The sequence below is a fragment of the Ambystoma mexicanum genome, chromosome 3p, assembly GCF_040938575.1.
Source record: "Ambystoma mexicanum isolate Mex_15411 chromosome 3p, UKY_AmexF1_1, whole genome shotgun sequence".
Lineage (NCBI taxonomy): Eukaryota > Metazoa > Chordata > Amphibia > Caudata > Ambystomatidae > Ambystoma > Ambystoma mexicanum.
The window spans coordinates 176,624,635-176,696,723 of NC_090925.1; positions in this window are offsets into that span (position 1 = coordinate 176,624,635).

Sequence of the window (72,089 nt, forward strand, 5' to 3'; positions counted from 1 at the left end):
CTCAACCATGGCAGTCTCCAGATCCACAAGATCCAGATGCCCTATCTTTGGATTCCCCCCAGAACACCCCCACTAGACAACCCTTGCCAGTGGATGATCAATTGACGTTCGTTTAACGTCATGTTGAGTAAAGCAGCTGAACACTTTAAAATTGCCACAGATGAAGCGGTCCCTGAAGCTGACTTTGTGGAAGACATTCTCAAAGAGAAGCCACCGGCCAGCCAGGCTATTCCTCTCCTCAATTCAATTAAGAAACATCTGGCTCCCTCCTTATCAACACCTACTCTCACAAGAGGTGTTAACCCAAGAATAGAGAAACTCTATCGTCCTTCTCCCTCGCACCCTCTGTATATCAGAGGTCACTCCACCCCAGACTCTCTGGTGGTGACTACTCCAAGAAACAATGCAGGGGTCCCTCTGTCAACTGGCGAGGCACCCCCTGATAAGGAAGGTAAAAGACTTTACGCCCCTGGGAAGAGGGTTACGACCGCAGCAGTGTTTTCAACACGTATTGCCAACAACACAACTCTATTGGCCAGCTACGCGGACGTTCAATGGGCCATACTGCAAGAAGGCCTAGAGGAGGTTCCTGAACCTCTACAAACTTGTCTCCTGACCACAGTCACTGACGGTAGACAAGTGAACCAAAGCATACTTAAGAATACTTTGGATTCTGCCGAGACGGCTGGTCGATCCATGGCTCAGGGCACACTCCTGAAGAGACATGCGTGGCTACGGAACTCTGGCTTCAAGCCAGAGACGCAAGCGTCATTTATAAATAAACCTGTGGAAGAATCCAACCTGTTTGGGAAGGCGGTTGATGAGGCCCTCGAAACTGCAAAAAAGGAGCATGACACCCTGCAAACCCTGGACCAAATTACACAAAGACCCTCTACAAGACGAGGATCTGGGTCCAGGTGGCTTTTTCGTGGCCAACGCTTCCCTCAACAACAATACTCCTCAGGAAACAATTGGAACTCTCTAATGGGAACCAGCGGTTACAACACCCCGTATCCCCAAAGGGGTCAGCATCGTGGGAAAGGAAGGGGCAGGGTCTCTACCCCTAGAGGCTCCCTGGCCTCAGGTTAAAAATGACCCAAAGATTCGGTTCCCCTCCCATGCCTCGCCGGTCGGGGGCCGGCTAACATCATTCCTTCAGGCATGGGAGGGAATAACTACAGACCAGTGGGTGCTAAAGACCGTGGCTCACGGGTACCATGTAGAGTTCAACCGGTCCCCAACATTCAGACCTCCACGAGCAAGACGACTGACACCAGATCATCTTTGCATACTTCTTCAGGAAGTCGAGACACTACAATAGAAAGGAGCCATAGAAATCGTACCTCTGTCACAGGTAAAATAAGGTATTTATTCAGTGTACCTCCTTGTACCCAAAAAGGATCTAACCATGCGCCCTGTTTTAGATCTGCGCCCAGCAAACAAATTTGTAAAGCCACAAATGTTCTGCATGGTCACTTTGCAGGAAGTAATTCCCCTGCTAACACAGGGGGATTACATGGCAACACTGAACATGAAAGATGCATACTTTAATATTTCAATGTTGCCAGCGCACAGAAAATACCTCAGATTTATGATACAAGACAAGCATTATCAGTTCAAGGTACTACCCTCTAATTCGAACAAAGGACAAGCTCGTCCTCCCCTCTAATGAGAGGGTGCAAAACATGTTTCAAATCCCTCAGTATGTAGCCAGTCGAGAGGTGACAGTATGGAAGGCTATGCGACTGCTAGGAATGATGGCGTCATGCATCTACTTGGTTCCCCACGCGTGCTTGCGCATGCACCCAATGCAAGAGTGGCTCAACAGCCAGTGGTGTTAGGCCAGCGGACAGTGGGACGATCTAGTGGTTTTCTCGCCAGCCCTCGTTCTCCCGCTGCAGTGGTGGTCGATGGCCAACCTCTTGAAGGGGAAATCCTTCACCACCCTCGCAATGGAAGCCACTCTGACTACAGACGCGTCTCTCACAGGGTGGGGAGCTCACCTGCTTCAACAAACAGCGCACAGTGTTTGGTCGTCAGACATAGCATCCAACCACATAAACCTGTTGGAACTGTGGGCAGTGTTCAAAGCACTAAAAGCTTTTGAGACACAACTGCAGGTGAAGACGGTCCTGATCCTCACAGACAGCACCACAGCCATGTATTATCTGAACAAACAAGGGGGCACTCACTCTCCAGGGCTGTCCAAACTGTCCCAGAACGTTTGGAAGTGGGCTCTCAAACGCAACATGTTCCTGTTGTCACAACATGTTCCAGAGGAACTCAATCTTCTGGCAGACGTACTCAGCAGAGACTTCCCGTTGCCCATGGAGTACGAAAGTCAATTACACGGAGACATCGTCTCCAACTTTTAGCAGAATGGGGCTTCCCTGAGATCGATCTGTTTGTGACTCTGAAGAATGCTCAATGCCAAGATAATGCCCCCAGGTGCCCCCAGAACCGTTCCAAGGGGAACGGACTCTGGATAACATGGTCAGGGAAATTTGTCTACGCTTTTCCCCCTGACTCCCCTTCTCAACAAGATAGTGCACAAGATGCACAAGGAACCCGTCACAATGATATTGGTGGCCCCCTTGTGGGCCCGCCAACCCTGGTTCGCTCATATGATGGAGATGTCCCTATCTCATCCAATGAAACTGCCTTGCCCGTACAACATGTTGTCACAAGACAGAGGGGAGACGCTACACCCATGCCGCCAGACATTGAACTGTGCGGCCTGGCTCCTGAGGTCATAGAGTTTGGACACCTACAACACCCTCAGAGATGTATGGACATTCTCAGGGATGCAAGAAAACCAAACACTAGATACTGCTATTCCAGTAAATGGAAACGGTTTGTCATCTGGTGCAACTCAAAGAGCATTAACCCGATTAACTACTCTCCCACACACATTGTTTTGTACCTAACTCACTTACTTGACTCAGGCCTGGTCTTTAACTCCTTAAAGGTTCACTTAGCAGCGCTTCCAGCCCACACTACATCACAACAAAGTGTCATGGTGGATGATACCAGTTATTAAAGCTTTCATGGAGGGAGTGAAAAGAATTCACCCTCCCATTTCTAACCTGGGTCCCGGACGGGACCTAAACATAGTGTTGACTAGGCTTATGGGGGCTCATTACGAGCCCATGCACAGAGCAAGTCTTAAAGACCTCACCTATAAGACTGCTTTTTTAATAGCTATTACCTCCATTAGGAGAGTAAGTGAACTACAAGTGCTCTCCATCCTAGATCCCTTTGTAACAGTTCACAAAGATAAGGTGGTTCTACGCACTCACCCTAGGTTCACGCCAAAATTAATTTCCAAGTTCCATGTGAACCAGTCGATAGAACTACCAACGTTATTTCAAAACCCTTCAAGCCTGGGAGAAAGAACCCTGCACACACTGAATATACGCAGAGCTGTCATGGTCTACATGAAAAGAACTTGACCACTAAGAAAAATAAATCAGTTTTTCGTTTCAGTGGCAGCAGGAAGAAAAGGAGACGCAGTTTCAAAATCCACTATCTCTAGATGGATTGTCAAATGCATCACACTCTGCTACAGTCTTTCTAAGGGAAAGCTGCCCTTTGAGCCTAGAGCACATTCTACTCGAGGCACTGGGGCATCCATAGCATTAATTGCAAATGGTCCCCTTGAGTCCTTTTGCAAAGCGGCAACCTGGAGTTCTGTACACACCTTTACAAAACACTTTTGCCTAGACACTCATTCTAGGTCTGATTCTCAGGTGGGACAGGCAGTACTAAGACGTCTTTTCACTACTGTTCCTTCTCACAACCCACCTCCAACTCCGGGTACTGCTCGCTAGTCTATGCACAGCTTGTGATTCTAAGCAGATTAACAAACATCAGAAGAAATGTATTACTTACTGTAATAGCATTTCTGGTGGTTGTATCTGCTTAGATTCACATGCGCCCAGCCTTCCTCCCCGCTCAGATGGAAGGAACATAGACGTCTTACCACTTTCTCTCTTTTCTGAACTCACTCACGATAGTCATAAGGCACCCTCACGGCAGAGAATAAAATACAATCAGAGGGTCCTCGACGCGTGAGGGATCTTGGGTACACTGAATGTCACATAGGGATAGTGTTATAGGTACGCCCATGTTGATGTCCCCTTTCGATTCTCGAAAGACAAGATGCAATACTCTGCGGTTACCACTGGATGTCGGACCATATGCACAGCATGTGAATCTAAGCAGATACAACCATCAGAAATGCTATTACGGTAAGTAATGCATGTCTTCCAATTGGGTTTCTCAATAAACGAGAAAAAATAAAGCCTTGTACCAAACAAGACCAAACAGTTCCTAAGAGCTGTCATAAACACGGAAGAAAGGCTAGTATTTCCATCAAAGAAAAGAATCAAAAACATGCGACTGCAAATGCCTCAGTACCAAGCCGGTCATGAGATAAGCATACGCAAATCTATGCGTTTGCTCAGCATGATGGCATCTTGCATTTTCCTTGTCCCAGACGCACGCTTGCGCATGTGCCTGATGCAGGTGTGGTTGGCGAATCAGTGGTCTCAGGCAAGCGGTCAGTGGAACGATCTAGTGGTCGTTTCGCCAACACTAGTACAAGCCCTTCACCAGTGGACATAGGAGAATCTGTTAAAGGGAAAACCCTTCTGCAATCCGGCAGTGCAAGCGGTAGTTACAACAGCCGCGTCACTCTCCGGGTAGGGGCACATCACCTTCATCTCACAGCACATGGTCTGTGGACTCACATCACTGCACAGATCCATATCAACCTACTGGAATTTCTAGCGGTACTCAAGGTGCTTCAAGCATTCGAAGCACAGTTGACAAATCAGCCGGTATAGATCTTAACCAACAGCACCACTGCAATGTTTTACCTCAACAGGCAGGAGGGCACACATTCTCCAAATCTGTCCAAGCTAGCACAGAAAATATGTAAATGGACATAACGGGGGATGTTCGTAACCTCCCAACATGTTCCAGGGGAACTCAACACCCTAGCCGACTCGCTAAGCAGAGTCCCCCTACCAGAAGAACACGAATGGCGACACCACACAAGCGTCGTAGATCACATTTTCTCGCAGTGGGGTTACCCCATGCTAGTCTTGTTCGCTATAAGGGAAAACAAGCAATGGCCAGACTTTGCTACCAGGTTTCCCCAACCAGACTCCAAGGGGAACGCCCTATGGATGAGTTGGTCAGGGAAATGTGTCTACTCTTTTCCCCAACTCCTCTAATGAACAGGGTAGTGAACATGATTCACAAAAAACAGATGACGCTCATCCTAGTTGCTCCCATGTGGGCAAGACAACCATGGTATCCACAACTGTGCAAACTGGCGATGTGAGATTCCATCAAACTCCCATACCAGACCAATCTGCTGACCCAGCACGGGGGAATAACATGACACCCTCAACCTCACTCAATTAACTTGGCAGCGTGGCTCCTGAGGTCATAGAGTTTGGACATCTAAATCTACTATAAGATGTATGGATATCCTCAATGAGGCACATAAACCAAACACCAGACATTGTTATTTCGACAAGTAGAGGAGATTTGTAATTTGGTGCCAGTCTAAACTATTAAACCCCATAGAATGTACTGCATCCCACATTCTTCAGTATATGCTTCACTTGCTAGTCTCAGGGTTAGTATTTAACTTTATAAAGGTTCACCTGGTGGCTTTATCAACTTACACCCTAAGGTATCATGGTGGAAGGTTCCCGTCATTAAGGCATTTATGGAGGGAGTAAGAGACTTCACCCTCCTATTTCTAACCCACCGCCAGGCTGGGATCTGAATGTAGTACTTGAAAAGCTCATGGGACCTCCCTTTGAGCCTATGCATAAGTCAAGTCTCAAACACCTCACCTATCAGACTGCCTTCTTGGTGGCTATTACATCCATAAGAAGAGATAGTAAACTTCAAGCATTGTCAGTGCAAGACCCATTCTTTGTCATCCACAAGGACAAATTGATTTTAAGAACACACCCTAGGTTTTCACCTAAAGTAATTTCCAAATTTCACGTAAACCAATCCATTGAGCTACCACCTTCTTTCAGAATCCAACAAGCTCAGCTGAGGATAAACTCCATACACTAGATATAAGGAGGGCGGTCATTTACTATGTAAACAAGATCAGACAGCTCAGGAAAACAGACCAACTGTTTGTCTCTGTAGCAGCAGGCAGAGCAGGAGACTGCATTTCAAAGAATGCCATCTCCAGATTGATAGTCAGGTGCATACAGCTCTGTTACTCCTTATCAAGCAAGATAATGCCTTTCACACCAAGAGCTCCCTCCACAAGGGATACAGGAGCTACTTTGGCCTTTATCGCAATTGTCCCACTGGACACCATTTGCAAAGCTGCTACATGGAGTTAGGTACACACTTTCACTCAGCACTACTGCATTGACACTCATTCTAAAGCAGATACACAGGTGGGGCAAGCCTTTTTAAAACATTATTTGCCGCTGGACCTTCTCACAACCCACTTCGTTCTCCTAACACTGCTCACTAATCTACGCATTGCATGTGATCTAAGCAGATTGCACAAGCCTCAGAAGGGATACATTACTCACTGTAATCGTATTTCTGATACTTGTATCTGCTTCGAATCACATGCGCCCAGCCTTCCTGCCCTTGGAGTAGAAGGTGCATGGATGTCTATCTGAGCTTTATCTGATACATATCTGCTTTAAAACACCTGTACTCACGCTACACGTCATGCCACCTCATGTCAGAAACAGAACAATCCTAGGGGCCTCGATGCGTTAAGGACCATGGGTACAGTGGACATCACACTAAGGATAGTATTACTGGCACACCCTGTCGACGTCCCTTTTCGAGTTTCGAAAACAACAACTGTAATACTCTGCTGATTCCACTAGATGTCGGCCTATGCACAGCATGTGAATCTAAGCAGATACAAGAATCAGAAATACAATTACGGTGAGTAATGTATCCCATATATTTTGTATTTTCCAAGTATTGAAGAAAATCTGTAGTATTCTTGATGTAGGTACTTGTCTTTTGTATCAATAGTTGCATAAAAAGTCAATATAAATACCTAATGGTTGTAGTATACTTCAATACCTGCAACGATTGGTGTTCCTGGTGGTTTGGTCGCATGTTTATGTATTTTTGGTAAAATGTAAAAGTTGGGTATTCTAGGATTCATTTTCAGAAGAAATGTCTTGGGGTTTTGATTAATCCATTCCCGACCTTCCGCTATTTCCAATAGTTCTGTCAACTTGGATTTAATCTCCATCATTGGAACTTCACTTAGCCTGGCATATACTGTGCTGTCAATTAATTGCCTTACACGTTCTGTCACTCCTCAAACAAAAAGAGAGGCTCCGGTTTTACAACCATAGGAACATGCCCCCAGAACAGAATTCAACACTAGAAAAAAGTGTTCCAATGGTTTTCTGTCACTCCCAAAATGGGTACTTCCATAGACTTCAAGAAAGCCTATCAAACTCGTACTCAAATGTTCAAAACATTTTCAAGTTTTTTATTTACTTATATGCATAAATAAATTAATTGTCATAGAAAATTCATTGTCATGGACACATCAACAACTTATGATGCTAAACTAAAAGAACAGTGTGTATCACACTTGATTTATCCTCACTTCCACATCCATCCATTTCATACAACTCATCAACTAATACTAACACCCAATATGTTACATTCTTTCCATTCATTAAAAGAAATATTAAGAAATTCTTCAGGGGGGCACTGTGTAACAACCACCACATCCTTTTCTACAATCACTGTTTTGCTTTCTTCATGCAATCTAACACAATATCTTCTCCAGACACTTTTCTGGACTATGCCGAATTGGCGACAATTCCTCTTTCTGCTTTATTTCATCAGTGTAGGCTCATCCGTGAGAGTAACCTTATAGAAGTGACATATAGAGAGGGACTAAGTACGTTAATTTAGAATATCATTTTACACATCTGCAGGATATTTAATTATAATCACATGAAAAGCACCACTTAGAGAGAACTGATTCCCTGTATTACTGTAAGAAGAACTGTCATATATGCACACTCACCCTACATGAGTCGTTTTGCTAATGACATAAGCAGGAGCCTGCTTCTACTCTGCTGACTTCTTAGCCACGCAACACAGTGGTAAAATGCATCCACTGATGTTGTACGCTACCTTGGCAGCGTTCTGTAACTTTCTCCTTAGGCGCCGCACAGCTGCGGTCAATGGTGTCAAATTATGTTAGGCCCTGCAACAAAGGATATAGAGCTGCATCACTAATATGATATCACCTGTGTAGTCATTTGTGTTTCCAACCCATCATTGAAGTAAAACTTCACTGAATACCTATAGGTTTCATTTTTTCTTTTTTTCTTTTCATCACTTTAATAATGATGTAGGTGCTTATCACAATCCTATCTTAAATAGGTACCTTATGTCCCCCTATTGGCTGCTTTGAAGTGAGAACCATACCCGACCATCCGCAGATACTCATATGTTTTAATTTCCTTTGTATCAGAAAACTATTTACCTCTACAGCTGGCTCACGAATAGACATTGTTCGCCTTCCCTAAACATGTAAGATGTTCCAGTATCGTACACGTGACACATCCAAAAGCAAAAAGCCTACTTACTGTGGTAACGTCCGCCATGTACTTATTCTTCTGCAATTGCTTTCCTCTTGCAGGTTTCCTTCTTCTACTGAAGGGCACACCCAACGATATCGCTCCTTCAGATAACTGTGCTCCCCACACACTGCCGTGCTTTGAGCTCCATGTAGCCAGTTTACCTATGGACACAAAGGTTTATGAAAAATGTACTGTCAAACAAAATGGGCGTCCTTGCCTTGGCTTGGGTGGCTCCTGTTTCCTGAAGCCGTCCGAAAGTTGGGGACAGCTTTGTTCTCCGCAGCAAGCTCTCCTATGACTCTCGAAATTGAATTTCCACACTCCAGAATCCTCCCTCTAACTTTTCCTTCCCATTGAATATTGTACCGTGTAGCTTAACAGGTTATAGGTCATAGTACCGAATCAAAAGGATCGAATGACAAAAGGGTCAAAATTCGACCGAAAAAAAGGATCACATTTTTTTTTATATATATATTTTTTTTGGGGGTGGAGTGCCGACCCCAAACCATCGTCTTTGGTGTAAAAACACCCTTTTAAAGCTAAATTAGAGCAAAAATATATATATATATTTTCAAAAAATGTTCGATCCTTTGGCTTTCGGTCGAATGCACTCTCAACCTTTTGCATTCGATCCTTTGGTTTTCAAAACTTTAACTGGACACCGCTTAACACATCAACGAGCGCTTTTACGCACAAACATGACACTGAGCACAATACTCCATTCTTCGTAGGGCTGCACTCAATAAGTTAGGGTTATCCATCTCTGGAGTTTGCCAATGCATTAAAGTTTCTTTGCTTTTCCTCCTGACAGGTTTTGGCGGGAAATTGCACTTTACCGCATTGACCGAAAAGTGACTGTACATAGATTTTAAATAGTGTTCAAATAGTGATATTAGTGTGTTTGCATTTATTCATCTGTGTTTATTCTGGGCCTAATAAATTGTATATTTTTTTATACTACTGTCTAATGGTAATTCTTGTCGCCCTACTGTGTGTGCTCATCCAAGACCACAGATCATCTGCACCACTCCTGGACTTAACCTAGATTGCTCTCCAAGCTACCTTGAATTGTCCTGGCTAACTTTGCAGAAGTGCTACCTGTTTCACTAACAAGGGTGGCCTCCTAAACATCTGTTCACCAGAGCAGAGTTTAGGAATCCATTTTAACAACTGTTAAGATGGATTTCTAAACTCTGACCTTGTGGGTAGAGGTTCAGAAGGCCAGCCTAGTTTCTTGGAACAGGGTAACCTTCTGGACAAGCCAGACCAATCAAGGTAGCATTGGCTGCGGTCAAGACTAGGTCTCAGGAGGGATGAGAGTGATCGAAGGCCCCCAATGAGCACCCACAGTAAAGGACACCACAAAGTCATGTGTATATATATCAAAAATACATATACATTTATTAAAGGCCTTTTAAATCAAACAGAAGATGAAACTTTAGTAATATTAACAATTCTAACACAACCATATACTAGGGAACATATATACAGTAACTATTATCCTAAAGCAATATTAAGCCAGTATAGATCCGAATGCTGTAACAGAAGAGGGTCAGACAGTGCAAACATACTTTAGGCAATTCTTCAGGAATCACAACCCTAACTAATATGCAGTCCAATCCCTAAAAATTGTGGAGCCTTCTGCTCAAAAGTATGTTTAGCGCGGCAGCACTCGATCGTGCCTTAAAGTACAAAGTGGGTGTCTTCAAGGGGCTGTAGTGTCTCAGGAAGGTGGGTGAGGTGATGAAGAAAAAGTTACACTATTCTAGGAGGGTCTCCACAAGAGGGCAGAGCAAGTTCCAGGAATTGGGAATAGGATGGTAGTGCGGAGAGTGGCCCTTGGGGGACACTTGTGCATAAATGTCTGTGGATGTGCCAGGGGCCACCGGTAAGTGTTGCAAGTACTCACTGACACTCGATGCAGTCTGGACCAAATTTCGCCAGTCAAGTCCAGTTCGCTCGCAGTTTCGAGTCCAGCAGTTGTTCATCTCTGTGGCATTCATGGGCTGCATTCCCGGGACTTCAGTCTGTGTGGGACAGTGGGCTTTACTCCGCTTCTGGGGAAGGGGTCAGGTCAGTTCCACTGCAACTCGTTTCACGGCACAGGAGAGAACAGCAGCAAGGCTCCAACAAAGCTTGTCACCACAGCGGGGCAACATGTGCACCACGTAGGCTTGGGTTTGGGCAGACTCTCCTAGTTCCATACCTAGGAATGCTAAGTGCATGAAAAACGGCAGGAAAGTGCCTTCTACAAAGAGCTTACGGTTCCCAACATCTCGAGATGTCGGCGATTCCAGAGCAAAAGTCCCCTTCAAGCTGGTCAGTTCACTGGGCAGTCCAGGAACACTTCAGAAGGGGCTTGTTTGCAGGTTATGCAGGATGTGCTGAGAGTAGTGGGTCCCACTACTTCAACAGGTCAAAGCGCCCTTGCAGGCCTTCTCTGATCGATGAGAAACAGGTGCTCCGACAGGACAACAGTAGGGCCAGGGTGCCACACCTTCCTGCGGGTCTCCAGCGGCTCCACAGATCTGTTTCTTTGGTTCGGGATACTTGGCTCCTTTACTAAGTTTGGTGAGAACGCAGAATATCGACCTGGAATGGGTTTAAAGTGCCTTCTCTTATCCAAACTTTGCTTCATGCTAAAACGAAGGGCAACCAATGGGAGGTCTACTCACATTCAACCATCTCAGATGTGGACCAATCACCGACCAAGGTGTGTATTGGAACTAGACAGCTCCAGCCCATATCCTGGGTGCACACACACAAGGCATGCAGGAGCATGCGAAAGCTTCGGTTTGCGCAGGAGCCTGCATGACCAAGTAAGGATTTTCCCGGGTCTGCTCGACCTGCGGAAGGCTAAGTGACAAAATGGCCAAAGGACAGAACAATGGACTTTGTGGCATGGCCGTTTTAGGCACTGGCAACTGTCCTGGGCCAAACGCGGTAAACGGGGTACGGACCATTGAAAAGTCAAAATGCTTTAAAAAGTTACTGCTGCCACCAGTTCTGTCCTGGGCACACTTGTACATTCACCAACAATCCTTCAAGGGAACCTAGGGCCTTAAAAAAGAAAAAGAGACACTAGCGCACTGTACTGAAAGGTACATTGTGCACTGACAAAATGATACCAAGAAATGGCAACAAAGTGAAAGACTAAGGGAAACAAAGTCTCCCAGTACTGACAGTCTTTTTGAACACTCTTTATTGGCATTTTGATATAACAGTTCCCAAACACCCATACCCTCCCTCCCCACCCACAAACCCCCCTCCCCTAAATCTCAAAACTCAGCCATCCGTTCTCATTTCCCACCCCCTCCCACAGTACTGACAGTCTGAAGGGCATGTCAGTTCTCCAGCATGGGGTCTGGCATGGATTTACATGCTCATGAATATTCCCAGTCGTCAGGCTGGGAATCCTCTGTAAAGAAAAAATCAGTTTCAGTTTAATTTTTGAACTGTCTTTCTCCTAACAACCAATCACTGAGCTCTGGGTCATACTGCCCCAGCCAATGACTGCCCTCTACCTAAGCCCCCCCTCTGGCGGCCATCTCCGGATTTTTACCACACGATCAAGTGTTGGGAGTCCTCGTGTTTAGCTATCGAGCTTTTAGTGCGTTTTTCGCGTTTTGGAAGAGTATTACTCTATTTTTCGGTCAATCGGGCATTGTGCTCCATCGATCAACCTATGCGATTAACGGGGAACCGTTTTCAGATTCTTCAGCACCCCTCAAGGGTCAATTTCATCGAGTTTCTAATTGGAGGCTTCCAGAAAATTCTTCAGGCCTATGCCGCCTGGGTCATGTCGGAGGAGAAGAAGGATTCAACTCCCCTGTCCAAGATCTGCTCCAGCTGCGGCTTGCGGAATGTCTTTTTGGACGGCAAGCATTTGGAGTACCTTTACTGCCTGTACCCGATGCACAAGGAGGAGGATTGTGTGTTTTGCCAGGAGATGGCCCCTCGCACGATAAAGGATTGGCACAGGCGGCTGAACGAGTGGCTACAGGCCAAGGCCCTTGCTCTGGGTTGGTCCCAGTAGCATGCCTCTCCGAGTTCCAAGAAGGCTGAGTGGGCTTCTAAGACCTTTGAGGGCGCCCCTCCCGCGGGTGTCCAACAGAAGAATAAAGCACCGCAAGTCCATTGTCACCGGGAGCGCCGTTGCGACGGGCTCCTCGGCGGCCGGGGCGCGTTTGACGTCTCCAGCCTCCGTCACCAGTCAACGCTCAGGATCTTCGGCCAAGAGGAAATCGGATCATCCCGGCAAACTCAAGGAGAGTCCCAAGTCTGCCCTACCGGAGAAGACCAAGGGGATCAGGGTTCAGACCCTCCCCCTAAGGAGAAGGCCAAGTAGGACAAGGCTCCGGCCCTGACCATGAAGGCTCAGGTACACCCGACGAAGGCCCAGCCTTCCATCGAGGGGGTGGTGGCATCCCTGGCGAAGGCCGCCGAGGCGGCTCTGCAAGTCGCGACCCCGAAGGCGAGGGTGTCCCTTTCTCCCAGGAGGGAGGCTGCGTTCCGGCCCATAGAGAAGACCCCAGAGAAGAAGATGCCCGTCATCTCCCCGAGACCTTAACCACTGGAAGCGAAGAAAGGGGGGGAGGTGCAGTGGCCCTCCAGGGTACAGATATCTCCTCTGAGGAGGACTTTATCTGCCTGCAAACCATCCAGGAGGAGGAAAATGTAGGGAACAGGCCCTATGACGAGCGCGCCGGCGAACTCAACAACAAAGGTGACAACGGCGAGGACACCGTCAAGGAAGAGCAGCATAGCAACAGGGGCCTAGCCTCACAGCCGGTGCCCCAGGTGCCTATTCTGCCTCAGCTGCCACCCCCACCTCAGCTACTTCCTAGAGACCTGTTGTTGGAAATTCTCTTGGGCGCTGCATACGCTGGCCTCTGATATTCGGAAAAGGATGTCCATCTCACTGGCGGCCCCCACCCGCAGCGCCGGCTCTGGCTGATCCCCTGGCAACGGGGGAGCCTCAGACCAAGAAGAGGAGAGTACACCCTCCACCGCCTTGCCTCCCTTCACCCCCGTCACCCTCCTTGCCCCCCAAGGGATGAGACAGACCCTGATACGGCAACGACGAGCACGGGCACAGCCGACGATGGTGGGATAGGGGACCTCCTGTCTCCTCCTCCTAGATCTTCCCCGCCGGACAAGATTGGCTCGTTCCTCTCGATGATCTCCAGAACTTCTGAACTTTTTCAGCTCACCCCAGTGGAGAAGAAGAAGGAGGGCTTCTTATATCAGTGCCGCGAGGCAAAGGGAAAGACCATCCTCTCAGTCCCGCTCCTGGATGACATTTGGGACAAAGGTTTGTCTCTCATGAAGAACCCTTCTACGGCCCTGGCGAAGAGGGATCGCCTGGAGAAGAAGTACAGGGTGCCGGACTCTGTGCCCAAGTGCTTGCAGACCCAATCGTCTCCAGACTCGGTGGTGTCAGCAGCAGCCAAGAAGAAGTCCTTGGGTGCTTTTTCTTCGGCAGCAGCCACCCTTCCGGACAGCAAGGGAAAGAAGTTAGATGCCATGGGATGACAGGTCATCTATTCTGCAGCAACTAACATCATTGCCGCCAATGCCGTCGCCATCGTAGCACTTTAAGACCAGGAGCTGTGGTTCACGATCGCTCCCATCCTGGGCATCCTCCCTGACGACAGGAGGTCGGAAGCGCTGGAAATTCTGCAGGAAGGTGAAGTGGCATCAGACCACACCAACACGGTGGCCACGGACATCGCCAACATGGGGTTCCGCCAGATGGGCAACAGCGTTTGCCTTCGTCATCGTGGCTGGCTCAAGGCCACCAGCTTTTCTTCAGGAGGTTCAGTCGAAGGTGTTGGACATGCCCTTCAACTGGGCCAATTTGTTCGGGAAGGCTCTGGATGAGTCTCTGCAAGCCATGAAGACGGACAGAGAGATGGCGCGAACCTTGGGTACTCTTCATCAACAGAGGCTGTCCTTTTGGCCCTCAGGGAGCAAGTCCCAAGGTTCCTCCAAGGGTTTCAGCGGGACTCTGCTTCTTAACACCAAGCCTCCCGCTCTTCGGCCCAGGAAACCAACAGGGGCCGTTCCAAGGCCTTCGAGGAGGATGTTGTCGTCACCAGGGTCCCCAAGGCGGTCCTTCGATGTCCAAGCAGGATTGAACTGGCCATGGCATCGGGCCCCCACCCAGGATTGAACTGGCCATGGCGTCGGGCCCCCACCCATGCCCCCTGGTGGGAGGCTGGCTGGCATACTTCGTCAGCGTGTGGAAGACCATCTCCACCGACCGTTGGGTGCTGGGTGCTCTCGCCCACGGACTCACCCTGGAATTTCAACTGAAGTGTCCCCGAATACCACCAGTGGCCTGGCAGGAAAACCACGTCTCTCAGCTCTGCTGCTGGAGGTGCGGGCCATGCTAAGGAAAGGCACAATTGAGCTCGTCCCAAAGAAGCTCTGGGGCTCGGAGTGTACTCACGGTACTTCCTTGCCATAAAGAAGACCGGAGGCTGGAGGCCCATTCTCGACCTTCGTTGGCTAAACAAATACATCAAGTCCCAGAAATAAATTCCAGATGGTCATTCTTCAGCGCTTGCTTCGACAGTTGGAAGAGGGGGACTTCCTGTCGTTGCTGGACTTGGAGGAGGCGTACTTCCACATCCCCATTCACAAGGGGCCCCGCAAGTTCCTGCGTTTCGTGGTTCAAGGGAAGCACTACCAATTTAAGGCCCTTCCCTTCGGATTGAAGTCGGTGCCAAGGGTCTTCACCAAGTGCCTGGCGCCAGTGGCGGCACAACTGCGACTCTGGGGGATTCACGTCTACCCTTATCTGGACGACTGGCTCCTCCGGGCCAATTCGAAGGAGATCCTCGCGACCACACAGCTAGGGCCATTCACCTACTGATGGATCTGTGGTTCTCGGTGAACTATGCAAAGTTCTGCTTGACTCCATCGCAGGACATGCTGTTTCTGGGATCCCGACTCAACACAGTGTCGTGTCTGGCGTCTCTGTCGGAGGAGAGGATGGCGGCCGTCTTGGGCAGATACAATGGCCTTTGGCCCTGAAGATCGCAGCAGTGAGGTCCATCAAGTCTCTGCTCGGCATGATGTCATTATGCATCTACCTCATTCGGCTGTGCAGGCTACGGATGCGTCCCCTACAGGAGTTCCCCGACGCCCATTGGATACAAGTGTCAGGAAGCTTCGAGGACAAGATCACACACGACGAGAGTTTCCATCGAGCGATACGGTGGTGGGGGTTTGCACACATCTGTCTGGAGGTGCGTATTTCCAGACCCCACCGCACCAGGAGACGGCCACGACAGACGCCTCCATGGAAGGATGGGGAGCTCACACCGGAAGTCTTCGCACACCAGGCATGTGGCTACCAGAGGAGAAAACGTTGCACATCAACGTGTTGGAGCTGTGGGCAGTGTTTTGGGCCCTCAAGTCTTTCCTTCCGTCCCTCAAGGGCAAGGTGGTGCGGGTCTTCTGTTCCTCATCCCATTTCATCTGGCAGGAGTGAAGAACACTGTTGCCGACTCTCTCAGCAGGGAGCTGCACTCTTGCCACGGGTGGGAGCTTTGGCAGGACCAAGTGAACCAACTGTTCCGCAGATGGGGCACTCCCTAGATCGATCTATTTGCGACAGCGACGAACACCAAGTGCCAGAGGTTCACCTGCAGGTTTACCCAGCCAGGGAGCATGTGGGACGCATTCTCATTCCCCTGGGACGGCCTGTTTCTGTATGTGTTCCCTCCGTTGCTGTAGCTTCTTTGAATAGTCAATCAACTCAGACAGTCCCGGTGCAGGATGATCCTCGTAGCACCAGCATGGCCGAGGCAGATATGGTACCCGGACCTTCACGACACGTCAGCGTCCCCTCCAGTCAAGCTTTCGGTGGTCGCAGATCTTCTCGTCAGGGAAGGAGGCGCAATTCTGCACCACAATCCAGGATTGCTGAACCTGAAGGCCTGGCTCCTGCAGCATGAGAGTTCAGGGGTTACGACCACGCAGCGGATTTCAAGGAGGTACTTGCCAAGGCCAGGGCATCGTCTACTCTTAAATGGTACAGACATAAATGGGAGAGGTTTGCCGTTTGGAGCCGTGCACAGGAGATCGACCCTCCACGGGTCACGGCTCTGCCGGTGCTATCGTACTTGCTGTCATTGGCCAAAGCAGGACTGGCCCATGCTTCCATCAAAGTTCATCTGGCGGCTATCTACCGCTACACCAGATCTCCGGGACGGTCGTCGTTATGGTCTCACCGTCTGGTTAAGGAGTTTGTCAAGGGACTGCTTCGTTCGTTCTCGCCGGTGAAGGCTCCGGCCCCGGCGTGGGAACTCAATGTGGTGCTGACTAGGCTCATGGGCCCTCCATTCGAACCTATGCAGACAGTTCCACTGAAGTTTTTGTCATGAAAGACAGCGTTCCTCGTGGCCATCACATCTGCACGACGAGTGGGTGAGATTCAGGCCCTGTCCTGTAAGTCACCTTATTTGACTTTTCACGACGCAAGGGTGGTGCTGCGGACGCACCCCTCCTTCATGCCCAAGGTGCCATCGGACTTCTCATCTAAACGAGCCCTTGGTGTTGCCTGTGTTTTTTCCAACACCTTTGTCGCCGGCCTAGAGGAGTTTGCACTCGCTGGATGTGGCTAGAGTGATGAAGTTATACGTGGACTGCACGAAGAGTTTCCGGAAGATGTCACAACTTTTCATGAACTTTGGCCCTGTGAACAATGGGAAGGCCCTCTGCAACGTTTCCCTATGTTTCGCTGGGTCATCCAGACGTGGACCCCTTGCTCACTGTGCTTAGAGAGGCACAGCTCCACCTCACTGATGAGGCCCACCGAGGCCGAAACATGTGTATGGGGTTGATGTTGGTACTCTAGTTCAGAAGGGAATTGCCATAGCATTTCGGTGCTGGACTGCGCATGTGGGCGGCACAAACACTGATATGCAAGTGAAAGGTACAGTGAGCTATAGTCTGGCTGCGGGCTCTCGAGTGGGTACCTTCCCAAAGAACAGGCCAATGGGCCGTATCAAAGGTCAAAGTAGGCCCACCACTTAAAGAGCAAGTTCGCATTTTTCCATAAAGCAAGTTTATTGTACAAACGGCCGGGAGGGGCTAGATGACATCAAAGAGTCAAACTAACAAGTTTCCTCAAACCACACAAAGAGCACACATTTTATGCACGTTGCAACAGTTAAAGGATAGTTCCGGGATTTTTTTTTTATTGTTCCTATGGTTCGGCCATGTGTTTTTAAGCATAAATCGGTAGATCGTAGAAAACTTTCCTATGGACCTTACCCGACTTTTCGTCCATTAACGCACTCGAAAACATCCGCCATTTTATGATAATCCTATCATTTCCCCCCATCGCCCTGGCTCACCTGCTTTTGCGGCACTAAATCAAATCCCCCCTTCCCCTGAAACAGACTTGATCAAAACATTCATATTCCCCGCCTCTATCCGTGACGTGACTGTGCTGCATAGGCAAACGCGCCCAGGCGTCTTCTACGCGACTCCACACAGAACCAGGAAATCAACACAGATGAGCTCACACAACACAGCGCTCCACAATTGGGAATATGAAACTGTACTTTTAAATTAAACCGCAAGATTGTAAATTTGGTAAAGTACATTTATTTGACATATTCAGCGATTTGCATTTTTATTTGCTCACGTTCCAAAAAGTTTGTTTCGAGGCACACGATGTTCCTTTGCTGTACACAGGGTCTTAGATCATCTCACAATACAGCGCCACAATTCGGAATATGAAACTGTGGTTTAAAAGCAAACGGCAAGATTGTACATTTGGCAAAGTACATTTATTGGACATCAAATGTTTTGGGAATATTCAGCGATTTGCATTTTTATTTGCTCACGTTCCAAAAAGTTCGTTTCGAGGCACACGATGTTCCTTTGCTGTACACAGGGTCTTAGATCATCTCACAATACAGCGCCACAATTCGGAATATGAAACTGTGGTTTAAAAGCAAACGGCAAGATTGTACATTTGGCAAAGTACATTTATTGGACATCAAATGTTTTGAGAATATTCAGCGATTTGCATTTTTATTTGCGGTCTTAGATCAATGAATTTTTATTTGCTCTCGATCCAAAATATTTCGTCTTGAGGCAAGCGATGTTCGTGTGCAGTACACAGGGTGTTGTTTTACGATAAAATAAGCTCTTCAGTCGCACTGATAATCGCATGGCTGTTCCAACAACGAGGCACTAGGCCACCACAACAGTCTGTATGTTGCATCTAGCCGTTAGTACCGCGTAAGGGCATACTTGTACTTGGCGATCGTCCCACAAAATGGTCAGGGTGCTAACGTTGTTCACGCGGAGAAGCAATTGGCGATTATAGAAGCCATCCGCCGGTGTCTGGTACTCGTGACACAGACAATAATGGATGATGTACCTGTTTGAAAAACATAAAAAATGAAATTAGTCTCACCATCAGATCTTTATTAAAATTATTCATTTTATATATTAGGTCGGGAAATTATTTCATAGCTAGGACAGTGCAACTGGGTTTTATACGTCAAGGGGGGGCTGTAGGATACTGAGACAGTCCCCCAGTGCAGGGGTTGACAGGGAGTGCAGGTGGAGAGTGGAAGGGCCCAGGACGGAGGTCGCAGACAGTGGACCATTTGTAGCAGGGGAGAGGGAGAGAGAAAGCAGAAGCAAAGAGGAAGGTTTTGAGGTGCTTCTGTAAAAGGAGATGGTTCTCCCCAAGATAGTGCGTTAAATTGCGTTATAAACTCATCTAAAGAGTTACTTACATTATATTTGCATTTTCCATTGTGTCTGTGCGTAGGGCAGCCCCGAAATACCACTCCTTCTATGCCGACGTTATTTCTTCTAATGAACCAACATGAAATGGCTTTCGTTTCTGAAATTATATTCATTATCGTTTCTTACGTGTTCCCGGCCTGTCAAGGTCAAATAACAATAGAACCTTATACTGAGTCGTGGGCCATTCTGGCACCCGAGAAAAAATCAAAGCAGCTGACCTTCACTTTGAACGAGCACACATTCCTAGTTAGCTACATTCAGTGTAAGGCCATCTCACAGGACTTGAAATTTACACTCCATCTTTGCATTTTGTCTGCGTGCTTTGCAGCCCCACAGAACCATAAATACGGATTCTATATTTTTTGAAAAATGATTTATATTACTGTTTGGTTTAATTTAATGCGCAAATGAACAAGGTTGGATAGACACATTGCATGTACACTGAGCAATCACTTTTATTTACACATTACATAGATACACATATTCAATGGGCCTGCGACATGAGGAGACTCGAGAGAACAGACAATCAAATTACAATCATTTAAACCGTGATGTGTATTTCTCAATGAGCTCTTCTTTAGGTGGACATGGAACAGAGGCAATGTTGGGTGGCAATGCAGTTGTCCCCTGCACAGGTTCGTTCACAACTCCATTTATGTGCCTATCTAGGGCGTCAACAATAAGTCTCTCAATAAACTCATATTGCATATCCTCAAACACTGGTTTGATCACCCATTGTTTACTTCTTTTAGTGAAGGCCTTATTGTAGCGAAGCGTCCCTAAAGTTCTGGTCGTCCTACTTTGTTGACGGCCAACATTATGGTTATGTGCCAAGACCGCTAGAAGAGTCCGATTTATCATGCCCTCCATGCCAAAATGCAATCGTTTTGGCCTGTACTTTAGGCACATTTTGTGGAACACCTCCAAATCTCCTGTGTGGCGGAATTCCGTGAGTCCCCTCAAAGCTTTTGTTATAGTTTTATCAAATACAATCTTTTCAATGGCTTTGTGAGTGGGTGATGAAGGAATCAACCACTTCTTCTTCCGTGCCTCCTCTGTGGACAAATGGCCATGGACAAATGGAAATGTTGGTTTGTGTTCCAGCGGTGAACGTTTGTACAGTGTAGCATTACTGACCGCCATTTTTCCAGTAGAATTTCCAACGACCCTCCACATGTTTTTGAGCTCCACCAAAGATGGTTGCTGATTGACTTGGACCACTGTGAAATACCTTGCATATCTTTTTTTTTACCTGCAGCCGACAATTTTTTATTGATTGTTTTTGCAAGATGCCAAACGTCAAATTGGTGATTTATATTTTTGTACTCTTCTCTCATTGTCTTGGCAATTGAAACGTGTCTGTCCGTGGCTATTAGGCCGATCACCATTCCCCGCGATTGTAGTTCTTGCAATGATGCTACAAAGCCAACTTTCTACATGGCCACTGAGGATGTACTCCGAACTCACAATTTTCTTACTTTCCATGTCCTGAAAGTGGTAGGAGCAGTACTTGGCTGAAAATCCTGGGCTGTCGCACTGTCCATCACCGGCTAGCCTGAACCGTTTGCCCGCGAATGTACTATCAATAGACATTTTTTCCATTCTCCAAGCTTCGCTAATGGCTGGAAATAGATAATCGGTTTGGTATTTGTAGAACTGAGTTTTCGCAATGAAATGGATTTCCACAAACTGAAAGAAAGACTCTAATTTTTTAAAACTTGAACCACTAAAAAGTGCAGCCGCTGCACAAAGTAGATTGCCTGCTGGCAGTTGTCCCAGCATGGGTTGTGCAGACCATGAGAAAGGATGATATTTTGTACAGGTGGCATGTATTTTAAGGTTAGTGCCTCGAATTGCACGAGTCACATTAATCAATGGCTCCCCACATACTTCCCCACCTACCGAATGCCCACATTTCAACCGAATAATAATATCAATCAAACAACTATCGAATACAATGAATTTGGCCTCTTTCCTTATACTGTCACTCTGCATCCCAGCTGGTTCGGCCTGTAACGTTGAGGACATGTCACTCACATGAAAGGTAGAATCTCTGATATCGTCTTCCGCTATGTTCAGTGATATTGATGGTGTTTCATTGTAGTCCACTTCATTCTCTTCCATTGCAACATCTGTTCCTTCTCGGGCGATGGGTGAATAAGACAATTTCTTCAACTTTCTCGCGGTCTTAGTTTTTGCGGGTGTGGATTCTGTGAATTGATCTCCGACTGCATCCGAACTACCAGGAGGACATTCAGTATCAATGGCTGGTGGTGGTATAGCTCCGTTGTCAATCACTTCATATTCTTCCCATTGGCACAATGCATCTCCAGTCTCAAGTCCCTACCAAAAGGTTTGACAAGCAACATCTCTCGTTCGCTTCACTGTCTGTGTAGATCTAGTTCGTACACCCACTCGCAACTAGAGGACAGATTGGAAAAGGGATGTTCAGTTTAAACACAACTTACAGTATTGAACTATTAACAGTGAAAAACAACATAATATAGTGACCAGGACACTAACCTTCTTTTGCTTTCTTTTCTTCGAAACTTTCTTGCCTCGAACTTCAACATCAGGACGCTGTTGCTCCGACTCGTGTGTGCATGTCTCCACTTCCTCTTGCGCTGCAATGACTATATTTTCATGATAAGCACATCCATCACGCACTGACGCTCCATCGACTCCCTGAAACATAGAACTTTCATTAGTATGTATAATAATATCGAAAACACAAAATGTACTTCGGGACCAATACCCACGTACATCTCAATAGCAAAACACGAATTAACGCTTTGTGTAGAACATTCAAACGACAATTATTCACGCATAGTTGATCTAGTTAGATGGAACTGTCTCGATCCATACCTCGGGCTCCTCATAGACTTCCATCGATGATATTATTGAAGATGATGCTTCAGTAACTCCCTGAAACACAGTAATTGCATTAGTATGGTTTTCTATTTTGATAAAAAGAACAGAAACTTTGTGCAGGCGTCAACGGCTCATCTAAATAGACCTGCACAAATGATCAGTTGTCTAAAATAAATAATGGATATGTAAATATGATTCGATTTGCTCGATCGTTGGAAGTGTCACCACCCAGAGATCTGCATCAACTACTAGGGGTGATGTTCTTGTAGAAGAAGGTCCGTCATCTCCCTGAAACATAGTACTTGCGTTAATAAAGAAGGAAGTATAGCGGTTGTAATCACGTCATATGATTTCGCTTGATCGAACTGTCAGTATCCATACCTCGAAATGCATAAGAACATCAAGGGACGATGTAACTGCGGTGCACACTTCTGCAAGCTGTTGCGCCGACCCGTAACTGCATGCTCCCCCTTCTTCTTGGACTAATGCTCCATCGACTCCCTGAAACATAGGACTTTCATTAGTAATGAACACAATATTGAAAAAAGAAGACACATAGGAGGGCGACGACAGAAGGACATATCAATGGCTAAAAACGAAAGAAACATTGTGTGTAACAATCACGCTACAAGAATGCAAGATCTGATGATCTCCATCGATGGAACTGTCCGGAAACGTACCTCGAGCATCTGAGTGACATCAACGGTAGTCGTCAATACGTTGGACTCCTCAGCATCTCCCTGAAAGACAGTACTTGCATTATTTTGGATAACAATAATTATAACTGAAAACAAAGACTAGAGGACGAGTACAAGGGTGTACCATTAGGTAAAATAATTACACGATAAATTAAAACTATTGATTTACATGCCTAAAACAAGTCAGTGGCAGAATAGCCAAGTAAGATTACCCGATAGGCGCTTGAAGTGGCTGATGACTGCAATAACGACACGGATGGAGAATCTTCCGCCTTCATATTGAGTGGATACATAAATGGGGAAATTATTGTTAGCTAATGCTACACACTACCGCAAGGCCGAGAGATAAATACGTAAACTTGACTCACCAGTGGAGGGATGTGGACGAATACAGTGGGAATAGCGGTTGAGAGCAATTTTCGCCTCGCTCGCGGTGTGTTCTTTATTAGCAATGATGTGGAGTACATGTCAGAGGTAAAGTGCCTGCTGCAGATGCGGTATCGATCACCCCTCTTGTCCGCAAAGACTTCTAGGACTCTACTTTCAAGCTCAGACGGTGGATATCCGCAATATCGGACCCATTCTCTTATCTGATCTATTGTCTTAGGGAAAACATGCATTATAGTACCTTCAGATTTATTATGGGTCTTCGAAGGGCAACCACCAATGGAACAGGCAGGCATTGTGGAAAGTTCTGAAAAGTAAAGATCAACAATTCTCTATGAATACCAATGTAAACTCAGAACATGTGACTAGTTCCTTGCATGTACTGTCTTGAACGAAAAGAAATTGGACGCAAAATGATTATGGTACATGGCCTTACCTTGACGAACAAACAGTTAGATGCAGGGATCAGAGTAGTTTCTTGTCGTAGAACAGGGAGCAGTTCACAGGTTGCAAACTGAGGAGTTTCCTCGAAGTGGTCACGGAAGTTCACAGAGACGAAGAGCAGATAACCAGCACCTTCACGGGTTGACTAGCAAAGCGCAAAGAAGTGCTCATTAGAAATATGAAGTGGGTTATAAAGGATTCGAAACAGGGGTGTGTTTGTGAATGAATGACGTGTATATGTCGTGGCATTATACGGTTTGCAGGGGGGCGTCCAGCGTGAGGGGGGATGCTTGGCAGGAGACACGGGGTCTGGAGGTAGACATGGGAACAACAACCCATGCTCTATAGACCACTTTAAAGTGTACATGGTCTTTGGCACCTCTTGGCCTTTATCGCTCCCTGACAGCTCCACTTGCCAGCGCAAGTACCCCGGTGCGAACTGCCTTTGATAGGCCGGGGGGGGTGTGGATTGGGGCGGTGGCCGTGCAGACAAGACTTGTTTGCCGCAGGGCCTCACCAAGGAGAGGCCATCTAACTGCATGTAAGAGGCAGGCTGCAGGATCTAGTACATGGAAGGCAGGGGGTGAGTTTATAAATACCTCACCCTCCCAGGAGAATATATGGGTGCAGTTCACCCTGGAGACCCTGGATGCCTAGGCAGTTAGTCAGCAGCAGGCTGGCCTGTGGTGGCAAGGCGGCACGGGCCAGAGGGGGTCATCTCTGTACCCGGTGCCCAAAAGGATGATTTATTATGATCAACCATATTGATTATTTACCTATAACCATGTTTTGTGTCAATAAAATCCAACGGCCTTCCTTTTATTGCCAACGCTTGAACAAAGTGGTGTGGTAAGTATTTTTGGGGGAGGAGACAAGGCCGGGAGGCTTGATGCCAACCCGCAAAATAACATATGTATGTCTGCTGCATATGGGTTCAACGGTTATGTGGATTGAAGGTGGGCGGCCTGCGTGAGGCAGGATGCTGGCCGGAGACATGTGGTGTGACAAGACAAGGCAGAGGAAGACTATTCAATGGAGACACACTAGATTCATTTAAAAAATCAAAACAACCATTGTTAAAATATATGTTGGGTTTTATTTTAGATCTTAATTTCAATTGAACATAAATAATAAACATTACACATTATAAAGTTCCGGTTGCAGCACATCCAGGGAAAATCCGCGGTATTGTCCACTGTCGCTGGGGAAATGTTGTCTAATGGTAAGTACCGCACAGGCAGGTATTACTCTCCGAACGCGGTGTCCGAGCCTCCCGTGAAGCCACCAAGTGAAGCAATGATAGGCCACCAGCCTGTACCACCTGTGAAAATGAAAGATGCAAACTGTATTAGAATGACAAAACTTTCTTATCACTGTCGATTCAGGTAAAAAATGTCATTCTGCTTTGAAAAAAATTCTATCTAGAAAATGCACAATATGGAACCAATTTACATGCATTCGAATGATATGTAGATGTAATTTTATATGTGGGAGACGACCATGACATAGTAGTGGCATCACTGACATCACAACCAGAGTATACTTACTCGTTACTCGGATTACGCGGACGAACAGTGCCGCGAAGTTCGTGCATAAGCACCATCATCATCCTCAACACGGTCCGTGAGAGGCAGGCTTCCCTGAACTCTGGCAGCTCGGTGATGCATTGCGGACTTGGCTCGCCTTCCGAAATGTAGGCCAAGTACCCAGAATTTTCACGGCAGCAGCAGTTCTCCTCCTCAGTTGGCATTAGCTCGCACAGATTGCACGTGCACCAGGTGGAGACGCCGTCCATGCGACATGGTCCAGGCTCTTCATCCGTTGACTGGTCCTCCCAACTGCCGTCCGAATCCCCATTGTTTCCGCGTGCTTGCCTTTCCAGTAGTTCCTCCTCGGTGTACTCGGGCTCGTACATATACGGCATTATTGTAGCCATTGTGTGGTAAAGAAAGTAAAATAATTTACAGAGATGGTACAGGTGTTCACAAGGCCTAGAAGCGGCGAAGGTAGCCGACCAGAGCACAGAAACGAGTCACAGAATACTCAAAGTAACACAGAGAGATCAATGGAATCGAAAATCTGCTGCTGTGTGTTGTGAAACGGTGTGTTTATACTTATTGAGGAAAGAGGCGTCCTGCCATTTCCATGGCGACACTTCATTAGCTGAGGCGCAGCGATTGTTGACACGAAACGTGCTTTGGCGTTGGGAAATGGGCGGTACGCGTCTGCTGATGTCAGGCTCAGGGGCGGGGGATTTGATTTAGTGCCGCAAAAGCAGGTGAGCCAGGGCGATGGGGGGAAATGATAGGATTATCAGAAAATGGCGGCTGATTTCGAGTTTATTGAGTTCATTCCATTTATTGAGAACTTTCTTTTGAGAAGGATTGTGCTGTCTATTAAAGCTTCTACGATTAGTTTTCTACGATAGGTTTGAAGGGTTGTGCATGATTTGTCTCCTGTTTTTGTAAGATTCTGAAGGACTCTGTGACGGAACATTTTTGCTAAAATACTTTTTTTGGGATGGTTACTTGCTCGTATATCAAGATTTATAGGAGCAGTTTTAGCAGTAGTGGTGGCCGAATTCTTGTTAAGCATTTTTTGTTTCGTTTTACATTTTGATAGAGGAGGCAAAGTGTACTGGAAGCTTGTTTTTTTTTTTGCTAAATGATTGTATTAGCTGTTTTGTTTGAATGTTTTGTTCAAACTCTGGTAGAGATGGGTGCTTATTTTGGACACTTTTATTTTAATTTGCTCTATTTCTGTTTTGCTTTCTACGGACTTGCTTTTTGGTAGGCATTCTTGGGGGTCTGTTGAAAAAAAAGAAAGTATGGGTTGGGCCGTTTTGCAATGTATGTGTGTTGTGCGCATGAGTGTCTGAGTATGATGGGAAAACTGTATGTGGTGGTGTGTGATTGTGCATTGGGCAGTTACAATTAGTTGGGAAGGCTATTAACTGCGGTTCAGATGAGAGTAGAAAGTGAGCTAGTGGTGAGGAGAAGCATTAATAGTAAATCTAATCGTATTAAATTGAAACAGTTCTCCAGCATGGGTTCTGGCATGGATTTACATGCTCGTGAATATTCCCTGTTGTCAAGCTGGGAATCCTCGGTAAAGAAAAAATCAGTATCAGTTTCGTTTCTGATCTGTCTTTCCTAGTAGTAACCAATCACTGGTTTCTGGGTCATACTGCCCCCAGCCAATGACTTCCCTCTCCCTAAGCCCCGCCCCTGGCAGCCATCCTCAGATTTTTACCACACGTTCAAGTTTTGGGAGTCCTCGTGCATAGCTCTCGAGCTTTTACTTCGTTTTGCGCTTTTTCAAAGAGATTTATCTCATTTTTTTGGTTTAATCTAGCCTCAAGCTCCACCGTTTCTACTACTGATCAACAGGGACCCGTTTCGGATTTTTCTACGCCCCTCAAGGGTGAAGTTTTCATTGAGTTACGCTTCTTGGAGGATTCCAGAAGTTTCTGAGGCCTACTTCGCGGACGAGAGGATCATGGCCCAGGAGAAGGGAAGCTCGACTCCCGGCAAACTGTTTAGGATCTGCCCTGGATGCAACCTCCAGAATGTGTTCAAGGAGGACGAGCATTCAAAATGCCTATACTGCCTCCACGAGGACAAAACGTACGTGGAGAAGGACCGTGCATTTTGCATGAACATGTCAGATCGGACTATGGGGGATCGTCTGACTCGTCTCTCTAACTGGCTGGAAGGCAAGAGCCCAGCAGGCGTGAAGAAGAAGTTCGAGCGGTCTTCTAAGTCCTATGACGGTGCCCCGGTGATGGGGGCCCAACAAAAGGCAAAGCACTGCAAGTCCGCGGGCACCGGGAGCGCCGAATGGTCGGGCTCCTCGGCTGCCAGGCAGGGCGCACCTTCACCGACGCCATCAACCACGAGCCAACGCTCTGCCTCGGGGAAGAGAAAATCTGAGAACCCGGCTAAGCTTCTGGAGAGGCCCCGGTCGATCTCGAAGGAACCGGCCAAAGGGGAGCAAGGCGGTGACCCTCCCCCTAAGGTGAAGGCCTCAAGCGCGCCTAAGGTGGTGAAGGCCTTGATCTCGGCCAAGGCCTCGATTGAGGGAGTCGCTGCGGCCCTGGCGAAGCCTGTGGAAGCTACCCTAGTGGAGGCAACCTCGGGTCCAGAGTTTCCCTGCCTCCGCGGAGGGAATCTTCTTTTAAGCCCATTGAGAAGACCCCCGTGAAGACCCTGGTGGGAAATGAGGGGGGGGGCGGTGGCCGTTACGGAAACGGACACAACCTCCGAGGAGAAACTGACTGAGAATTTGGAAGGGGCCCGGTCCCACGGGAGGAATCCCGACGAGGGGGACGACGAGAGCGAGGGTGGTGACGACGAGGTTCCCGTGGAGGAGGAGCAACCGTCGCACCCGCCACGCCCGTTGCAGCCCGAGCCGCAGGACAACTCAGCGGCCATTTTGATGGCAATCCAAGCCTTATGCAAGGAGATAAGGACGAGACTGCCCCTACCCCCGACGGACGACCCAGCTGAACCGGGTCTGTCGGGAAGCCCTCCAAACAAGAGGAGGAGAATTCATCCAGCGCCCGTTCAGCCCTCACGGCCATCTCAGCCTTTGTCGCCTTCCCCGGTCCTGAGGGATGACACGGTAACAGACAGGGCCATGATGGGGACGGATGACGATGGCGGTGATGACGGGACTGACCTCCCATCGCCGATTCCTCGGGCATCCCCTCCCAACGAAATTGGCTCCTTTCACGCCATGATTGCCAGGGCGTCTGAGCTTTTTCAGCTCTGCCCCGAAGAGAAGAAAAAGGAAGGCTTTCTCTACCAACGGCGCAAGGCCAAGAGGAAGACGGTCCTCGCGGTGCCGTTGCTGGATGACATCTGGGACGAGGGACTCGTCCTCCTGAAGAACCCGTCCACGATGCCAGCCAAGAGGGATTGGTACGAGAAGAAGTACCGGGTCCCCGCCGCACCCTGTTGTGCCTTCGGACACAGATGACCCCAGATTTAGTCATCTCATCAGCGGCCAAGAAGAAAGCAGGGGGCATCGGCTTTATCTTCAACTTCAACTTCCCCACCGGACGGCGAGGGAAAGAAACTGGACGCCATGGGACGACGAGTCATCTCGTCGGCGGCGACGTCGATCAAGGCGGCCAACACCCTAGCGATTGTGGCCCACTACGACAGGGAATTGTGGTACAAGATCGCCCGCCTGTTGGATTTCCAACCGGACGACAAGAGGGCAGAGGCCCTAGCGATCCTACAGGGAGGTGAGGTGGCATCGGACCACGCCATAACGGTAGCCACAGACATTGCCGACACCGGTTTCCGCCAGTTAGGCAACAGCGTTTGCCTTAGACCGCAGGGGTGGCTCAAGGCAACGGATTTCCACCAAGACATACAGGCCAAGGTTTTGGACATGCCCTTCGAAGGGAACAATCTGTTTGGGAAAACAGTGGATGAAACACTGCAGGCCTTTTGGAACTCCGGAGGCAAGCAAGGTGCCTCCAAAGGATTCGGCGGCGGCTCCTCGATGTACGGTCAGGCGGCCCGCTCCTCATCGCAAGAAGCTTACACGGGACGAGGCAAGTCAGGTAGATCTCGCCGTCGTCGCCAGGGAGGCCAAGACGGCAAGGCCACTTCCAAGCAAGACTGAACCGGCCGTTGCGTCGGGCCCCCACCAAAGCACCTCGGTGGGAGGCCGGCTGATGAAGTTCGTCAGCGTGTGGGAGTCTATCTCCACCGACCGTTGGTTGCTGGATGCCCTGTCCCACGGACACACTCTGGAATTTCTCAAGAAGTGCCCCCGAATTCCTCCCGTAGCCGAGCTCGTCCCAAGGAGTCTCCGGGGCTCCGGAGTTTACTCCAGATACTTCCTCATCAGAAAGAAGACAGGGCGATGGCGTCCCATCCTGGACCTGGGTCGACTAAACAGATTGTTCAAGGCACAGAAAATCTGGATGGTCACCCTCCAGCACGTGCTGAGCCAGCTGGAGGAAGGTGACTTCCTATCGTCGTTGGATTTGGAGGATGCGTACTTTCACATCCCCATACTAAAAGGACACTGAAAGTTTCTGAGGTTCGTGGTCCAGGGACGGCACTACCAGTCCAAGGCCCTCCCATTCGAAATTGAAGTCGGCGCCCAGGGTATTCACTAAGTGCCTAGCTCCGGTGGCGGCGCAGCTGCGCTGCTGCGTCTGCAGGGGATCCACGTCTACCCCTACCTGGACGATTGGCTTATCCGAGCAAGAACAAGGGAACTTGCCGTCGAACACACAGCGAAGACCGTCCGGCTGCTCACGGACCTGGGATTCACCATCAACTTCCCCAAATCCCACCTGGCTCCGTCGCAGGTCGCACTGTTTCTGGGAGCCAGGCTCGATACAGTAGCGCGATTGGCCTCACCGTCGGAGGAAAAGACGAAGGCCATCCTGGGCATGGGGCAGCGTCTGCTAGCCAAGAACGTGACCAGGGTGAGGTCCATCAAGACCCTCCTCGGGATGATGTCCTTGTGCATTCACCTGGCCCCTTACTGCAGATTACGGATGAGAACTCTTCAGGAGTTCCTCTATGCCAGGTGGAACATATCTCCTGCACTGGTGGTTCATTCACCCTCACATCTCTCAGGAAGTTCCTTTCAGGCCCCCTGCGCATCAGGGGATGGTCACTACTGATGCCTCTCTAAAAGGTTGGGGCGTCCACATGGGCCAACTATATGCCTAGGGCATTTGGCTCATGTGGGAGAAGGCACCGCATACCAAAGTCCTGGAACTGCAGGCAGTTTTTTGGGCTCTCAAATCCTTCAAGCATCAGCTCGCGGGCAATATGGTCAGGATCTTCACGGACAACTCAACCACCATTTACTACATTAAGAAGCAGGGTGGGACAAAATCGCCCATCCTCTCTGGAGGCACATAACCTGTGGCGATGGACCATTGCTCACCTGATGTTTTAGTCCCTTTCCACCTGACAGGTGTTCGGTAGCTGTGGTTCTGCCACAAGTGGGAGTGCCAGCGAGCTTGGACCTCATTTACCAGCAAGTATCCTCTAGGAAGGAGTCTGGGCAATGCATTCTTGTTTCGTGGAAGACCTGTTCTTTTATTCATTCCCTCCAATTCCTCTGCTGCTACGTGTGATCAACACACTCAAACTGGCCCGTTGCAAGATGATCCTCATCTCACCAATTTGGTCCAGGCAGATCTGCTACCCAGACCTTCTTCACCTGTCAGTGTCCCTGGTCATCAAAATGCCTCCTCTTCTGGACTTGCTATCCAGAGAAGGAGGGGCAATCCTGCTCCATGACCCAGCGTCTCTGAACCTGTTGGCCTGGCTCCTGCAACATTCGAGTTTGGGCATTTGTCTCTGCCACTGGACTGCAAGAAGATTATGGCAACGGCGAGGGCTCCATGCTATAAGTTTTTGAAACCTTTGCAGTTTGCCCTGCTTATGTGTAAGGGCAAGGTATATGCCAAAATCCAAAAGATTTGAGCAGATTCTTTTGAGATTTTCTGTACCCAGTAGTGCATGTTTGCCCTTTTTGATAATCCCTATGCAAACAGGTTTTTTTCAGCAATCCTTTTACACATGAAAACATTAATGCAACTTTACCAAATTTGCTGTGAGTAATTCGCTTTGGGCACATTAGCTTCTTGCCAATTTTGGTGAATTTATGTGGATGAGAACAAAAGTTAGAGGAAAACATTTTCTCCAGCATGGGGTCTGGCATGGATTCACATGCTCATGAATATTCCCCGTCGTCAGGCTGGGAATCCTCGGTAAAGAAAAAAAACAGTATCAGTTTCGTTTCTGATCTGTCTTTCGTAGTAATAACCAATCACTGGTCTCTGCGTCATACTGACCACAGCCAATGACTGCCCTCTACCTAAGCACCGCCTCTGGCAGCCATCTTCAGATTTTTACCGCACGTTCATGTGTTGGGATCCTCGTGCTATTGCTCTCGAGCGTTAGTGCTATTTTTTCACGTTTTTTTCTCAAAAAACTTCGTTTTTTCGGTCAAAAGAGCCTCAAGCTCCACCGACTCTCCATCCGATCAACGGGGACCCGTGTCGGATTCGTCTGCGCCCCTCAAGGGTGAAGATTTCGTCGAGCTACGCTTTTGGAGGACTCCAGAAGTTTCTCAGGCCCGGACATGGCCCAGGAGAAGGGAAGCTTGACGCCCGGAAAGCTGTTCAGGATCTGCCCTGGATGCCAGCTGCAGAACGTCTTTAAGGAGGACGAACACTCCTTTTGTCTCTACTGCTTACATGAGGACAAGACGCACGTGGAGAAGGACTGTGCATTTTGCGGCAACATGTCGGAGCGGACCATGAAGGACCGCCATCAACGTCTCGCCAACTGGCTGGAAGGGAAGAGCCCGTCAGGCGAGAAGAAGAGGAAGAAATCCGAGCGGTCTTCTAAGACCTTTGAGGACGCCCCGGCGACGGGGCTCCAACACAAGGCCAAGCACCGCGAGTCCGCTGGCACCGGGAGCGCCGAACGGTCGGGCTCTACGGGCGCCAGGCAGGGCGCATCCTCCCCGGCACCTTCAGCCACGAGCCAACGCTCTGGGTCGGGTAAGAGGAAGGGCGAGCACCCGGCGAAGCTCCTGGAGAGGCCCCGGTCGAGCTTGAAGGCCCCATCGGAGGGGGAGCGAGGCAGTGTCCCCCCCCTCAAGGATAAGGCGGTGAGCGCACCTAAGGTGGTGAAGGCCTTAATCCAACCGGCCAAGCCCTCTATCGATACTGTCGCGGCGGCCCTGGCTCAGCCTGTGGAGGCTACACCAGTGGTGGCGACCTCGGGGCTCAGAGTCTCCCTGCCACCTCGGAGGGAGTCCTCTTTTGTGCCCATCGATAGGACCCCCGTGAAACCCCCGGCGGGGAAGAAAAAGGGGGGGCAGGGCGTCGTCGTAGATTCGGCCTCAACCTCAGAGGAAGAGCTGATTGAGGTCTTAAGCCACGGCCTTGGCGTGGAAGAAGACCGGCCCGTCGGGATGGATCCCGACGCAGGTGACGACGACATCGTCGAGGGTGCCGACGGGGCCCCTGATCGCCCGTCGGATTCCCCTCTGCGAGTGCCGCAAGACAACTCGGTGGCCATTTTGTTGGCTATACAGTCCTTATGTTCAGAGATAAGGACGAGACTACCGTTGCCGACGGAGGAACCTCTCCTGTCGGGGGATCCTGAACCGGGACCTTCTGGTGCTCCCCCGCCCCAGAAAAGAAGGATTCACCCTACACCTCCTTTTCAGCTGTCGCGCCCCGTCCAGCCCTCCTCCCCGTCCACCCGAGGGGATGATACGGGGACTGACACGGCAGCGACGGGTACGGACGACGAGGTATACGACGAGGATCTACCGTCGTCACCTCCCACCAGGGCTTCTCCGCCCGACGAGATTGAATCGTTCCACTCCATGATCGCCAGGGCATCCGAGCTTTTCCAACTCTGCCCTGAGGAGAAGAAAAAGGAAGGATTCCTTTATCAACGGCGCGAGGCCAAGAGGAAGACGGTCCTCGCGGTGCCTCTACTGGACGACATTTGGGATGAGGGCCTCGCCCTCCTCAAGAACCCTTCCACAACGCCAGCTAGAAGAGACCGGTACGAGAAGAAGTACCGGGTCCCGGACGCGGCCCCCCTGTGCCTCCGGGCGCAGCCTACCCCGGACTCCGTCGTCTCCGCGGCGGCCAGGAAGAAAGCGGGGGGGGTGCGGCCTCCACATCGACTTCCCCACCGGACGGCGAGGGAAAGAAATTGGACGCTATGGGACGCAGGGTCATCTCGTCTGCAGCGACGACGATTAAAGCGGCCAACGCCTTGGCTATCGTGGCCCGCTACGACAGGGAGCTATGGTACAAACTGGCTCCCCTGCTGGACTTCCTACCGGACGACAAGAGGGCGGATGCCCTGGAGATCCTACAGGAAGGCGAGGTGGCGTCGGACCACGCCATCACTATTGCGACGGACATCGCCGACACTGGGTTTCGCCAGTTGGGCAACGGCGTTTGCCTTAGGCGGCGTGGATGGCTCAAGGCTACGGACTTCCGTCAAGACGTACAGACCAGAGTCCTGGACATGCCGTTCGATGGGAACAACCTGTTTGGGAAAACAGTGGACGATTCCCTTCAGGCCATTAAAGCGGACACTGAGACGGCCCGGGCCCTTGGGGTTCTGCAGCAACGACGGACGCCCTTTCGGAGCAGCGGAGGCAAGGGCGCCTCCAAAGGTTCCGGCGGCGGTTTCTCCACCTACCGTCAGGCGGCCCGCTCGTCGTCTCAGGAGGCCTACAGAGGACGAGGCAAGTCTGGCGGACCCCGCCGTCGTCGCCAAGGAGGTCAAGGCGGCAAAGCCTCGTCGAAACAGGATTGAACCGGCCGTGGGGTCAGGCCCCCACCGAAGCACCACGGTGGGAGGCCGGCTGGCGAGCTTCGTCAGCGTGTGGAAGTCCATCTCCACCGACCGTTGGGTGCTGGACGCCTTAGCCCGGGGCCACGCGCTCGAGTTTCAAAGAAGGTGCCCGTGCGTCCCCCCCGTGGCCAGGAAAGAGCTTCACGTCCCTCAGCTTCTCCTGGAGGTAAAGGTGATGCTCAGGAAGGGCGTCATCAAACTCGTCCCAAAGAGGCTTCGGGGCTCCGGAGTTTACTCGAGATACTTCCTCGTGAAGAAGAAGACGGGAAGATGGCGCCCCATCCTAGACCTGCGACGTCTGAACAAGTTCATCAAGGCGTAGAAGTTCCGGATGGTCACCCTCCAGAACGTCCTGGGGCAGCTGGAGGAAGGAGACTTCCTGTCGTCGTTGGATTTGGAGGATGCCTACTTCCATATTCCCATCCTAAAGGGGCACCGAAAATTCCTCAGGTTTGTGGTCCAAGGGCGTCACTACCAGTTCAAAGCCCTCCCCTTCGGACTACGGTCGGCACCCAGGGTATTTACCAAGTGCCTTGCACCGGTGGCAGCACAGCTGCGCCGCGAGGGTATCCACGTCTACCCCTACCTGGACGACTGGCTCATCCGAGCCAAGACGAGGGAGCTCGCCGTGGAGCACACGGCAAGGACCGTCCAACTTCTCACGGACCTGGGATTCTCCGTGACCTACGCCAAGTCCCACCTGGTACCCGCGCAAAACGCACTGTTTCTGGGAGCGAAGCTCGACACAGTGTCCCTTCTGGCCTCCCCGTCGGAGGAAAGGACCAGGTCCATCCTGGGCAAGGTACAGCGGATGTTGGTTTCCGACGCGGCCAAGGTGAGGTCCATCAAGTCCCTCCTCGGAATGATGTCTTCTTGCATCTACCTCATTCCCATGTGCAGGCTCCGGATGTGCCCGTTGCAGGAGTTCCTGGATGCGCGCTGGATCCAAACGACGGGCGGCTTCGAGGAGAGGATCACACTCGACGAGAGTTTCCGCCGAGCGGTCCGGTGGTGGGGCAACCGCGCGCATCTGACGGCAGGCATGGACTTCCAGACCCCAGACCACCAGGAGACAGTGACCACGGATGCCTCCCTGGAAGGGTGGGGAGCGCACACCGAAAATCTGCACGCGAGAGGCCTTTGGCTCCCGACGGAGAAGTTCCTCCATATCAACGTCCTGGAGCTCCGTGCAGTGTTCTGGGCCCTCAGGTCCTTCCTTCCGTCCCTCAAGGGCAAGGTGGTGAGGATCTTCACCGACAACACCACCACCATGTTTTACATCAGGAAACAGGGCGGAACCAGGTCTCCAGCGCTGTCCAAGGAGGCGCAGGACCTGTGGCATTGCGCCGTCGCCCAAAGGATGTTTCTGGTGCCGTTTCATCTGGTAGGGATAAAAAACACCATCGCCGACTCACTCAGCAGGGAGCTGCGCTCGTGCCACAAGTGGGAACTACGGCAGGATCTAGTGGATCGCCTCTTCCGACGGTGGGGCACACCCCAGATCGACCTGTTCGCGACGGCGACGAACTCCAAGTGCCGGAGGTTCGCCAGCAGGTTTCCCCAGGCGAGGAGCATGGGCGATGCCTTCTCGTTCCCGTGGGAGGGCCTGTTCCTCTACGCGTTCCCTCCTTTGCCACTGCTAATCCGGCTCGTCAACCAGCTCAAGTGGTCGCGGTGCAGGATGATCCCCGTCGCACCTGCGTGGCCGAGGCAGATATGGTTTCCGGACCTTCTGGACTTGTCAGCGTCCCCGCCAATCAAGCTGCCGGTGGACGCGGATCTACTCTCCAGGGAAGGAGGCGCCATCCTCCACCACGACCCGAAATCGCTGAACTTGCAGGCCTGGCTCCTGCGGCGCTAGAGTTTGGAGGATACGACATACCGGCCGACTGCAGAGAGGTTCTTGCAAAGGCCAGGGCGTCCTCGACTCTTAAATGCTACGGACACAAATGGAAGAGGTTCTCTGTCTGGTGCCACGCACAGAAAATTAACCCTCTACGGATTACGGCTCCCCAAGTACTGCCGTACCTGCTGACGCTGGCCAAAGCTGGACTGGCACACGCGTCCATCAAGATTCATCTTGCTGCGATCTCCCGATACACCAGAACCACGGGCAGGACGTCCTTGTGGTCTCATCGTCTGGTGAAAGAGTTCATGAAGGGACTGTTCAGATTGTTCCCGCCGGTGAAGGCGCCGGCCCCGGCGTGGGAGCTCAACGTGGTGCTGACCAAGCTCATGGGACCTCCGTTCGAGCCTCTGCACTCGGCCCCGTTGAAGTTTCTGTCGTGGAAAACAGCGTTTCTTGTGGCCATCACCTTCGCACGACGGGTGGGAGAGATCCAGGCCCTTTCCTGCAAGGCCCCGTACTTGACTTTTCACGACACGAGGGGTAGTGCTCAGGACGCACCCCTCCTTCATGCCCAAGGTACCGTCGGACTTCCATCTCAACGAACCCTTGGTGTTGCCTGTGTTCTTCCCGTTGCCTTGGTCGCCGGCTGAGAGGACTTTGCACTCACTGGATGTGGCTAGAGCGCTGAAGTTCTACGTGGACCGCACAAAGTGTTTTCGGAAGACGTCACAACTCTTTGTGAATTTTGGACCTGTCAATCAGGGGAAGGCTCTCTCGAAGGCTTCCATTTCCAGATGGCTCTCCGGCTGTATCATGTACTGTCATCGGTTGGCAAACCGACCGCTGCCTGGCCGTCCGAGAGCCCATTCCACCAGAGCGATCGCAGCTACCACGGCGTTCCTTTCTGGTGTGCCCCTGCTGGACATATGCAGGGCTGCTACGTGGAGGTCGACGAACACCTTCACGAAATTCTACTGCGTCGATCGGGATTCCAGGGAGGAGTCCAGGGTCGGCCAAGCAGTGCTGCGCAACCTGTTCGCCTGAGGTGAGCCTGGTGAGGAGGTAAGATGCTTAATGTTGAGTTTGATGTAATGCTTAATGTTGAGCCTTTGCCACCTCCCGTGGTTGTGCATGTGTGTACTGCTATGTATTCTTTATTCATGAGCATGTGAATCCATGCCAGACCCCATGCTGGAGAAGGAACAAGTTACTTACCTGTAACTGTTGTTCTCCAGCATGGGTCTGGCATGGATTCACATGCATACCCTCCCGCCTGCCCCTCTGCGGCTCTTCACTTGGTCATACTGCCACTTCACGTGCTTCCAAATCTGAAGATGGCTGCCAGAGGCGGTGCTTAGGTAGAGAGCAGTCATTGGCTGTGGTCAGTATGACGCAGAGACCAGTGATTGGTTATTACTACGAAAGACAGATCAGAAACGAAACTGATACTGGTTGTTTTCTTTACTGAGGATTCCCAGCCTGACGACGGGGAATATTCATGAGCATGTGAATCCATGCCAGACCCATGCTGGAGAACAACAGTTACAGGTAAGTAACTTGTTCCTTAGCATTTTCCTATTTAAAGTTTGATGTAACCTTACCTGTGCAGACACGGCAGTATATTATTTATTCCTTTTTTTAAAAGTGAGTTTCGATACTCCTCTATCATTTAAAATGTATATGTAGGAGCTATTTTTCTTAATTCTTTCACATGTCTAAATTATTTTTCTTTAATGAAAGTAAACTGAGAAATATTTGTTATTTCTGATGTTTGTTAATCTGCTTAGAATCACATGCTGTGCATAGTCCGGCATCCAGTGGTCATTGCGGAGTATTGCATTTTGTTTTTCGTAGTCGAAAAGGGGACATCGACATAGGCGTGTCTGTAATGCTATCCCTATAGTGACGTGCAGTGTACCAAAAATCCCTCACGCGTCGAGGTCCCTCAGATTGTTTTTTTCCGCCCAGAAAATGCTTGCATAATGCAGAGTTCGTTAGAAAGAAATTGCAAATACCATTTATTCAACCTTTAGTCATTTTTTCTTTAAATTTACGGTTAACCGATCCCTCCTTCGACGGCGAAGCTGTTTCACCGCCGATTAAGAACTTCAACGGCAGTGATTTAGACGGAGGCGATCCTTTCGGCGCTGCCGAACATGTGGCCCGGCCTCGCCGGCCTATACAGTAGGGAGAGTTGGGGTCGTGGGACACTTCTGATTCTTTCTAAGAATGCCTTTCTTTTTCACCCCCCTTTCCTTCAGAGTCGTTATCACATTTAACTGTATCATCAGCTATGGAGAGGACTACTTTTAGATTTTGCCTGCGCTGCAAGGGCAAATTTACGTGGAAGGATAAGCATAAGCGGTGTCACCGCTGCTTACCCCTCGACCACAACGAGGACGGCTGTGCGGCCTGTAAACTTCTTTGCCCAAAAACTCTAAAGGACCGCAGGGTCAAAAGGTGGGCAGCCTACGCTATGTCTAGAGCTGATTCCTCACCCGCCGCCACCGCCACTGCCACCGAGTGTGGCGAGGACAGTGATAAACCTACCTCCAAATTGGAGGTTGTAGACCTCTCTAGGGAGCATTCACGCTCCTCAGCGTCTGTCCCCGGCCCCGACAAGTCCGGCTCATGGCCAATTTATGGGAATGAACACCCCGGCAACACTGACGCACACAAGAAACATAAACACAAGCACACAACCCACGGCCCTTCTTCGTCAAAGACGAAGAAAGCCCTAGCGCCAACGGAAACGCTGGACCCAATGGCATCCTCCGCCGACCGTAAGGGTCGCAAGCCCTCACCGCAACCGCTTACGCAACCTGCGACTGAGCCACATGCTGATAAGGGCGCTACCACCAAAACAACCGACGACGCGCCACGTAAGAGAACGCCCGTCGGCTACAAGGTCTCGGCACCTCCAAACATGATACCAGTTGAGTCCTCGACGGACACTTTAGTCGTCGAGATTTTAGCACGTATAGTCTCCAGTGACACTCAGAGACGGGCGGCGAAGGATTCGCCGAGCCCCGCTCACAAGGCCAGGGAGACGTAGAGACAATCGGAAGGCAGGCAGGAACAACATCCTAGGTTGAAAGAGAGACCTAGCCCACGAGAAGGCTTCTCTGAGGGCGAAGGGAGTTTATCCTTAACGCCATTTGAAAGAGCTAGACAACTACAGGCAGAAGAGCTTCCCTTCTTGTCTCCAGACCCTTCTGGGTTACCCCAATGGACCTTAGACAGGTGCCAATCATGTATGGACAAACTGGATAGATTCATGTCCATCCCTGCACCTGCAACACACAAAAGATCAAGAGCATTACTTCTTGAGGATCCTAAGGCTAAATACCATAGACTATTTAACCCACTTCAAGAGGGGGCTAATACTTTTGACCTCACTGAAGAAGACTCTCACTTCCAAGAGGATGAGGAGTTCCTAAATGCTGAAGAGCAACAAAACCTAGAAGAAGAAGAAGGTTTTGAGGAAGACCCAGCCTTTGGTGGTGGGGGCTTCGAAGAAGACCCACATGGAGAGGGCTCACAGCCCTGGCAATCCCCAGGGGCATCAACAGAACCTGACGTTCTAAGCCTGCCATCCCCTCAAACCACCCCAGTCAGAAATCTGTCACCTGTAGATGACCAGCCTACTTTCAATGCGCTACTGCGGAATGCAGCAGCACATTTTGAGATTGATACAGTGGAAATTATTCCTGAGATAGATTTTGTAGAAAAAATCATAAAGGAGAAACCACCCACAAGCCAGGCCATTCCCCTTCTCTCCTCAGTCAAAGGTGACTCATTCCATCATTGTCAACCCCTGCTTTAGTCAGAGGGGTCAACCCTAGAATTGAAAAACTGTTTAGCCCCTCTCCCTCTGACCCATTATACATTAAAGGTCATTCAATACCTGATTAATTAGTAGTAACAACCAGAAGGAAAAGGGCATGGGTTCCGCTGTCTACCAGCGAAGCACCTCCAGACAAAGAAGTAAAGAAGCTGTACTCCCTGGGAAAGAGAATTACAGCCTCTGCAGCTTTTTCAACCAGAATTGCCAATAACAATACCTTATTGGCAAGCTATGCTGATGCACAATGGGGTAAATTGAGGCAAGACCTCGAAGAAGTCCCTGAGCCCCTGCGATCTCGCTTGTTAGCCACCGTAACGGAAGGTACCCTGGTTAACCAGAGCATCATCAAAAACACACTAGATGCCGCAGAGATAGTGGGCCGCTCTTTAGTTCAAGGGATACTTCTCAAGCGTCATGTCTGGCTCCGGAACTCAGGTTTTAAACCAGAGACCCAGTTGTCACTCATCAAGGCCGCAAAATAGAAGAAGTTATGGCAACCGACGCTTTTTTCGAGGCCAACAACAACAACAATACTCCTCTGCAAGCAACTGGTCCTCTACTAGAGGAACCAGCGGTCAATACAATCAGAGAGGACAACGTCGTGGCATGGGGAGAGGTTGGGGCCCTACTCCTAGAGGCTCTGCGGCTACTAACACCAAATGACCCGAAGGTTCGGGTTCCCTCCCATGCTTCGCTGGTCGGGGGCCGGTTAACATCTTTTCTACCAGCATGGGAGGGTATAACAACAGACCGATGGGTATTGTCAACTATAGCCCACGGGTACTGCATAGAATTCAATTGGTCCCCTTCTTACAGTCCCCCAAGAGGAAGGCGCCTATCACCAGAGCACCTCAACATCCTTCTTCAAGAAGTCCAGCTGCTACTAGAAAAAGGAGCAATAGAGGTTGTACCTCTATCACAGGTAACAGAGGGTATTTATTCAGTGTACTTCCTTGTACCCAAAAAGGACTTAACCATGCGCCTTGTACTAGATCTGTGCCCAGCGAACAAATTCGTAAAACCTCAAAAATTTTGCATGGTGACCCTACAGGAAGTAATCCCCCTGCTTTCTCAGGGGAGACTACATGACAACACTGGACATGAAAGATGCACTTTCATATTTTAATGTTGCCAGCACACAGAAAATACCTCAGGTTCATCCCTCTGCATACACCTCTCAAACTCTAACCAAACACAACCACAAGCTTACCCACCGGGCTGATGCGGCCAACAGCACATCACTGCTCTCTTGCACTTTTCCAGCTTATTCCCACTAACCCACCCCCTCTGCTCCCCTTTTTCAGAGCCGCCAGAGCGCCAGGTGACCACTTCGGAGGTGATAGTGCGCGGTACAAATGTCCTTTAACATAAACATTAACATAGAGGGCAAACACTACCAGTTCAAGGTGCTACCCTTCGGCATAGCGTCAGTGCCAAGGGTATTCACGAAAGTACTGGCAGTGGCAGCGGCCCACCTGCGCAGGGTGTCCATTCCTGTATACCCTTACCTCAACGATTGGATCATAACCGAGGATTCTTACGAGACATGCTTCTCAAATACCCAAAAGACTGTAGACCTTTTGTTCGAACTGGGCTTCTCCATCAACGAGAAGAAGTCCAGCCTAGACCCCAGCCAGGTCAAGCAATTCCTAGGGGCTCTAATTCGAACAAAGGATGGCCTTGTCTTCCCCTCCAACGAGAGGGTCCAAAATATGCTGTTTCAGATCCCTCACTATGTAGCCGGTCGATAGGTGACGGTACACAAAGCAATGCGTTTGCTAGGCATGATGGCGTCATGTATATACTTGGTTCCCCACGCGCGGCTGCGCATGCGCCCAATGCAAGAGTGGCTCAACAGCCAGTGGTGTCAGGCCAGCGGACAATGGGACGATCTAGTGGTGGTCTCGCAGGCCTTGGTTCTCTCGCTGCAGTGGTGGTCGAAGGAAATCCTTGTAATAGGGAAACCATTTGTCACCCCCGCAGTGGAAGCCACTCTAACCACAGACGCATCCCTCACAGGACGGGGGGCTCATCTATCCCATCAGACCGCACACAGAGTTTGGACTCCGAGTGTAGCGTCTAAGCACATAAACTTGCTGGAACTACTAGCGGTCTTCAAAGCACTGAAGGCTTTCTAGACACACCTGCAAGGGAAGACAGTGCTGATCCTCACAGACAGCACCACAGCCATGTACTACCTGAACAAGCAAGGGGGCACTCACTCTCCAGGACTGTCCAGGCTGTCCCAGAACATCTGGAAGTGGGCTCTCAAACACAACATGTTCCTGTTATCACAACATGTACCAGGGGAACTCAATCTGCTAGCAGACGAACTCAGCAGAGACTTCCCTCTGCCCACAGAGTACGAATGGCGATTACAAGAAGACATCGTCTTCAACGTTTTCACACAATGGGGCTTCCCAGAAATAGATCTGTTCGCAACTCTGGAAAACACACAATGCCTAGAATACGCCTCCAGTTATCCCCAGAACCACTCCAAGGGGAACGGTCTCTGGATAACGTGGTCAGGGAAATTTGTTTACGCTTTTTCCCGGATCTCCCCTTCTCAACAAGATAGTGCACAAGATGCACCAGGAACCAGTTAGTACAGTGAGCAAAAAGTGTGTGCTGCAAACTCTCATCTCAGAACAGGTTATCATGCCATGTTCTTTCTGGATGTTCTTTCTGGAGAGGAGCGCCTGCTGTCTTTTTTGAAATATTTGCAAGGATCTTGGGTTGGTCACCCTGAGTTACCTGGGGGCAACCAGACGTGGACTCCCTGCTCGCTGTGCTCAGAGAGACAAAGCTTCACCTCACTGATGAGGCCCAACAAGGCTGAAACACGTGTATGGGGTTGCTTTTGGTAGTCTTGTTCAGAGAGGAATTGCCATAGCATTTCGGTGCTGGACTGCCCATGTGGGCGGGACAAAGACTGATATGCAAATGGATATTTCCCATCTCTGAAAGGTACAGTGAGCAAAAAGCGTGTGCTGCAAACTCTCATCTCAGAACAGGTTATCATGCCATGTTCTTTCTGGAGAGGAGCGCCTGCTACCTTTTTTGAAATATTTGCAAGGAACTTGGGGTTGGTCACCCTGAGTTACCTGGGGGCAACCAGACGTGGACTCCCTGCTCACTGTGCTCAGAGAGACAAAGCTTCACATCACTGATGAGGCCCAACAAGGCTGAAACACGTCTATGGGGTTGCTTTTGGTACCCTTGTTCAGAGAGGAATTGCCACAGCATTTCTGTGCTGGACTGCCCATGTGGGCGGGACGAAGACTAATATGTAAATGGATATTTCCCATCTGTGAAAGGTACAGTGAGCAAAAAGCGTGTGCTGCAAACTCTCATCTCAGAACAGGTTATCATGTCATTTTCTTTCTGGAGAGGAGCGCCTGCTACCTTTTTTGAAATATTTGCAAGGAACTTGGGGTTGGTCACCCTGGGTTACCTGGGGGCAACCAGACGTGGACTCCCTGCTCACTGTGCTCAGAGAGACAAAGCTTCACCTCACTGATGAGGCCCAACAAGGCTAAAACACGTGTATGGGGTTGCTTTTGGTACTCTTGTTCAGAGAGGAATTGCCATAGCATTTGGGTGCTGGACTGCCCATGTGGGCGGGACAAAGACTGATATGCAAATGGATATTTCCCATCTGTGAAAGGTACAGTGAGCAAAAAGCGTGTGCTGCAAACTCTCATCTCAGAACAGGTTATCATGCCATGTTCTTTCTGGAGAGGAGCACCTGCTACCTTTTTTGAAATATTTGCAAGGAACTTGGGGTTGGTCACCCTGAGTTACCTGGGGGCAACCAGACGTGGACTCCCAGCTAACTGTGCTCATAGAGACAAAGCTTCACCTCACTGATGAGGCCCAACAAGGCTAAAACACGTGTATGGGGTTGCTTTTGGTACTCTTGTTCAGAGAGGAATTGCCATAGCATTTGGGTGCTGGACTGCCCATGTGGGCGGGACAAAGACTGATATGCAAATGGATATTTCCCATCTGTGAAAGGTACAGTGAGCAAAAAGCGTGTGCTGCAAACTCTCACCTCAGAACAGGTTATCATGCCATGTTCTTTCTGGAGAGGAGCACCTGCTACCTTTTTTTAAATATTTGCAAGGAACTTGGGGTTGGTCACCCTGAGTTACCTGGGGGCAACCAGACGTGGACTCCCAGCTCACTGTGCTCAGAGAGACAAAGCTTCACCTCACTGATGAGGCCCAACAAGGCTGAAACACGTGTATGGGGTTGCTTTTGGTACTCTTGTTCAGAGAGGAATTGCCAAAGTATTTCGGTGCTGGACTGCCCATGTGGGCGGGACAAAGACTGATATGCAAATGGGTATTTTCCATCTGTGAAAGGTACAGTGAGCAAAAAGCGTGTGCTGCAAACTCTTATCTCAGAACAGGTTATCATGCCATGTTCTTTCTGGAGAGGAGCGCCTGCTACCTTTTTTGAAATACCAGGAACCAGTTACCATGATACTAGTGGCCCCTGTGTGGGCCCGACAACCATGGTTTGCTCACCTGATGGAGATGTCTCTGTCTCCACCGGTGAAACTACCCTGCCCGTACAAAATGCTGTCCCAGGACAGGGGCAGAACGCTGCACCCATGCCCGCAGACCCTGAATTTAGCAGCCTGGCTCCTGAGGTCATAGATTTTGGCCACTTACAGCTCCCTCAGAGATGCATGGACATCCTTAAAGAGGCAAGAAAACCGAATACTCGTTATTGCTACTCCTGCAATTGGAAGAGGTTTGTCATATGGTGTAGGGCTAGAGGTATCAACCCCATTGACTGCTCTCCCACGCATATTGTTCTCTACCTAACTCACTTATTAGATTCAGGTTTAGTCTTTAACGCTATTAAAGTTCACCTAGCAGCACTTTCCGCATACACTACGTCTCAACATTTAGAGGGTAATTCATAGAATTTCGCAGAAAAGTGTCGCAAGCGGCTGGCGCAGAGTGTCCGCGTGCGATTGACTGCGCCAGGCACGTGCGATAAAACCGATTTCCGCGCACAGCGTATTCATGGATTACATGCTCCCAAACCAGCCGTGGCGCAGAGTATCGCAGCGACCCTGCAGCAGCGCCAGTAACGCCCCCAAGAACGGCCTCGCGCAAGGAAAAGCCAGCAAAATCGCTAAATCATCGCAAAGGGCTGCGCTAACTCTGGACCAGTTTACAGGGCAGCCAAACAAGGAACGCAAAGCGGGTAACGTGCATATCAGGGGTACACGTGAAGTCATACACGCGATTAGCCAGGGTACGTGTATTACAGGGGTACGCGGGAAGTTTAACACGCGATTGGCCAGGGTACGTGTATTACAGGGGTACGCGGGAAGTTTAACACGCGATTAGCCAGGGTAAGTGTATTACAGGGGTACACGTGAAGTCATACACGCGATTAGCCAGGGTACGTGTATTACATGGGTACGCGGGAAGTTTAACACGCGATTGGCCAGGGTACGTGTATTACAGGGGTACGCGGGAAGTTTAACACGCGATTAGCCAGGGTAAGTGTATTACAGGGGTACGCGGGAAGTTCAACACGCAATTAGCCAGGGTACGTGTATTACAGGGGTACGCGGGAAGTTTAACACGCGATTGGCCAGGGTACGTGTACTACAGGGGTACGCGGGAAGTTTAACACGCGATTGGCCAGGGTACGTGTATTACAGGGGTACGCGGGAAGTTATACACGCGATTAGCCAGGGTACGTGTATTACAGGGGTACGCGGGAAGTTCAACACGCGATTGGCCAGGGTACGTGTATTACAGGGGTACGCGGGAAGTTCAACACGCGATTGGCCAGGGTACGTGTATTACAGGGGTACGCGGGAAGTTTAACACGCGATTGGCCAGGGTACGTGTATTACAGGGGTACGCGGGAAGTTTAACACGCGATTGGCCAGGGTACGTGTATTACAGGGGTACGCGGGAAGTTATACACGCGATTAGCCAGGGTACGTGTATTACAGGGGTACGCGGGAAGTTTAACACGCGATTGGCCAGGGTACGTGTATTACAGGGGTACGCGGGAAGTCCAACACGCGATTGGACAGGGTACGTGTATTACAGGGGTACGCGGGAAGTTTAACACGCGATTAGCCAGGGTAAGTGTATTACAGGGGTACGCGGGAAGTTCAACACGCGATTAGCCAGGGTACGTGTATTACAGGGGTACGCGGGAAGTTTAACACGCGATTGGCCAGGGTACGTGTATTACAGGGGTACGCGGGAAGTTTAACACGCGATTGGCCAGGGTACGTGTATTACAGGGGTACGCGGGAAGTTATACACGCGATTAGCCAGGGTACGTGTATTACAGGGGTGCGTGGGAATCATCACACGCGATTAGGCTGGGTGGGTCCTCACAGGTGTTCCCTGTACACCCTCCACGGCCCCTGCAGGCAGCCTACAAAACAGGGGACTACCCTGCACACCTGCTCATGTCCCCCTGCACCCCCACCCCCCCAGCAGTGCAGGGGCAGCCTCCACCAGGCCCCCACTCATGTCTCCCACCACCCCCACCCTCCCGCCACCAGGGGCAGCCTCCACCAGGCCCCCACCCATGTCTCCCACCACCCCCCGCCACCAGGGGCACTCTCCACCAAGCCCCCACCCATGTCTCCCACCACCCCCACCAGTGCAGGGGCACCCTCCACCAGGCCCCCACCCATGTCTCCCAACACCCCCACCCACCAGCACTGTGGGGCACGTGGCCAGCAGGCAGTCAGGCAGCAGCAGATGGCAGGTGGGAGCGTGCTCAGGGCTCTGGGGGGCAGTAATTTCGCCTCCTGGCCAGGAGCGTGGTCTCTCGTGTGTGAACGCGTGGACAGCCTGATAGGTAGTGAAATCCCACACGTCAGCAAAGGCCCTTAGCGCGTAAACCCGTCAACAGCATATGCGCGCCTATAGTCACCTGCACGTGCAGGAAATTGTTGCGTGACACGTCCCAGTGTCAAAGCGTGTGATTGGTGAAAATGGATGTACACGTAGAAGTGACAAAGCGTGTGATTGGTGAAAATGGATCTACACGCAGGAGTGACAAAGCGTGTGATTGGTGAACGTACACGCCGCGTAAGTGACGCTGTACGTGTGGGCCTGTATATAAGGTACATGTAGAACACCATTTCCTTGTACGTGCTTTTCGTGGAGAGCGAGTGGGTGAAATCTGTACTTCTTGTCGTTTCACACGCGATTTACTTCACGGCGTTTCCAGTTCGTATTCCCTGTTACCTCTGACAGCTTTTTCTCTTTTTTCTCTTTTACTGGTTTACCTGGGCCTGTTCCCTCAAACAGTGTCCCCTTCTACTGTTGTCCTGTCTTCTCAGACAGCGTACACATCTTCTTTTGGCGGGGGTTTAGCCAGCCAAACGCGCTCATTCTTCACGCTCTTTTACCTGGCAGACGGTGAGTCACGCACGTATCCAACTTCTGTGCTTGCCCCGTGTGTTGCCTACCCCTTCAGAGGTCATTCTAGGCTGCGTGTGACACGCATACGTTCATTCTTGTGTTACTGGGTGCCACAGCGTAGTGCAGGTTTTTCTTTCTGCACACGTGGTCTAGGAGGGGTTGCGTGCACGTCATCTCCCTTTTTTGGGCCTCCTGTGCGTTGCGTGACCCGTCATCTTTCCCCAGGGGTTACAATCAGCCGTGCTAGAGCACTAGGGTACAATTACCATCTGGTACCCAACCCCTTTGACCCCCAATTGCCCAGGACAATTGTCTACAGCCACTCCCATACGCACATTAATATCAGTGCCATGGCTGGGAGGCGAGGATTCCGTAAGGGTGGCAAAGGTGGAAGAGCCACAAGTGGTGGCCGTGGTGGATCCGGTAGGGGACGTGGTCGTAACTTGCAGGGTGAGCCTGTCCCCCCATGTGTGGAGGACCAGTCAAGGGCACCCATCATCCCCCCCTCCCGTTGAGGCTGAAGTGGCTGACACCATCCATGCTCAGCCCTTGTTGGACCAGCCCATTGTGGCACCAGACCTGGCTGACTCCATGGCTGACTTCCAGGTCAGCAGGGCTACGACACGTGCGCTGGTGCACGTTGATGCCATCATGCCACGTGGATCTGGGGCAGCAAGGTCATCTGCTGCACCAAGGAGGCAGGGCGGAGTGGCTGCAGGGGCAGCTGCGGCTCCATCCACCCCAGCCCTCACACACCCAGCCAGGACAGTGTCGGTCCTAGTCCATGCTGCTGACATTCCCCCTGACACCATCACACTCGAGCCAATGCCTGCACCAACTCCCATGCTGAGTGTGCAATCCCACACTCCTGATACAGAGTCCACCAGGGCTCCTGCCCCTAGTGTCCAGAGCGGCGCAGGACACTCAGGATCACCACCACCTTCCAAGCGGAAGAGGAAGAGTGCTCGTCCGGCACAGGCTGATGCCCCAGACACGGCTACACAGTCCGGCCCGTCCAGGAAGCCCAGCTTCACGGATGACGAACTGAATGCACTTGTCGAGTATGTGTCCGGACATGACAACGAGATGGTCATTGTTGCAGGATCCAAGACCACACCTGCACAACGCCAGGCACACTGGCAGACCGTTGCGGACATCGTAAGTGCCCTTGGAATCGTGAGGCGCACAGCCAATGATTGCTATAAGCGCTGGAATGACCTAAAGCGCAGGGCAAAGAGTAAGCTGGCCTCAAGTCATGCCGCAACTCTAGTGACTGGAGGTGGGTCTCCAGTAGTAGACATGGAACTCACTCCACATGAGTCAGTCGCTGGGACCTACGTCACGGAGGAACAGATCCAAGGCGTGGGAGATCTGGCTGATTACGAGGCATTGTCCGGTGAGTGCACATGCATGTGTGTGTCATACATGTGCATGGTGTGTGTGTGAGGGCTTCTGTTTGGGTGCCAGGAGAGAGTGTGTGCGCCTCAGTCGTATGGGTCAGCCATGTGCTTCATGCAATACTTCCTGCGCAGCTGCATTTGGCCATAGCAGTATCCCTTCTGCCAACAGTAGACATCTAGCACAACTGCACGCCAGTTGCCCTTGAAGTGTCACCTTGACACAACAGATTTGCTTATTTTTCACTGTTCATTCAGTCAGTTTGTTTGCATTCCACCACTTTCACTAGGCATGTCGCTGTCCACTAGTCACATGTCTGACATGGGTATGGTAAAGGGGAGTGACTTTGTTACCTGGATATCATTTGTACACACATGTCCCTGTGCAATTTGACCATTACAGACTGGCAGCTCCAGGTGAAAAATCTGACCTGTTAGAATCAGAAAAGCTATTACATGCGGGAACTGGACTGAATGAATAGGTGCTGCCCTCCTCTCCATCTTCACTCAATAGCAATGGTACATGCCATCTGTGTGATGGCATGTGTGTTTCACCTGCCAATCACAGGCCAATGTGTGATGCCACTGCCAGGCAGCATGCAGAAAATTTGTTCATCTTCCATCTTGGTGTCATCAGTGTGTGCCGTTTGCCTGCACTTCATACGCAGCGAGGGTGCATGCATGGGAGGGTTTTAGTCATGTGGGACATGTCAATCAAGTACTGGTTCTCTTGCTTCTCAGCCCTCAATGTGTGCCATGGTGCTAATGCCTGTTTCCATTACTTTGTTTTCATGTCTTTGCAGGGGAAGACGCACCTGATACTGCTGGGGTTGTGGAGATGGTGCAGACCCAGGAGGTGTCCCAGGGCCGACCAACCACCAGTGAGGGACGTGGTGTGGTGGTGGGGGAGAACCCACAAGTGCTGCAGGTCGTGCTCTCAAGGGGTGTCTCTGGCTGCACCTCCCCCGAGCTGTACTCAGGTGTTGATTCGGATGAGACCTACGTGCCGTCGCTGGTGAGTGTTCCAGGGAGGGATTCTGTTCTGTCTCACCCACCTGCACCAGGGTCAGTACCCTCCATGGGGATGTCAGTGTTGGCAGCTACGCCTTCGGTGGTTACGGATGCAGGGTCACACTCCGCGACATCTGATCCTGTTCCTGGGCCAGCAGATCAGAGGGGGAATGCAGTCCTGCAGCCTCAGGCAGTGCCGGCACAGCAAGGCGCAGTTCGCCTTGCCCCAGACAGGTGTGGTGCCCGCCGACGTGGTGGCCGTACGCCACCTGGCAATACCGCATGGGAGCAATCCATTTACGGTATGGCTACCCAACAGGCTGCATCATCCGAGATGATGGCTCAGGCCATGGATAGGGTGGCCACTTCCATTGTCCCCCCAGAAAGGCTGATGGAGCGACTAGAGCAGGCAACTGACTCCATCTGCCAGTCACACAGGGAGGACATGTTGGGGTCCAACAGGGACAGGCGGGCGGCACTGGCGACTCTGCAGGAGGCCATCTCCATTGAGTCCCAGGGCCACAGGGAAGCCCTGAGGCAGGAGCTCCTACACCTCAGGACGACTCTTGTTGAGCTTGAGGCTTCAACACACCAAAGGACAGAACAGCAGCTGGAGCGTCTCACCCGTACGCTCTCAGCTGAGATGCAGGCAACGAGGGCGGAGGTCCGGGCATCCCGTGAGTTGTTGCATGGGGACCTCCGCACACTCATCCTCCAGAACCAGACCTACCACACCCGCATGCTTGCAGCCATGGAGGAGCAGACTAGGGCCTTGCGTGGGCTGCCTCCCATAGTGCAACCACCTCCGGATGCAGCTGCACAGGGTGATAATAGCGACAGCAGTGACACTCCCACAATAGGGTAGCCGTGTGGGCCATGAGCCCATGGAGGTGTTTTATTTTCCCAGGATCCACGCAGGTGGGTTCTGGTGTGCATCCTGTCCTCGGACCTCCTGGGTGGCCTCCCCAACCCCCCCGGGCCCATCAATGGCCATTTTTGATTGTTTCTTATTTTTATTTTTATTGTTATTTCTTTTATTCCCAATTTTTTTGGGAGGATCTGTTGGCTCCGATCTGTTGGCTCCGATCTGTTGGCTCCGATCTGTTGGCTCCGATCTGTTGGCTCCGATCTGTTGGCTCCGATCTGTTGGCTCCGATCTGTTGGCTCCGATCTGTTGGCTCCGATCTGTTGGCTTCCGTGGTTCCTGTGGCCATACGCTGCATTGTGGCTGGGCACATGCAGGCTTGTAATGTATTTGGTTCAGATGCTTGGGTTTGAGTCACACACACCCCTCCTGCTTCCCGTTTCCATGGGCTTGCAAAGGGTGTGCCCAAGTGACAGTGAATTACACAGTGACGTTGGACTCCCATGAGCTGTGTGGCCAGTCTGTAGTCAATACTGTGTATACATTCCTAGTGCATATTGCTGTTGTGTTGTACACTGCATGTTGCATTGATGTGTAACTCTTCTTCTGTGTCTACCTCCCAATTTGCAGGTCCCTTCCTCAAGTCCACACAAGGACCTCTAGTCTGGCGATGGGGACCATGTTGGCAGCAGTGCACCTACAACTCTACATGGCGCCAACACTGCACAGTTGGTAGTGGTGGGAGTGCAGGCATTTCCAGGTGGTGAGACTACTAATATGTTACATTTTTGATGTCATGTTAATGGTACTACGTGCTCAAGTATGTTGTTGGTCCGGCATTGCTGTGAGCATTTCAGGTGTTGCAGGTTTCTAATAGTGCCACTGTACATAGTGAGAGTGATGTCATGTTGTGGGGATTACTTTGTTTACCTGCAATTAGCATGACATGGCACGGTGTGTCGTGTGGCAGTGCTGGGGTTGGGTTGGCTGACATGGCACTGTCCTCTTGTTGCATTTTGCAAGTGGGTATTCATTTTAGCTGCTTCAATGTGTAACTTCACAAAACTGCATTGGTGGTGTCTGTGTGGGTAGGGATGCACACATTGTGACACTTCCAGGTGAACAATCTCAGGCTGACATGGAATTCCCGGTTCATTCTCCACACATTCAGGATCAGTGTCAGGTTGAGTCATCATTGATTGTCAGATGGAATGTGCCAGGGCAGTGTGCACTCCACAGGGGTGTGATTTCTATGTGAAGTAATTAGCCACTAGCTGTGTACGGGCTGCCTCCCCCCGTGCCCTTTCCCCTCCCATGCGCAGCGGCTGTGCATGTGGTTGGGGATGTGGGGCCACCACCATGTCCACGGCCAGGCCCCGGCGTGTTGCAACGTTGTGCAGGACACATGCTGCCACTATGATCCTGCACACTACTGGGGGAGCGTATAACAGCTGCCCGCCAGAACGGTCAAGGGAGCGAAAGCGTGACTTCAGCACTCCGAATGTGCGCTCCACTATGCCCCTGGTTGTAATGTGGGCTGTGTTAAATCTTACCTGGGGTGGCGTGGTGGGGTTCCGAATTGGCGTCATCATGTGGGGGCTGAGAGGGTAGGCACTGTCCCCTGTGGAGGTGGGGATTGGTATCATTGGTGAGGTTGTGACCTTGCTCAGTATCCAACATGCATGCATGTGCAGTGGCATACATACTCACCAAGCAGCCATGTATCGCCATGCCGCCCAGCTTCTAGGTCCCGGCTTAGGGTGGACATTCGGTAAATGAAGCTGTCGTGGGTGGAGCCGGGATAGTTGGCATATACTGAGGTGATGATTCCCTTGGCATTACATGCTACCTGCACGTTGATGGAATGCCAGTGCTTGCGGTTCCTATAGATGTGCTCAGATGCCCTGGGGGGACGTAGAGCCACATAGGTGCAGTCGATGGCACCTAGCACTTATGGGAATCGTGCCACTGCGTAAAAATCCAGGGCGGCAGCATGCCTTTCTGCAGGTGTTCTGGGCAGGTATATGTGCCTGCGGACTGATGGTCGTGCAGTCATGATGTTCAAGACCTGGTGTAGGCAGCGTGACTGGGTGGCCTGTGACACCCCACCCACTATGGCACTTGTCCGCTGAAATGATCCAGTGGCTAAGAAGTGCAGTACATTGAGGACCTTCTCCAGGGGGCTGAGTGCTTGGGAGCACAGGGTGGGTGATGTGAGGTCATCCTCCCACTCAGTCACCAGGTCCAGTATGATGTGTGGTGGAAACCTGTACCTCCCATACACCTGGTCATCAGGCATCCCGAAAAGGCTGGTTCTGGGTGTGAATATTCTGGCCCTGACTATCCTCCTCCTCCTCCTTTGGTAGCCCACTGCCACTGCTGCTAGGAACGGTATGTTCATCCTGGCGTCTGAGCTTGTTATTGTTAAAGTCCGCAATTTATGCTTAGCGCGTGTTCTAGGCGAGCGTGTGACCCGCGCAGCCCTGGAATCCTGTTGCCAGTCCAATAGCGTGTGGAAATTCACACGCACCACGGGATACAGCGTGTGACCCGCGCAGCCCTGGAATCCTGTTGCCAGTCCAATAGCGTGTGGAAATTCACACGCACCACGGGATACAGCGTGTGACCCGCGCAGCCCTGGAATCCTGTTGCCAGTCCAATAGCGTGTGGAAATTCACACGCACCACGGGATACAGCGTGTGACCCGCGCAGCCCTGGAATCCTGTTGCCAGTCCAATAGCGTGTGGAAATTCACACGCACCACGGGATACAGCGTGTGACCCGCGCAGCCCTGGAATCCTGTTGCCAGTCCAATAGCGTGTGGAAATTCACACGCACCACGGGATACAGCGTGTGACCCGCGCAGCCCTGGAATCCTGTTGCCAGTCCAATAGCGTGTGGAAATTCACACGCACCACGGGATACAGGTTCGCTGACGTACTTGCGTGTGTAAGTGGCCGCGCACCCATTAAATACACGTACATAGGCCAATCGCGTGTACGCGCACTTTTGTCCAATTACACGCGATGACACTCTGACGTGCAGTATCTCCACGTGTGCCCCGTCATCACGTCCTGAGTGGGGAACACCCGTGCGGGTCACGTCACAGACGCGCTTACGCGCTGAGGGACTCTGGTCCAATAGATTCGCGTATGCGTGCTGACGCGCTTACGCGCTAAGGGCCTTTCCTCGGATTTCACGCTGACGTGCAGGATTTTCACGTGCCAAATCACTCCGTATCAAGCTGGCCACGCGAAAACACACGGAAGCCCACGCTCCTGCCCAGAAGGCCGAGTTACTGCCCCCCAGTGCCCCGAGCAGCCTCCCACGTGCCATCTGCTGCTGCCTGCCTGCCTGCCTGCCTGCTGCCACCGTGCCCTGCCATTTGGTGCCTGCACATCAGCCATCTGCAGGGGTCCAGTTGCTGTGTCCACCCCTGCTGGAACTGAAGACTCCCGACTGGTATTACATCGCTCCACAGCCCAGCCCCAGGACCCAGTTGCCCACCCACACCTGCCTCTGGGGTTGCCATGTCGGGCACTTCCACATCTGGCACCAGTGGCAACCCCAGGCCAGAGGGGCAGAGGGGCACCAGCTTCACTGTCACCGAAGTTGGTGTCCTGGTGGAGCATGTCCTGGGGCAGTATGATGCCCTCTTTGGATCGTCCCGCGCCAGCAAGGAAGGACGGCAGAGGATCTGGGCCGACTGTGTGGTTGCCATCAACGCGGAGGGGGTGGCAACCCGCGACGTCCTGAAGATCAAGAAGCGCTGGGAGGACTTGAGGTCCAGGACCCTTGTGAAGGCCCGGCGCCTCGTGGAGGGGGGCCGGGGCCGCATGAGTACCATCCAGATGAGGGTCCTGGAACGCGTACGCCCAGCGCTCCACGCCCAGATCCTTGAGAGGGAGGCCCGTCTGGAGTTGAGCGGTAAGTGTCCATGCATTACTGTGTGAGACAGGGCATGTTGCGGTGTGCTGGTTCTATGATACTTGCCTGTATGTGTGCCATAGCCCATGTATGCATGTATGTGTGCAGGGACATCATGGTAATGCATGTGCGACCAGTGATGTGTGATGCACATGGTTGTTGCATGTGTTGAAATGCCGCATGGGGAGCCCTAATCAGATTATGAACATGAGAGCATGCCAGTCTCTGTACCTGAACATGGGTGGGGGTGAGGGATGGGTGCTGATGCCAGGTACATATATGGTAGCCATGTCTGTGTGCCTGACCTGCGTGTCTGTGACTTGTGCATGCCATGGATGCATGACACATGTGTGTGACAATGCAGAGATTCAGTAAAGCAGCAAAATTACCCTTGTATCCGCTGTGTTTGGTGTGTTTGGGGCCAGATGGATGTGACTGAGGTGATGTGTGTGCATGTGATGGGCATGAGGCATGATGCATGTGAGTTACATATCATTGAATGTTTCAAGAGTCCATTGGACATGCATGGAAATGTCCATGGCATGCACCATGCCTGTTACTGTGTGTGTTTTGCCTGGACTGGCCCATGTGTTGTGGAGGGACATGATGGAAGTGTACTTTGACAGTGGTGCTCATCTGCTATTGCTTCCTGTCTAGGGGACCATTGTACAGTGCCCTGATGCTTGTGTTCTTTTTCTCCCTCTACGCAGCGGCTAGTGAAGAAGAGGGCGGAGACGGCGCTGTGGAGCAAGGCGGCGGGGATGCCCCCACGGCTGCAGCGGAAGGGGTGGGTGAGCCCCCACAGGGGCCTGCTACGGTGGGAGACGGTGAGGAGCCATCCAGGTTGGTGGTTTGCACAGAGGAGGAGGAGCCCGCCACTGGGGCACACATGGGGCCTGGTGGGGGCATCCCTGCTGGTGCAAGTGGTGCAGTCCAGGGCCAGGGGCAGGAGGCAGCACAGGTCACCGTGGAGGGGCCTGTGCATGTCGCTGTCCCTGACCCTGTGAGTGCACCACCATGCACCAGCAGGGATGCCCCGTCCCAGGCCTGTCCGCAGGTAGAGGGGATGTCCATGTCACCTGACTCCCCTCCACCTGCGGACGTGGGAACCCCTGGCCGTGCGGAGAAGGTCCTGATTGGGGTCGCGTTGCGCACGGCTGCGATTCGTGATGCCGTGCGTGCTTCCCGGGAGGAGCACGCACGTCATCACGAAGTGCACCGTGCCGACGTGGCCCAATTGGGATCGGCCATGTTCGGGGGTTTCCTGCATGTGTTGGCCAATGTGGCGGCCCTCTCCTCCTCTGTGCAGGCTATCCACCAGTCGTTCTCCTTGCCGTCTTCCAGCCCAGATGCCACCAGGGCCCCCTGTGGACCTGCCCCGACCAATGCAGCCAGCTCGGTGGGGATCCCATCCCTGCCACAGTCGGGAGTCAGAGATCCAGCAGGGGTGGACACCAGAGCAACTGGACCCCAGCAGATGGAGGATGTGACGGCATCATCGGGCAGGGCACGTGCACAACGGCGTCGGTGGTTTCCATCAGCCTGGATGCCGTCGTGCTGGCACAGGCAGTTGCGTCGGAGGCAGCAGCAGGCTCAACGTGGGAGGCATCATGGCTCGGGGCCATCAACATCAGGGGTGCAGGCATCGGCCGGAGGGCAGGAGAACCCTGGAATGGGAGTGGCTTCCGTGTGGGAGAGGTTGTGCCAGCGGATAGGTGCGGAGCGGCAGCGGGCAGAGGAGGAACGGCTCACGATGGTCAGGGCGGAGGACTCCATGCGGAGGGCGCTGAGGCGGGCTGAGTGCCTCGAGGGTCTTCGCAGGGAGTTTGAGCTTGACACTGCGTTATCCCTGCGGGACCTCGGGGCCAGGGAACATGCCCGCCTCCAAGCCATTGACCAGGAGTTCGAGGATGCCCTGGCCCATGACAACAACCAGTGAGCCGTCCGAATAGCCCGCTGCCTTTGTATATAGTTGTATAGTTAGGGTTAGGTTTCCTTTGTTTTTTTGAATTTTTTTTGGGTTGCGATTGGACAATGCACCACTTTTTTGTATATAGTTCCCTTTTTAGTTAGTAGTCAGTTAGGTTTAATTTGGTAGGGCTCATGGACCCAGGATTATCTTCTTGATTGGCTTATTTTAATTTTTCATAATTTTTTCTTGGACATTCATCTTGTTTTATTTGATTTGCTTTGTGTTTTTTCTTATTTGCTGTTCAATACATATTATTTTTTTAATCTTCAATGTGTCGTATCATCTCATTGCTTTCAGGCATGTCATGTTGGGTGTTTTGTCATTCACTTGCAGCCATTGTGTGTGACAGACATGTGTTAAATTGCATTATTTACATTGGGGGTGTAACATGTAATTGCCTTTGATATGTGGGTGGGTGTGATAGTTGGTTGGGCCTTTTGGCAGGGGAGGATGGGCATTACGGACATGATTGGGGAATGTTGGGACCCAGGTGCAGGGGGGCATGGATTGGACATGGGTGGGGGCCTGCTGGCAGGTGCCCCACAGTGCTGGGGGGTGGGGGTGGTGAGAGACATGAGTTGGACATGGGTGGGGTCCTGCTGGCAGGTGCCCCACAGTGCTGGGGGGTGGGGGTGGTGGGAGACATGAGTGGGGCCCTGGTGGAGGGTGACCCTGGTGGCTGGGGTTTGGGGGTGGTGGGAGACATGAGTTGGACATGGGTGGGGTCCTGCTGGCAGGTGCCCCACAGTGCTGGGGGGTGGGGGTGGTGGGAGACATGAGTGGGGCCCTGGTGGAGGGTGACCCTGGTGGCTGGGGTTTGGGGGTGGTGGGAGACATGAGTTGGACATGGGTGGGGGCCTGCTGGCAGGTGCCCCACAGTGCTGGGGGGTGGGGGTGGTGGGAGACATGAGTGGGGCCCTGGTGGAGGGTGACCCTGGTGGCTGGGGTTTGGGGGTGGTGGGAGACATGAGTTGGACATGGGTGGGGGCCTGCTGGCAGGTGCCCCACAGTGCTGGGGGGTGGGGGTGGTGGGAGACATGAGTGGGGCCCTGGTGGAGGGTGACCCTGGTGGCTGGGGTTTGGGGGTGGTGGGAGACATGAGTTGGACATGGGTGGGGGCCTGCTGGCAGGTGCCCCACAGTGCTGGGGGGTGGGGGTGCAAGGGGACATGTGTTGGTGTTCATTAGTTCAAGGAGACATGTGCCTTTGCTGGGGGGCATGCCCATGTTGGGTGGGCTGCCTGCGGGACATGACCAGGGATGCAGGGTAGTCCCCTGTGGTGTGGGCTGCCTGCACGGGCCGTGGAGGGTGTACAGGGTACACCTGGGAGGAGCCACACTGTCAAATCACATGTGGAACTTCCCGCGCACCCCTGAAATACACGCGCCCAGGCTATTCGCGTGTGGAACTTCCCGCGCACCCCTGAAATTCACGCGCCCAGGCTATTCGCGTGTGGAACTTCCCGCGCACCCCTGAAATACACGCGCCCAGGCTATTCGCGTGTGGAACTTCCCGCGCACCCCTGAAATTCACGCGCCCAGGCTATTCGCGTGTGGAACTTCCCGCGCACCCCTGAAATACACGCGCCCAGGCTATTCGCGTGTGGAACTTCCCGCGCACCCCTGAAATACACGCGCCCAGGCTATTCGCGTGTGGAACTTCCCGCGCACCCCTGAAATACACGCGCCCAGGCTAATCGCGTGTGGAACTTCCCGCGAACCCCTGAAATACACGCGCCCAGGCTATTCGCGTGTGGAACTTCCCGCGAACCCCTGAAATACACGCGCCCAGGCTATTCGCGTGTGGAACTTCCCGCGCACCCCTCAAATTCACGCGCCCAGGCTATTCGCGTGTGGAACTTCCCGCGCACCCCTGAAATACACGCGGCCAGGCTATTCGCGTGTGGAACTTCCCGCGAACCCCTGTAATACACGTAGCCCGCTCCCCCAGGCCCGATCGCGTGTGGAACTTCCCGCGCACCCCTGAAATACACGCGGCCAGGCTATTCGCGTGTGGAACTTCCCGCGAACCCCTGTAATACACGTAGCCCGCTCCCCCAGGCCCGATCGCGTGAGGAACTTCCCGCGCACCCCTCAAATTCACGCGCCCAGGCTATTCGCGTGTGAAACTTCACGCGAACCCCTGAAATATACGTAGCATGCTCCCCCAGGCCCGATCGCGTGTGGAACTTCACGCGAACCCCTGTAATACACGAAGCCCGCTCCCCCAGGCCCGATCGCGTGAGGAACTTCACGCGAACCCCTGTAATACACGTAGCCCGCTCCCCCAGGCCCGATCGCGTGAGGAACTTCACGCGAACCCCTGTTATACACGTAGCCCGCTCCCCCAGGCCCGATCGCGTGAGGAACTTCACGCGAACCCCTGAAATACACGCGCCCAGGCTATTCGCGTGTGGAACTTCCCGCGAACCCCTGAAATACACGCGCCCAGGCTATTCGCGTGTGGAACTTCCCGCGCACCCCTCAAATTCACGCGCCCAGGCTATTCGCGTGTGGAACTTCCCGCGCACCCCTGAAATACACGCGCCCAGGCTATTCGCGTGTGGAACTTCCCGCGAACCCCTGAAATACACGCGCCCAGGCTATTCGCGTGTGGAACTTCCCGCGAACCCCTGAAATACACGCGCCCAGGCTATTCGCGTGTGGAACTTCCCGCGCACCCCTCAAATTCACGCGCCCAGGCTATTCGCGTGTGGAACTTCCCGCGCACCCCTGAAATACACGCGGCCAGGCTATTCGCGTGTGGAACTTCCCGCGAACCCCTGTAATACACGTAGCCCGCTCCCCCAGGCCCGATCGCGTGAGGAACTTCCCGCGCACCCCTCAAATTCACGCGCCCAGGCTATTCGCGTGTGAAACTTCACGCGAACCCCTGAAATATACGTAGCACGCTCCCCCAGGCCCGATCGCGTGTGGAACTTCACGCGAACCCCTGTAATACACGAAGCCCGCTCCCCCAGGCCCGATCGCGTGAGGAACTTCACGCGAACCCCTGTAATACACGTAGCCCGCTCCCCCAGGCCCGATCGCGTGAGGAACTTCACGCGAACCCCTGTAATACACGAAGCCCGCTCCCCCAGGCCCGATCGCGTGTGGAACTTCACGCGAACCCCTGTAATACACGTAGCCCGCTCCCCCAGGCCCGATCGCGTGAATAACTTCACGCGAACCCCTGTGATGCACGTACCCTGCAAATCGCGTGTGACACTTCCCGCGCACCCCGGTATACATGCACACGTATTTTTTGTCAGCGGGTGTCCGTGTTTGTGGGTACCCCTTTGCACGTCATTTTTCCTGGAGGGCCACAGTATGGGACATTCATCATGGCAGTATATAGGTGCTATTTGTTGGCGCACCTTTTGGCGCACATTTCTTACAGCCGCAGAGACGCTACCGCCTCCTTTCTTGTGGCGGTCGTGTTTGTGCCTGTGCGCTGGTTTGAGCGTGCGCTTTTTTCCCCTATTCTATTCCATGAATACGTGTTGTAGGCCAGCGTGTGGGCGTTCCGCGCACTTGTGCCCTGTACTTCCCCCGTGACGCCCACGTTTTGGCAAGTTGTTCCCCATTCCGAGTGTTACGCCCGTGTTCCGCCTACTTTTATTGCGTGCGCCGCGCTATGTGCGATTTTCGCTGTGGCCTGTGCGATTTTCGCTGTGACCTGGCGCACGCTGTTAGATGGCCTGTGCGCTAACGTGCGCCGCGCACTTTTTATCGCACATCCGCTGGTTTTCTCGCGCACGGCCTTCCATGAATCGACGTGCGCTGCTTTTCGTGCGATTTTCGCACGTTCACTGCGATTTTCGCTATTCCACTGCGATTCGCACGTTTTTGCCCACTTGCGCCGCGCTAATTATTCCATGAATCGGCCTGAAAGTGTCTTGGCGGAAAGTTCCAGTTATTAAAGCTTTCATGGAGGGAGTAAAGAGAATCCACCCTCCTATTTCTAACCCAGCTCCGGATGGACCTAAATGTGGTGCTGACTAGGCTAATGGGCTCACCATTCGAACCCATGCACAAAGCAACCCTTAAGAACATCACTCTTAAAACTGCTTTCTTAATAGCTATCACCTCCATTAGGAGGGTAAGTGAACTACAAGCTCTCTCTATACGAGACCCCTTTGTAACAGTTCACAAAGATAAAGTAGTTCTACGCACACATCCTAGGTTTGCACCGAAATTCATTTCTAAATTCCATGCCAACCAGTCTATAGAACTACCAACGTTCTTTCAGAACCCATCAAGCTTGGGAGAAAAAAGCCTGCACACACTGGATGTACGCAGAGCGGTCATGTTTTATATGAAAGAACTAAACCATTGAGAAAGACTAATCAGTTCTTTATCTCGGTGGCAGCAGGAAGAGAAGGAGATGCTGTCTCAAAATCCACTATTTCTAGATGGATTGTCCAATGCATCACTCTCTGTTACACTCTTGCTAAGAGAGAACTACCCTTCAAGCCAAGAGCACATTCCACTCGAGGCACTGGGGCTTCCATAGCCTTCATTGCAAATGTCCCTCTGGAGTCCATTTGCAAAGCGGCAACCTGGAGTTCTGTACACACCTTTACAGAACACTACTGTCTAGATGCCCACTCTAGATCTGATTCCCAGGTGGGACAAGCAGTATTAAGACATCTTTTCTCTACTGTTCCTTCTCACAACCCACCTCCAACTCTGGGTACTGCTTGCTAGTCTATGCATAGCATGTGATTCTAAGCAGATTAACAAACATCAGAAGACAATGCATTACTTACGGTAAAAGCATTTCTGATGGTTGTATATGCTTAGATTCACATGCGCCTAACCTTCCTCTCCGCTCTGATGGAAGGAACATAGACATCCTATTACTCTCTCTCTTTTCTGTACTCACGTCTAGTAGGCTCCCTCAGGGCAGATAAAATACAGAGGGACCACGACGCGTGAGGGATTTTGGGTACACTGCACATCACTATGGGGATAGTATTACAGACACACCTATGTCAACGTCCCCTTTTCAACTACGAAAAACAAAATGCAATACTCTGCAGTGACCACTGGATGTCGGACCATGCACAGCATGTGAATCTAAGCAGATACAACCATCAGAAATGCTTTTATGATAAGTAATGCATTGTCATATGCTTCAATCCGGCGGGGCAGTAGGTTTGAAACGTCCACGTTTCCCCTCCCATGCTCGTCGCTGACCCTCCAGTCTTAAGTCAGGGCAGGGATGGTAGTGCAGAATATGGCAGGTGCTGGGATGGTAGTACAGTGGATGTTAAGCAGTAGACAGCGATGCTGCTTTTCTAGGAAGGATCACTGACTGACTGCCAGTGGTGGAAAGACCTGTGTGATGCCAACTCTTCCAAAGGCGAGTAGAAGGCAAATGCAGCATACAATATTGCTGATTTACATGCTCACCACCCTGATGTGTCTGTTGTAAGTGCAAATCCACACCCTCAACGTAAACATGGAAGCAGCATGTGCACGACCTCCCACCTTGGTTGGCATCAGGCCACTTAGAGGCAACCAAAGGCGTTAAGAGGGTTAGGTACAGGTTGTGGATTGGCACGGGGGAGCATGGAAACTGGAAAAAGGATTATGAAAAGGCAGTGTTTATAAGGGGGGATTAACTGGGATTAAAAACACCTAACACCCTATTCTCTCGCATCGACCATGAACACATGTCCTCCAACAACATTCATGCACTTAAGTTGCTACTTTCCCAATGCTATGGGCCTCATTACACGTTAGGCGGTAAGAGTTTACTGGTACCGGTAAGGGCACCGGTAAACCCTTACCACCTTACTACGAGTTCCCTTTGCGGGACCCGACCTTAACGGCTGGTTTTACCAGCTGTTAAAGTAGGGTGCCGCAAAGGGACCTCGGTGCTAATTACGGTACCGCAATTTGCGGTACCGTAATTAGCTCCTTCCCCATTCCCATTATGCCCTATGGGAGCAAAAACGGGAATGGGGAAGTGCCTTGGTGAATGGGGAATTACTGCCCCTGCTCACCTTGGAGTAGGGCGGTAATTCTGCCATCCACCAAGGCGGATACGGTAAAATACCGGCGGCAACCATGGCGCTAATAGCGCCATGGTTACCGCCTACCGTGTAATGAGGCCCTATGACTCTAGACGGCTTATGCACTCCTTACATTCACATACTTATACAATGACTTGTTCCTCTTGACGCTGATATTGACATATACTCATGGCCATAGTGTTAATTTCCCATCATAACATGACTTGGACTATTAGTAAACATAACATGAATTAGACTAAAATTAAACATAATATGACTTACAGCCTCATCACGAGTTGGCAGGTCCGGAAATAGCGTTGTTACCGGCACCTTTCCGGACCTGCTCACTCCAAGTCTGCCGGTAGATCAGTCCCCTACCGGCAGATGAATGCCTGAATCACTGGCACTGTTAGTAACGATGCCGGTGATTCGGGGCAACCCCATCCCATGGAGTCCAATGGGACGCCATGGAATGGGGAGTTACAAGTGTCTCAGCCGCCCGTAATATTCGAGTAATATCTGGGGGCAGAGACAGTATGGTAGTTCCCCGGTATCTGGCGCGATACTGGGGAACTCACGAGCCCTTTAGAGTCAGACTCATTTCCAACATTATCCAGCTCTCATGATTTGCTCTCATAATATTTCTGATATAACCTGAAAACAAGGAAGGAAAAAAGAGAACACCTTTGTAATTAGAGCACTCTTTGCCTCAACACGTGTTACTTCACATCTGCTCTCACAACGCATAGCAATGTGGGTTTACTTGTCTTCAGCTTTTGGAACCGCAGGCAAGACCAGAGGCAAACGGTAATAGGCAGAACTGCAGTCGTTTCGGGCAGGCCACCAATATCACTGCCTATGCCCAGGCAGACGTCATTAAAGGAATGTTTTCAAGCATACTCAGCCCTGATAGAAAAGCTTGGTGTTCCACCTCACCTAGTTGACCATCAAAGTTCCCTGCACGCTGGATCGCTACATGCTGAGTCTGTGTGGGCATTTGTGCCAATCACAAGCATGAGTGAAAAGCATGGACTCCCTTTAATGATAATGATGTGTTATTTATATAGCGCCTTAATCCAAAGCGCTTACAGAGCACATATTTACATACAATATCACCCAACCGAAATTGGTACTCATTTATTGACCTCGGAAGGATGAAAGGCTGAGTTGGCTTTGCCGGGATTCGAACCGGCGACCTACATATCACACTCAAATCGCAGCAGCGAGCGCTCAACCCGCTGAGCTATTTACACTATGTGCGTGCTGGGGTACCCTGTGACCAGCATGCAGCATTCAGGGAATGTAGTTCTCCTCAACGTGCGGCCAGAGGCAGTGGGCCTGACAGTAGCATCAATGGAGTAGCGCTTCTTGATGACTTCTATGTTACAGTGAATGGTTCAATTGCAGACATTTGTTTAATTTGTTATAGTCTAAACTAATTCATATGCAAATGTTCCATGATTCCTGTTCCTTCCTATTAGATGTATACACATTCAGTCCCAGGCCAATGCAATATTTTTTACACCACATTTCCTGCTACCATCAATTGATTTATCTAAAGGAATCTCATGTGAGCATATTTAGTGGAGCATCAATACCTGTGGCATCAGTGTCTCTTATCTAGCAGGCAATATTTTTAGTTGGGGTGTGAGCTGGACAAGTAATGCCACAGAAGTATTTATTTGGACCAATAGCATGGAAGTAGGGCCCTGGGTTTAGTTTAGTTTAGTTTAGTTTATTATTTATAGGGCGCACCATACCCTGGGGCATCAGGGCGCACAGGACAAGAATATGCTCAACTTAGTTACAGGTACATATTAAGTAGGAACAGTACAAGGTTATCATACAATATACAATATACAGTAGGCATATATATACACAGCCGGATCTAGGTCCAGAAACAAAGTTATACAGGTGTGGGTATACTTGAGGGAGTATACAATAATATATACAGTAATAACATACAGTTACCAGGTACATTCCAATGCAAGAAGAGGCTGATTCAGATAGTATGGTAAAGGGTGCAAGTAGAACTTCAGGTTAGTTTGCCAATAGATACAATTAGGTCAGGGTAGTTAGGTGTCGTTTGCTCTCAGCCAATTGGTCAAGTTCTGCCTGAATTTCACAAAGGGCTGGGGTCCTCTGATGCAATGGGGTAGTGAGTTCCACAACTGTGCTGCCTTGACTGGGAAGCTGTGTCCTCCTATAGTCGCGAGTTTAAATCGTGGAACTTGTAGGCAATTAGCATTCGCTGTTCTTGTGGGTCTAGTCGAGGTTCTTAGGTGTAGCCTATCCTTGAGGTATGGTGGTGCTTTGTTATTGAGGCACTTGTGGGTGAGGGAGGCAATTTTGAGTTGAATTTTATCCTGAGTGTATAGCCATTTATATTCTCTTCTTACGGAGGATATATGCTCCTTTCTGTTAATCTTTAGAGCTGCTCTCAGGGCATTGTTCTGGAGGACCTGGATTTTGTGGATAGTCTGTTTATTAGCCCCAATGTATAGTCCATTGCAATAATCCTGTTTGGATAGTATGAGGGCTCTGGCAAGCGTGATGCAGCTGTCTGTAGAGAGGAATTGTTTGCTAGCTCTGATGAGTTTGCATGTGTATGCAGTAGCTGAGGCTAGGGAATTAACTTATTTAGCAAAGTTCAAGGTGGCATCTAGATAAAAGCCTAGGGTCTTCACTTCCTTCGCTACTTTTATGTTGTTCCCATCGATAATGAAATTGGCATCATCAGAGCTGAGTTTGGTTATGTATGTCGGGGTACCTAGGATAATGAGTTCAGTTTTGTCATCGTTCAGGCAAAGGCCGTGTGTGGCCATCCATGCCTGAACGATGCTTTAGATTTTATTCACTAAGGCCAGATCCCTGATATATTCTCCTGAAAGCGGAAGGAGGATTTGGGTATCGTCTGCGTAATTGGTGTAGGCAATACCCAGATGATCCATTTCGTCAAAGAGTGGCTTTGTGAATACATTGTAGAGGGTGGGTGACACGCAAGATCCCTGAGGTACACCACATGTTATGGGGTGGGGATCGGGTCTGCTGAGGCTGATGGAGAGAAGTCTCTCATAGTTCGGTTACTCAGGAAAGACTTGATCCATATTATGGCCTCTTTGGAGAAGTTGGCTGCAGAGTCTAGGTGGCTACATAAGACTGTATGGTCGACTAAATCAAAGGCCGCTGAGAGGTCTAGCAGTAGGAGTAGAGCTGCTTGGCCATTGTCTCTGCATTGATATATTTGGGCCTTGAGATCGATTAGGGCTGTCTCAGTCCCATGCTGTGGGCGGAATTCAGATTGGCGGGTTCCGAGTAAAAGGTTGGATTCAAGGAAGTTTTGTATTTGCATGTATGCCACTTTGTCTAAGATTTTTAGAAGAAAGGGCACAGTCGTGATGGGCCTGAAGTTGGTAGGAATGGCCGGATTAAGGGTTTGCTTCTTTAGGAGTGGCAGTACCCAAGACTCTTTTAGGTTATTCGGTACGGTGCCTGTGGTAAAGGATGAGTTGATGAGTTGGGTTATGAATGGTGATAATTCTCTCGCAGCATCCTTAATCAATTGGGCAGGGCATTGATCACCTTTACAGTTGGATGGTTTAAGTCCCAGGATAACTTTTTCTACCTCAATGGGCGATACCTTAGAGAAGCAGAAATGCGATTCTTGTTTGGGTTTTGGTGGTGGAGCTATAGTCTGTGGGATATGAGGTGTGCAAGATGCTTTTTTGAGGGCAATTTTAGTTTGTAGATTGGCTACTTTGTTGGTTAGGGCAGACGGTATACTGGAGCACCATTTTTTATCCTTGGTGCAGTTTTCTTGGGGAGCTATAGGAGTTTCCAGTTCTTTCAGGATGCTGAACAATTCTCTGACACTAGATTTAGATTGAGATATTCTGGTATTATACGTTTCCTGTTTGGCTAGTATGATGTATTTCTTATATTGGGAAGATGCCTTGGCTAGGTTGAGTTTGTTTTCGGCTGAAGGAGAGAGTCTCCAAGTGGTTTCAAGATTTCTTTTAATTAGCCTGAGCTTTTTTAGATGAGGAGTGAACCATGAGTTGAGATGTTTTTTCGGTTTACTGTTTCGTAGCTTGAGCGGAGCTATGTGGTCTAGGGCTGTGTTGATAGTTTTATTGAATTGTTCAACTGGCACATTAGGATCTGTATTAGCTGGGCGCGAGTTCAGTTGTGGTAGTATGATGGGCAACAATTTTTCCGCTGTCATAAGTTTTTTGTTCCTCGTGGGCATGGGAGGGGCAAGTGAGGACTGGGCCGTGGCCGAGTTCGTAGCTACTGTAAATAGAAGTAGATGGTGGTCAGTCCAGATCTGGGGTACAGTATCTGTGATGGTTACTCCACAGTTGTGTTCCGCTATCCAGTCAAGGATACGACCTTTGTCATGAGTGGGAAGGTTAACTTTCTGGGAGAAACCCAGTTCTTCTAGGATCAGAGCAGTAGCTGTAGACCGGATGTCCTTAGCGTCATTGTAGCCTAGGTTGAAGTCCCCTAGTACTATTGTTTGGGAGGTGCTTTTTAGGTTGTTGGATAGGGTTGTAGAGAGATCCTCAGCGAAGGTTCCAATAGGACCTGGAGGTCTATAGATAAGGATGAGGTGTAATGTTTGGGAGCTAGCGGTGGCAATTTTGACCACGAGGCATTCGCAGGATTTCGTAATAGGGGTTGTCATGTCAAGACTGAGCTTGGCTATGATAGCTAGACCTCCACCTTGAGAGGTGTGTCTGTCAGCTCGTAAGATGGTATAATTGTCGGGAACTGCTAATGATAGGGCAGGGCCTGCCGCATCATGAAGCCACGATTCTGAGATAGCCAGGAAATCGAAGTTGTCTGCGAGAATGATATCTGAGATCTCTGTTGCGTGTGCGACTAGAGACATAGCGTTTATGAGCGCACCTTTGAGATGAGGTTTGTGACTTTAAGATTTAGGATTCGTGGTACTGAGACTAACTATGGTGGTGGGTTTGGAACAGTTTTGTGTGAGTTTTTTGGGATTACTATCTTTCCTTCATGTCCTATAAATTCAATTAAAAAGCCATCAGCTCTATTTCAAGTGAATAAGTGCTCCACATTATAAAGGATGTTGGTCACATCCTGGTTTTCAATGGTGCTTTCAGGCAATAACTCAATTTAAACAATCTGGCCTGGTGTTAAATAGTGCACTCAAATTTCAAGCACCCAATGGTGAAGGGTCTTTCAATTTGTAAGAAAAAAACCTTGCGTTTGAATGCCATACTCTGATTTCAAAAGCCTTGCACGATTTCAGGCATCATGCCCTGATTTAAAAGTATGTGCACTGGTTTCTAAGCATGTACCCGATATTAAAAATAATGCCTCAGTTTCCATCCCCATGCCAAGATCGCACTCATCACACTTGAATCTACCATAGCATGCCCATACCTTGATCACTGCCCAAGACTCTGCTTGTGCCACTTACACATACAGATTTAAATGATTATTTAATTTGAATGTAAACTCCATGGTAATTAATGTGACATGCCCAACTAAGTGTTTGAAGCTGCAAAAGGTGTGCAGAAAGTGCTTTGAAGAGATGGTCATTACTTCTTTGACTCTTCTTTTTTATTGACAGGTTACCCTTCAAGATGAGTAAGCCAGCCAAATCTAAGATGATCCTACGCAATCGAGACCACTCCCGAAAGAGGACCTGTAAGGTATGTGGCCCGTTGGAAAAGAAGTTAAACGGCCCACTTCCCCGACCAGATGGTTGCCAGACAAGCAGCACAGTGGAGACTCAATTCAGCGCGGCTGGCCTTGAGTGTGCATCAGCCATGTTGGATGCAGGAGATCCAAAAGACAACCTTAATTTTGGTTTCCATACTCACGAACTGGACAGAGTCTTGATTTGTGATAGATTCCTACTTGGGGAGTGTACCAGGAACAAGGCATGCATCCAGCATCACACCCTGCTGCCTTACCATTGGCAGTTGAGGCTGAAGACATCAAAGCAGTGGGTTAGTCTGGGCCCGATAGCACAGGAGCATCTAGAACGCAACTATTGCAACATGTGCATAGAAGAGGTCACGCTCCAAGACAGGTAGGTGGTTGAGATGGTGGGGCCCGGAGGTATTTAACTGCAGGGTAAAAGAGTTTGGGCCTGGGGTTGTTTAAGGGTTCCTGTGTCACCTTCCTCTCACTAGTCAGAGCTGTGAGAATTTGGCATGACCACCTAAAAAGGAGGTAGTGTGCGCTTTTGGGGGATGGGGTGTCACTGGTGTGCATGGTGTACTAGTAGCTGTGATATATTTATTTTCCTCCCCTCAATTGTGCCCTTCTCTGGACTTTTAAATCCATCAACGGGGGAACAGACCAGTTAACCAGACTCCGAAATATACCAACTTGTGAAATGCTGTGAGTTACCTTGGTTTCCAGAAAACCTTAGATAAAAAAAAAAACATATTGCAGGTAGTATCATACACACATCTCCTAAAATACAATGTTACAGAGAGATGTTTGAATTCAGTGTAAAAGACGTTTCTTTTTCAGAAGGCTTTGAATTACATAGAAGTAATGATTTATTGGAGATGGGGTTGGCTGAAGGTGTAGTTGTAGATATTGAGTTGGGGGAAGAAAAGATTATTTCATTCTGACCAAGCCTTTGAAACATGCCAAGTTATACCATTTTTTCTCAGCAGTACTTTGCCCTCATAAGCTATTGTATAGCTGCCTGAAAAGACCGGCCGTTTCCCCTACCCTTGGAGACTGGTTGTAATCTATGGATATGATATGATAGTATATGATAGTTTATTTATATAGCGCCTATACACAATGTGTACCAGTGGTGATTGGCATCTCCACTGGTACCAATCAGAGTTTTCTTTTGAATGTAGAAGTGTTTTGGTTATAGAAACAAGCCAACAATCAAGAGATTAGGAACTTCTTTTCCCTACTACATGATCCCTTATAGAAAAAAATAATGCCATAGCAGGAGTGGAACTTTTAATCAAAATCAGCCCCCAGAGCAACCTGGCCTACATATTTTGCAGGACCATCCCAAGTTTCGCACACGTTTGGTTTATTATTTATTTAGTTAAGGTGTTATAGTTTCAACATAAAACTTTACACATGTAAAATACAATAAATAAAATTATTATCATACCTAACATCAAGTAAATACAATCAACATACAGACAGGTAATAATTAATCACAGGATTAAACTAGTCAAGCTCGTCAAACAGCTTGAGCAGATTGGTAGGCAGATTGGTAGGCCTCCTGAAGCAATGACAGTATAATCTGTGTAAATATTATAATTTCAATTTCATTTAATTTAATTTTGCAACATTTTATCACATTTCATTTCCTTCGACTCCTTCCATTTCGTTCATTTGTTCCACTCAGTTAATAGGTCTCAACTAAGGTTGGAAAACACAGGGTCAATACCTTTGAGGCTTATTTGTTCATTTTTTATTACTTACTTGTGGCTCTTTATCCTGTGCAGTAGTTAATAACCCAGCCACCACCTTCCAGACTCTAAACAAGGCCTTGTGGAGCCCCCTATTGTTGGAATTATGCAGCGTTTCCAAAAACGTAAGTCCTGCATAGTCTCTAGATGATGCACATATTTGCCCAAATGGCTCATGTGTACGGCATCCATTGTTGGACATTCTGTCATGATGTTGCACTGTTTCCCTCTTTATTTGTTGCGATGGCTGCAACAAGATCGGTCCTCTTCGCTCAATGAGAGAGAAGGGACAAAGACTCTTAGGACAGGCAGGCGATTTACACACAAAAGTAGGACAAATCTCTGCAATTCAATGGAGGGGCATATGTCCAAGTAAGGTTGAGCCTTCAGATATGTGTATAAAATGTCCGGGTGAAGAAATAACTTCTTAGTGCACTAAGGTGGCTAAACCTTTTGTTCCAATCCCAAAGCACCAGGCGTTTTTTCAAATGTGTACCTTAAATCGCAGAGATTATCCCCCCAGCTGGGAGTCCACTCTACATCCTTGAATATAGTTTTCATGTTCCTATTGAAGCTGGACTTAGCTTCCAGCCTGCACTCAGCTTTACATAGGCTCTGAAGCAAAGGATTGGTGGTCCCATTCATTTTAATGTGAATGGTTGCTCTTTTTTTTAATACCATAGCGTTGAGGGACAAGAGCCCAGTTCTAGGCGCAATATTGCCATGGGGGCACAATTGGGCAAACCCAATATCCTCCTCCAGAATCTGCCTTCGACCAGCTGTAGCCATTTCAGATCAAGGTTGACCAGACTCTCAAGGCCATAGGGAACCGCCGGGACCAGGTTTTGCAGATATAACCATTTTGCATCTGTGAGCGTGCAGCCACCCCTTCTTGAATTGAATTGTGCAATTAACGATGTTAGCTGAGTTGCCTTCCTGGTATGCACCTCGATTCAGGTTTTGTAACCAGGTCTAGCGTCAAATTCCACACCCAGATATTTGTAGACATCAGTGTAAGAGATTACGATGTTTGAAACAAAAACTTTAGGTCTAGCTACATGCTTAGCGATAAACAACATGATCTGCGTCTTGTCTCTGTTAATTGTTAAACCATTTTTATCTGCATATGCCCAGAGTGAGTTAGCATGCGCTGCGTTCCGGAGAAGGTGAGGTCTAGTAGGAAGAGGTTGTCCGCATAGGCAAGAACTGTGCGGTGTGTCTGATCAATATTAGGGGTGCAACCACTGCTACAAGACAGAAATTGAGGAATATCTGAGATGTAATGATTATATAGAAGGGGAGCCGGACCTGGGCTATCGGGACTGTCATGGTATCCCCAGAGTCAAGTTTAAGAGATACTGTATTATTCTTGTGGAATAGTTTAAGATAGTAAAGAATGCCCAGCGGACAGCCCAGGCATTCAAGTTTCTCCAGCATGCATTTTGGCATGGATTCACATGCTCATGAATATTCCTCGTCGTCAGGCTGGGAATACTCGGTAAAGAAAAAATCAATTTCAATTTCATTTCTGACTGTCTTTCTCCTAACAACCAATCACTGGTCTCTGGGTCATACTGCCCCCAGCCAATGACTGCCCTCTACCTAAGCCCCTCATATGGCAGCCATCTTCAGGTTTTTACCTCATGTTCAAGTGTTGGGAGTTCTTGTGCTTCCGATTAACGGGGAACCGTTTTCAGATTCTTCAGCACCCCTCAAGGGCGTTTGTTCGTTGAGTTTCTTCTTGGAGGATTCCAGAAGCTTCTTCAAGGCCTACCCCACGTAGAGATGGCAGAGGAGAGGGAAGACTCAATGCCTCTGTATAGGATTTGTCCAGGATGCGGCCTTAGGAACATCTCCTTGGACGATAGGCATTCCGTGTGCCTCTACTGCCTGCATTCAGACCAAACGCACATGGTGGAAGACTGTGTGTTTTGCAAAGAGATGGTCTCCCGCACCTTGAAGGACCGGCACAGACGCCTCACCGAGTGGTCTTCTAAGACCACCCAACATAAGGCCAAACACTGCGAGTCAGAAGGCACTGGGAGTGCCGGCAGCCAGGGCGAGCACAGCATCTTCGGCACCTTCGACCACGAGCCAACGCTCCGGTTCGGTGAAGAAGAGGAAGTCGGACTACCTGGG